Raw genomic sequence first — 62,374 nt, forward strand, 5'->3', positions numbered from 1 at the left:
ATTAACACAAAAAGCCTCCCACTCGAATGATCTACAATAAACATCTCACTCAGCATGAACACGGTAAGTCGACAACTTTAAACACACAGAAAACCAAAATGAAGGGACCACAGACTTTCACGGTGAAAGTTACTAAAATCAGACTAGCACCATAGTTTATTAAATTAAATTAACATTTTTTACCTTATTAGCTCTAAAAATATATATTTACTAACTTGGAATGGTGCTTTTGTCCTTCAAATACATGAATGAAATGTATTAAATTACACATATACAAACAACACTTCTTCTATTACAATAACAGACTCTGGAGTGTCAAAGTTGTAGCTAACATGCTATAAATACTACAACAAAATGTTTACTGTCAGATATATGTTTTTGTTTGAACGTTACTTGTTCCACCTAAACTTCACTTACAATATCATGATATTTTGAGTGTCCTCCCTAAAAACACAAGCTGCCCTGACCTTCAGTGGTTGCCTGCTCTGTGTTGGACTGGCCATGTTCTGCTTCTCCCAGGACGTTTACCACAGGTGGCACATAGGGCTCATCGATGTCTGGGTCATTCTCGTGCTCCATTAACCTAAAGAAAGTAGATTATTAAGAGTGAGAATAGCCAAATACCATTAGTTAGGTTAGTTTAGATTGACTGAACCCTTTTTTTTTTTTTTTTTTACTGTGCTTCTAACTGGATAAATTAAACATCACACTGTGTGTTCACAGAGGTTTGTGGGCAGCCACTAAACCCCTACTTTTGCACCATATGTGTACACAGACGAGGCACCAGACTGATGTTCATCAACCCAAACCTAAAACTTTCAAAACTGTAGACACAATTTTTTTTAGAAAAATAAAACATCACACTTTCTACTAAGGACACTATCTTCATTGCTGCTCCAGAGAAGTTGTTGCTGCATCTACAGGTGAGGATTGTCTGATTGAAGACACCTCTGTTTCTCTCCTGATTCATGCTCAGTAATCCAGGTAAATAAATCTAACAAGGATGAGTCAGGTCCTCTGGACAAGTTCTTTTTTTTGTTAAAACATTTTGTCTTTTACCCAAAAAGACTTCTTCAGTCTGAAGACCTGACTTTGAAATCTGGTTAGTTTTGGCTCAGCTCGCTTGGAACCTCAGCACAGACGAAATTAAATACTTTTTAATAAGAAATGATTTCAACAAAAAGCCTTGTCCTGCATTCTAATTAAAGGGGAAACTTAATGATTAATAATGTGAACTGTGTCAGACTCACCAGTCCATAGCCTGCTCTATTCCCTGGTTTCCTGTATTGGCTACAGCTTTCTCCCTGAAAAAGACAAACGAGGCATAAGACAGTTTTGCTTCCACATTTTTAAGGCCTGTCTCAAAAGTTATAACCTTCATAAATATAGTACATTTCTAGGTTTTGTGTCACTCACGCTCTGTTTTTGTCAAAGCCCATCTCCAGCAGGCTCTCTAGAGCTGTTAGCTCTGCCATTTTGACCTGAAACAACACAATTTTACAAATTCATCAACTTGAATTCGGGCACATTGTTTTAACGTTTACTGCTAATGAAATGAGCGAAACACTCGGTGACGATTGCTTCCATTTTTACTCACTTTGATATTTAAATCAAAACATTACCGTATTTTTAAGGCATACAACTGCATTAAACATTAGCCTCCTCGAAAACCGTTTTTATGCCAGCTCGTCAGGTTTGTGTCAACATTTAGCAATAACGCTAAAAGCTAACATTAGCATTATTGCTGCTAACGAAGCTAGCTTCACTGGATAGAACTAATAAAACGATCTAGTGAATTAAACCCCACCTGATTTATTACTTTTTATAGCTTACAGGTTAAGTGACAAGTAAGTTTTGTCAGTGCTTTAAAGATTCATTATTTATTAATGTTAATACTCTGGAAGACAGACGCTGTTTGGATACTCACACATCAGTTTACGCCACTTCAACTGTACGGAAAGCCAAGTGGACCAAAAATATCGTAAAATAGAATTTTTCTTATTTTTTAAAAATAGTTGTTTTTTTTTCAATTATATTTACAATACCGGTTTAACTCTTTCATAACTACCTGTCCGATTATCTATAACCTCATCTAAATTCAGTAAATTATACTTTAAGTGGAAGCTGGATTTGGTCAGTTAATTTTTTATCCCATTATTTTAAAACTACAAAGTTTATAAAGCCTAATAGAATAAAAAAAGTTTTATAATATTTTATTATACACACACACACACACGTACACACACACACACACACACATATATATATATATATGTGTACATACATTTCTAAGCCAGCTTGTAATATTTTAGACAGAATGTTGTTTTCATGCTCGTTATTAAAATGTTTAAACTTGGCTTTAATAATGTGAAAAACTAAAAGTAAATACAAAATATAATTTTCTCTAAATAAAAAAGTAGGCTTTCAGCGTAAATGAACAAAGAACCCAAAATATTTTTAAAGCATTTTAGTTTTGAATAATGATTTTGAAAAAAAAAGAAGAAGTGAGAAACAGAAGTAGCTGGTCTAATTCTAACATTATTTTATTATATTATATTATATTATATTATATTATATTATATTATATTATATTATATTATATTATATTATATTGTTTTATATTATATTGGCATTTACCATGAGTTGTTTCTCACAAATTCAGTCAAGAAAATGATCATCAGCCTGACTGTTAAAACAATATTGAAGGTGACTTAAACATCATCATTTTGTAGTAATATTTTATATACAAAACAATAGGTAAATATCTATTTTGTTTAAAGATTTTGATTTTTAAAGTGTGAAACATTGGCTTTAAAGTTATTTTATTTACTCTGTTATAAATATTCACATGTATGACTTCTGTCAGTTATTTTATTGACTGTAGAGGAATCAAAGTCTCCATTTTAGTTTTCTTCTCACACCATATTGTTTGTTTAGGTCTTTCCCTCTCTGTAGGCTGGCAGCTTCTTCCTGAATAAAAAAGCAGAGGCTGAACCAGATGATTAGTGTAAATGCTAGAAAAGCTGTGCCACTTACACTGAATGACCATAAATGTTAAGATATGCTGCTTTTTTCTAAAAATTCTAGAATTGCGCCGCTCAAGGTGGCTGCATGTTGGAGCAGCTCTGTTACTTTCATTCTGAGTTATTGCTTTTGGAAACTTTAATTATTCTTTTTCTGGATGTAAATCATGTTTTTTTGGATGATTGTTTCCTTTGGATGCTGTGCAGCTGGAAGGATTTTTGCTGAAACTTTTTTAGTTTTGGACATTTGTTATGATGCGTAACCATGGCAACAAGGCAGTTTTCTACAACCAGCAGCAGCTGATTAACATCTCAAAAGCTCAAATAATATCTCAACTACAGCCCCAAATCTCAAACGAGTTGAAAGGATGTTCTGTGGACGCATTCTCATCTACCTGCCAGCTGTGCTCGAGTGTCTGACCACTGAGATCCTGGAACTAGCAGGAAACACGGCTCATGACAGCAGAAGGACAGGATCGTCCCTCAGCGCCTACAGTTGGCTGTCCGCAGCTACAAGGAGCTCGGCGGACTGCTGGGAGGAGTGACCATCGCTCTGGGAGGAGTTCTGCTTGGCATTCAGGTGGTTCTACAGCCCGGGGGAACCGAGAGGCCAGCAGAGTCTGGGTGGACGGATCGGACGGCATCTGCAGCCAGTTTCTTAGGATCCACTGTGGGATGGACCTTTACAAGAGATCCTTCCTGTCTACAGCCATCAGCATCTATAACATCTCTTAATGAAATGAGGATAACGAGTTACAACAACAAATAATTTCCCTTTGGGATTAATAAAGTATTTTTGAATTTGAATTTGAATTTTGGGCATTTGTTATGATGCGTAACCATGACAACAAGGTGTTTTTTAACAACCAGGAGCAGCTGATTAACATCTCAAAAGCTGAAATACCTCAACTACAGCATCAAATCCCAAATGAGTTGAAAAGGAGACTCCATGGACAAATTCCTGTCAACCTGATGGCGGTGCTCGAGAGCCTGACCGCCGAGATTCTGGAGATGGGAAACTCGGCTCATGACATCAGGAGGACCGGGATCATCCCCCGGCACCTTCAGCTGTCTGTGGCGACGAGGAGCTCGGCAGACTGCTGGGAGGAGTGACCATTGTTCAGGGAGGAATTCTGCCCAGCATTCGGGCGGCCTTGCTGCCCAGGAGGACCGAGAGGTCCGCCTGATCTGACAGCAAGCTGGATCTGGGTGGACGGATCGGTATCTGTGGCCAGATTCTTCGTATTCGCTGCAGGAGATCCTTCTCTTCCCACAGCTATCAGCATCTAACAACTCTTGAATAGAACCAGGATGATGAGCTACAACAACACTTAATTTCCCTCTGGGATTAATAAAGTATTTTTGAATTGAATTGAATTTAAAACATCCTGATGCATGCTCAATAATCCAGGTAGAAAAATCTAAAAAAGTTAAATCTGGTCCTCTGGACATTCAAAAAAACAAAACAAAGCAAATCAACAAAAAAATGTAGAAATGTTTCGTCTCTCATCCATCTGTTTGTTTGAATGTCCAGAGGACCAGATTTAACTTTTTTGAATTTAAAACAATTACAGTAAGTTGTAGAAAATCAATGCTGCCTTACATGAATGACTGTAAAACCAGGAAGATGTGTGCAATTAAATGGATGTATATTTTGCATATTATAAAAAATACAATTTTTGTTTTCTGAATATATCAATTTCCCAAAACAGACTTAATTTAGATCCAGCCTGCAGTTCACCATTTGAGGACCTCTGAGGTGCAGCAGTTTGTTTCTCATTGGCTCGTTTGATTTGATCGTGTGTTCTTAGCGTTCAAACAGAATATAATTTGCTGACTTGATGCGCAGGTTGAGCCTGTTACATATTTACAGTAAGTGTAATGATTAATTTTTCTCTCCCCCACGCAGTCTTAAGCAGCCCTCCATCACGAGTCTGCCATTGCTCAGACGCAGATCTGTCCCTCTGCTCGAGTCTCTCTAATTTCAGAAGATTGTCCACAGTCTGATTTGTTTTATCTTACATTTACTATTTATTTGTTTTCTCTCAAATTTGTGTCTGTTTTTTTTTAACTTTTCTAACTTCTCACTCAGCACAATCATATTTTCAGAGTTTATCAGGTAAGTTTGACCTTTATTTATCCATTTCAAACTGAATAGCATAAAAATACCCCTTTAATTCATTATAAGTTAAGTTGTAGACTCTTCAACGATAGTTTCATGCTGCATTTATCTCACATTGCTTCAAAATGCTGTTTTTATTTAGTGTTGTTTAAATATTAACAACTTATTCACATTATGAGCAACTTAACTTGGTAGAAATGCAAATAATATTTATTGAGAAGCAAAATGTCAATTACAGGTCAAAATTCAAGCAGGTTTGCTTTTGAATTCAAAGAGAACTTAATGACTTATTGAAAAAAATATGTAGTTTGAATGAAAATTGAATTAATATACAAATGCTTAAAAAAACTGTTAGAAAAAAACATGATTCTGTTCTATTAAAGGTTGATAAGTATTAGTAATTAATTTACACCCCTATTTAGTTTGAATATGTATCTGTAGATTTTGATGATATTTTAACTTTAAATAAGAAGTTAAATGTTTTCTAAGACCTGCCAATTTATTTGTTGTTACTGCACAAATTGTCACTCTATTACCGGACTTTACGTTTTTATTAAAACACGTTTTCAGCGCTGATAAACACCAAGAGCCGTTCACACTGAAATTATCTTGGAGGAAAAAAAAAAAAAAACGAACATGGCCAGGTGGGCAAAGTCGAGGAATACAATAGGGATAAAGGTCTTTTTAGTTTACATTTTAATTGCTTTATGGCTCTGCTTTTTTCCTTCTTCTTTTACAGAGGACAAAGTTAAGGGTCAAAGTTCACCGAATGAGTCAAGGGAAGTTCTCGAAAACTAAGGAGAAGAGATGTGCTGAAGGAAATGTGTGCCTACGTGTGAAACATCAAGTTAAATAAGATTATTTGTTTGTTTTTTTTGCTCAGATCCAGCTCCTTGTACACTTTACAGAGTAAATGACCCTGATTTATATTGGTGTCAAAGAGTACACTGTAATCTTATAAGCAGTAAAAAAACAAGATTAGATGGCTGATGTTTTACGAAACCTTCCCAGTGGGGCTGGTATCACATGAAGGCCTGAAATATAAAATATGCAATAAAATGATGTAAATTCTTGTGTTGAGCAAGAAGTGAACAAAAGAGGGCAGCATTATATCACATGAACAGGCCTTGACCAAAGGGCACAAGGAGGATTGAACTTTTGTCACATTGGTGCCACATTTGATAAATTTCCACTCTAATAGTTTTAAATGTATGCATAACACAACAGGCTGTGTTTAAAGAAAAAAATACTTTATGGTTTAGTCTCATTAAATAGTAGATGTGAGCAAAAGGTGGTGGTGGTTTTCCTTTAAATGTGTCAGCTGTTCCTCCCCAGTGGGTCTCACCAGCTGTAACAGCAACTCCATGTGGAAAAACTCAGACTTCCAGTGGAGCTGCTGTTATTTGTGGAGGGACACCTCTCATCAACCAACAGCTGCATGGACTTCTGCTTTCATTTTCTTTTTGTTGTTTTTATAGTTGGAACTACAGTTATGTTCATTCAGAGGTTGTTTTCGATATAAAATAAAAGCCATTTTGTGAGTAAAGTTGTTGATCTGTTTTTTTTTTTTTTAATCGTGACTGAACAAGTAAGTCAAGAAATATGATTTGCGGGATGACTATCTTTTCCATACTGTATTATATTTTAATGTAACTTTACATGAAATAATATATAGAATAGAAATACATCCAGTAGGTAATAGTAAGTTGTTATTTGTGTTTAACTCACTTGTTTTTTTATATATATTACACCCCCAACCATGAAAAGTTCCTAAGCACTTATTATACAAGTGAAACCAAAACAGAAGTTACATTTAGATATTACTGTACCAGTATTCAATTTGATGACGCACTTTGAAACTAAAACCAAAAGCACACAGTTCTCAATATCATGGGTCATACAGGAATTCATATTTTCTCTTTTATAGTTGGAATTGAATTCACTCTTGTTTATTGGAATAATGGGTGAAATTATGTTGCCTATTCATCTGAATGCATATTGGCTGTATGTAAAAACAAACTAGTTTATAAGAAGTATAAAGAGACCTACAGGTCCCATTGAGATCACAGATCTCTTTTTCAAGGGAAGCCTACGGTCTGAAGGCAGCATGCATGTTCTTGGACTTAAATTAATTAAAATGAAGAAAAAAATTACAAAATATGTAAATTAAGCAACATGTGACACATGATTACCAATGGTCAAAATATCTGTATATATGATAAAAAATAAATAAATAACCACGAATCACAATTGGAAATACACCACAATCTTGTTGACATGGTTTGTGGCTGTTTAATTTATTCATTATTATTTTCTTAACCTAAACAAGGTTAAAATAAGGCGGAAGGCTATTTCATAATTCAGCAGAATTAATAAAAAAGTAGAAAACAAAAGTATGAATACATTATCATTTATGATGCTGTAAAAATAAAGTTGATTTGTACGTGTCTGTTTATTTATGTCTATCAAACTGGCTTAAATAGGAAAAGAATAATAATAAATAAATAAAAAAAAGAATAAAACAATGAGATTAGCTGAGGCCATAACTTCGACTTTTAATTTGAAGGCATTTCCGGTTCCGCGTGTCATCCGTTATGGTGGCTAATGTTCCGGGTTGCTAAGCGAGTAGCTAGTTAAAAAGGTTCTAATGGTTTCCACCTCCACTCGTGTCGCGTTAAACGGTAAATATCCACTATATCCGTGTACAGTTCGGTGTTTATGGTGGAGATCCGCTGAGTGACTCACCCTAACTTAAAATTTTCCGAAGGGGGAGTCCTCCCTTTAATGACTACCGACTCGTAGTGCGTGGCCACTGGCTAGCTCAGCGAAGAGGGTGGGGATAAAAAAAACCCTTCCAGACCTCGCCCCAGTCGTAGCTTCACTCCAGCGGCAGGCAGCTAGTCTCTTAGCGGCGCGAGAGACCCACACCTCTCTACATTCGACAATAAGGGGAGACTGGCACAGCAGTGTCAACTGAGGGTTGAAATTTAGCAACGATGTTTAGGAAAACCTTGAAAAAGGACCCCGAGCTGTTCCAGAACGTGTCGGATGGGCTGCGGCGGCTTTACCGAACCAAGCTGTTCCCGCTGGAGGACACGTATCGATTCCACGACTTCCACTCCCCCGCACTCGAAGATGCCGACTTCGACAACAAGCCCATGGTACTCCTGGTGGGCCAGTACTCCACCGGTAAGACCACCTTCATCCGGCACCTCATTGAGCAGGACTTCCCCGGTATGCGTATTGGCCCTGAGCCGACCACAGACTCTTTCATCGCTGTGATGCACGGCGAGCAGGAGGGCGTGATACCCGGCAATGCCCTGGTCGTAGACCCGAAAAAGCCGTTCCGCAAACTCAACGCCTTTGGAAACGCGTTTCTCAACAGGTAACGCCACTAACAAGTCTTCAAACTTCAACTTAAAGCAAAGCGAGTAAAATAATAATTGTACCAAATGAGCTGCCACAACCCTTAAAGTTGTTAATTGTTCCGTGTCACGTGATTGCCACGCTTCGCTTGAACACAGTTTGTGCAGATGTGTGAAGAATGAACTTTCAGACACCATATGGGATTTAAATGCTGCAAGTACTAACATGAACCACACCTTTGAAAAAAAAAAAAAAAAAGCAAGTTCACTGTGTGCTGTTGTGTAATCTTTGGGGAAAAATGCCAAGTGTGTGAGAATTGTCCCTCTAATCATGTTTTGCGAAAGTGCATGCTTACTGTCAGTGGACAGGTGGACCCTGAGTACAGCAAAGCAAAAGAGGTGCTTTCCAGTATCTTATCCATATAACACAAAGCTGATGTTCTTTCACTTTAGACTTACTCTTGCCATTAAGAGTACTATTGCAACTGCCTTCATTCAGAGGGGTTCCCAAATGGCAGACCCCAGTCCAAATATGGACTCAAAAAAAATGTCTTGTGAACCAGACCCTGTGGTTAAATTTCAGCAGAATGAAAGTATCTACTTTGTACGCGTCAGTTTTAAAGACCAGCTGCTATAGACGCTTTTCTGTCGTCATGTTACAGTATAGTAGCTTAAACATAAAAATAGTTTTAAGCTACATTGCTTGGGAACTTGACCTTGTGTCAGTGCCGTAAGCGTCATGTTCTTCTAAGTATTTCCACATCAGCATAAATTCATCGGCCAACTCCTTTTTAACCTGTGAGCGTGTACTATGAAGTTTATCACAAAGGGTTAAAGATTTCTTTGTATACTGCGTGATACATTTGCATCAGTAGATTGATTTACAGGTCTCTCTCGTAAATGAATCCTCGTGACTCGGTGAGACTAACCTGTATAAATAAAGGTTGAATAATGAATGAGTTAGCAGGTGTTTCACCATCATTGTTAAAATAGTTCAACTCACCGGTGTTTGTTTGGTGAGCTCTGTGGTCCAGAGGATAGAGTATTTAGAAACTTCCTTAGCATTTTCCAAAGTGTCATTAAAATGGATTTTCTGTCTGATGTGTAAACTTAGTTATTCCAAATATTCAAATGAGTCACCAGAGTTCTCCCACATGGGGTTTTTACTTGCAGTAATGCAACACAGTAAATGCAACATGAAACTTACTAAATAATCTGTGGCGTAAAAGCAGAAATAACGAACACAGTTGTAGTTAATGGCGTGCTTTATAATAAACAAGAACCAAGGACACTTGAAAGGCTCCTAGTTTTCCACTGATTTTACAAACTGAGCTCCTCCCCTGTCCGAGTCAAGAGTGCAAGGCGCTGTGAGCCAGAGCCTGAATGAGTGAAAGCTAAAACACTTGAATCCTGCTGCACTGTGTGGATTCGTAGTGGAGCTTGTGAGTCTTGATCCAGTAACTTCCTGTAGAGGAAGTTGGGATGTCCCCTCTTCAGTGGGAGATAACATGGTGTCACCCTGCAGAGGAACTGATGGACACATTTTTGACCAATTTAATGACAGATTGGACCGTTGTGATCCTGATCTGCTGTCGGTGTCAACTCGTGTATTATTGGTCTTTTGCTGTACAGTTATAGGAAAAATACTCGGGTTGAGACTTGTTCAGTTTGATTTACCAGTACTTGTATTTTTTGGCATTCCTTCCTTGTTGAGTGTTGCCTTCATCTTCCACGACTTCAAACTCCTTCCAAGTAACATAATTCAGAGTATTAAATATGAAGTCATGCTTTTCCATAGTTCTTTAAAAGAGTAGGGGGTGTTTGACTTCACAGGAGGCCATAATTCCCCTCTCAGAGTTTATTAAATACTTCAGAGGAAACCAGATAAGGCTGTGTATAAACAAACAGGCTATTGTTCATTGTTGCATAATTTGTCAAACTGTTGGGAGAAGTCCTTTGCGTCATGGAGCTTGTGACTGTGTATAAATTCAGTTGAAATCTTTGTCTCAGGAGGTTTGAGTAGTCGGACATTGACTTAAAGACCATATTACTAATCTTCAAGTTATTGTACACACACATCATCGCAGAACTGGTGTCTCACATCTTTAATCTGTTCAAACCCCAAATACCATTCCAAATGCCTTTTTAAAACAGCTTTTGTTCTACCTCCTCACCAAATGGAACAACTATCGACCAGTCTCTAAACTCTTTATTCTTGCTAATGTTTTAGAAAAATTGATAAGCTCCCAAATCAATAAGTGTTTGGATTATTATCATCTTGCCTCCCCATCAATCTGGTTTCAGGAAACTACACAGCACAATGACTGCTTTTCTGAAGGTTTTAACAATGTTGAAGCTTTGGATGCTAAGGACCATTGAGCTGCACTTTATTTAGACCTGACTAAAGCTTTTGACACTGTGGACCATGACATCTTGTGTCATAAGCTCTCTGAAATTGGTTTCTCAAATCACACTATTGGCTGGTTCTCTAATTGTCTCTCAGATTGGAGGCAATGTGTTCAACATAATGGTATTTCTTAATGTTATCTAACTTAACAATGGTGTACCACAAGGTTCAATATTAGGACCCACCCTCTTCACAATCTACATAAGTAATGTAGATCAGATTATTCCTAATGCATCCTTATCTTTCTATGCAGACGGCACAGTAGTTGTATTTTACACCGCTTTATAATGTAACTTTTTAAATTAATTTGTTTTATTTACTTTTTCATTTTATATGCTTTTTATATGATTGTCTATTGTTGTCTATACCTCATCTGTGCTCTTTGTTTAAAACAGGTCTCTCTTGTAAATGAGTCCTCGTGGCTCAATGAGACTAACCTGTATACATAATGGTTGAATGAATGAATGTATGGTCTGACCACTGATTGTTCATAAAATGGGTCCTAGCCAATAACTGGTTTAAAATAACTAACAAACTTTGTCAAACAAAATACTAAAAAATATTTAAATTGGGTATTTGACAACTTTTCTCTAATTTGCCAGAAGTTTCTGTACAAGTCTGTCGTTGATTCAGTGTCAAGTTGGAGTAGACAGAAGATAAAGAGTCGATGAATGCACCTCGTCTGTGAGACTCATAACTATAGTTATTTAACTTGAAGATTAGCTCTTAACTACCAGGCTCAGATGAGTTTCCCTTTGTGTAACCAGTTATTTATAAGGATGGTAAACACAAATTAGTTGTGGGATCTTCACACGTTGAGCTCACTTGTAGTTTTGGCAATCTTAAAAACTTAAACCTGTTGCACATGACTTTTATTTGCCTTGTTTGTGTAAAGTAGATTTTGTTGCTTAAGCAATAATTTCTGTGCCAGGTGTTTCTACTAAAGCAGTTTAATACCTCTTCACACGTCCTGCCAAATGTAGATTTTAGTTCTTCTTGCTTTCTTTGAATTTGCATGCCACTGCAGTCTGAGGGCCCCAGTATATTTCTGCACTCTCTGTAAGCCATTAGTCAGTAAAACTGGAGTCAGCAAAGCTCAAGTTCCGCTCTGACCCACCCCGGCTCTCACTGTCCTGTTCTGTTGTGTCCTGTTGTTCCCGGACGCTGACGCTGCACTTTACTGAGGTAGAGCCAATACTCGTTTAGCCTTACAGAACAATTACGGTACATACATAAACGCACCATCACTCGTGGAGACGTTGGTAATTTCGTCACCTACACGGGCTAATATTTGATGTAGAAAACATGTGGGAAAAGTGACACAGCTTTAACCTTCCTCTTCACATGCTCAGTAGGGACAGCCCTGTTTCCTCTTCACTACGGGAAGCAGAGGTTACGATGTGGAGGATGACTGCTGGTCAAGAGTTGGAGCAGAAGAGGAAGACCCTTTGCTCGGAGGTGGAGAGAATTTATAGAGCAAATTTGATGGGAAATGTCCTCGCTCTGAACTGTCCTTGCAGAGGAAACAAGTCTCCCATCTTCAAGAGCCACTCGCACAGTAAACTGTCTCGGATGAGTTCTTGGACTTCCACTCCCACAATAATCTCTGTTTGAGAATTTCAACCGGAGGTGATCCGAATAGGTTTTCTTACAAAGCTCCATGTGGAGAAATGTTGTGACAGAGGGATGATTGGAAAATCTGAACCAAAGTTCCAACTGAACGTCATAAAATACCAGATATGAGGGGGAAGGCGGACAAAAAGTTGTCTTTGTTGGTCACTGTTATTGTAATACAACACCAGGCACAGGAAGTCTATCCAGAAGGGAATATTCTTTCTTTACTGACTTGGTTCAAGTAGTTTTTTTTTTCCCATTTTTCCCTTTGCATGTGGTATAAGACCTCTGTTAGGGTCTGCGGTGTGTGTGTGTGGTTGCAGCAGGAATGTGAAAGCACGGTTTTCCCGATCTTATGACCTGGTGCCTCTGAGCTCATGCTGGGAGTACCGTTTCTGTTTGGCTGAAGGGGCAGCAGAGCGAGAAATAAAACTCCGAGCTGTGGAATGTCTTTACAATCTCCCTTTGTGAGTTGGACATTCTGGGTTTACGTAAAACAAGTCATCCCGTCACACTTTGTAGTGTTTCTTATTCTGTGTGTGTGTGTGTCTGTCGGAGTGTGTGACCCTTCTTCTTTTGACCTTAAGTTTCACTTCAACAGCCTGAGACGCTGAATGACTCGGGTCTTTAATTTCTTAAAGCTTATAGTTTGTTGTCCCAACATATTTTTGTATAATCATTCAAACGTCAGTGGGGTCTTCTGTAAACAAGTTCTCTGTGCTGTTCGGAGAGTCGGCATCGTCATATCGTCTTGCTTTGTCGTGGGAAAAACATCTAAACAATATTTAAAGTGTCAAATGGGCCCAAACAATTAATTAGTTGAGCTTGATTGATGCATCATGCGTCGGATAAACTCACAACCTCAACTTTAAACTACAGGAGAGATTTAATACCTGTGCACACTTGTGCCCTGATCGCTCGAAGCATAATTTCTTCATGAAAACAGAAGAAGGAATAAGTGAAGTTCATGGATTAGCTTATACATGTTGATCAATGGTGTCTTTCTGAGTTCATGTTGGGTTTAGCAAGCAGATTCACACAATGCCGTTTATTAAGTTAGCTGTAAAAGAAATGGTTGCTGCTTTAACGGTGTAGATTTTGGTCTTACTGAAGCACAATCCTGTGGCAAAGAAATGAACGTGTTGACACAAATCAAGTTGCACGCCAAGCCCCACAGCAATCCCACAGGTACACCATAAATTAGATTTAATTTAAAACTATGTCATGCCTCGAATGACTGTCGAACCAGTTCATTTTTACGATGAGTTCATTTTTTATGCAGAGATGCCCCTTTAGTTCTGTTGTTTTCAATTGAATGATTGACCTTTTCTCTACAAAAGTTACAGAAGGTTCATTACCACAATTAAATGTGACAACATGAAGCCCTTAGGGGTTTGTTCCCATTATCTCTATTAACCAAACGTTAAGACAATTGTGACCATGAACTAACTGAAAGTAGCCATTAGTTTTTTTTAAATTACAGTACATTGTTGTAAAGTGTACTTTTTAGTCAAAAAGCATTTGTTTGAACTCAACAGGTGTTGAAAATGGGATTATTTCTCCCTCTCCCACGCTAGTGTTCTTGTTCTTGTGCGTGTGTGTGAGAGTAGCTGCTTGTCACCTCCAGCAAAGTGTGTGAGAACCGTTAGTGCCTGAAATGCTCCAGAGTGATGTTAAATGTCAGGCTTTGGTATAAACAATCTCACTCAACTGGTCTTCTGTTCTCTCCCTTTCTCTCCTCTACCCTTATCCCACATCTTCTTTTGTGTGTGTCGTGCCCTCACTTGTTTTCTTCTTCTCTCTTTCTGTGCCTCTTTGTTTCTTTGTGTGTCCTCCTCAGGTTCATGTGCGCACAGTTGGCTAACCCTGTCCTGGAGAGCATCAGTATCATTGATACTCCTGGAATCCTGTCAGGAGAGAAACAGAGGATAAGCAGAGGTCAGCCTCACGCACGCACGCACACACACACACACACACACACACACACACGCCACTGACGCTTTACCAACCTTTTGTTCACATGCTCATCAGCAACACTTGCTAGCTCTACACCATACCACACCCTCTGAGAACACTTTTAAGTGTTTTAATCAGTCTCTTGCAGAGATGCAAAATAAACCCACAGGAAGTCACAAGTTTAAATATGCTGTCAAAAGAAAATGCACTTTAAATGACGTACATATTCTTCTTTTTCAAGTCTTTCACTGGTATTCGTCTTTGGCAGGTTCTTTAGAGACGGTCTGCTCACAGTACAGTCAAACCTGTATTTAACTCCTTTCACACCCTCAGGGCAAAGCGTAACTAAACAGCTGAATGTAAATGTGAAGGAGACCTTCACAGGTTGACAGCAGCGAGATTCGAACGTTGTTTCCTGCATTTCTACATGTGGTTTTCGACGGCTCCACGTGTTCAGTGCAACCTTTTTATTTTCACTCGGAGAAATGACACCATTTTTTTTTCGATTTTAGTTTATCCACAAGACCTAATTCCCAGTTATTCATCTGTTTTGTCTTCAGCTTTATCACTCGAGTTATTTTCTTATGCTCTTTCTTTATTTTTTTCCCACGTGCTCCTACAATATGACCTTCAGGGTCATTGTAGCATTGCTACATACACATTTTGTTTTAACTTTTGATGATCGTACAGAACATAGGAAGAGGATAGAGCAGCAGCAGAATGCAGCTTCTGCTTTTTCTACCTGATCTGAGCTTTTTTAAGAGGAAACACACGTACAAGCAGTGGGTTTTTGTGTTCTCTGGCGAAAGGAAGTGGAGTAAATGGCAAACGGAGCAGAGTTTCCCAAAACTGACCCTAGACCTCCCCGCACACACACTTTCCAGGGCCTGTATTCCAGTGAGAGCTGCTTCATCAATCTGCTTTAGATTAATGACTCTTATTTCCCATAAGACACAGCGAGAGCCAAGAGGGAAACGATACGAACCGATTAGGAAGTTTTAAGAGATTTTCTTGCAGACATCACAGCTTTTCGTTAACCACGTTGACTTTTTTTCCTGCATAAGTCGCAGTAAAACTTAATTTAACAAAAGTATGTTTATTACTATTGTAGTGCAGATGGTTGGCAATATAACGTTTCCAAATCAGTTTTAAGTAAAGATGCACCTCATACCTCAGATTTTTTCCCTCTATACGTTCCTCTACATTCCTACATTCTTCCATTCTTCAGCGACTCGCACACGTCATCCTGCACTTTGTTTCTGTATAAACACGGACACAATACTGTACTCCACAGACTTACTGTACAGACTGTGTCTTATATAAACAGCACCGATTAGATTGTGCGGCTCAAGTATGACGGGCACATGCACGTCCGTGCTTAAAGTGATAACAGATATTAGCTTTGAACCAAGCTACAGGAAACTACAACATTACATTATAATTTTCCTCAGAGCTAATCAGCTGAGAAGGACTGTACTCCAACATTTTATGTAAGACATAAAAAGTTCATGAAAAACTCAGACTGTTAAAATATGAAGTCCATTTAAGGGGGTTATTGTGTAAGCCTATAGCTGTGTTCATTTTTGATTAGAACAGCATTTACTGCTCAGTGCTTGTTCCTGACTGAACTGTTAAGAGACAAAAGATGTATTGAAACTGTTTTTTTGCAGAACTGTTGGATAACGTTCCCATTTAAAATGCGGATGAGTTGGTGGTGAACAATGCCTAAAATAATTTAGCTAAATGATAAAAATAATTCCTTGAATTCAATTCAGTTGATTTATATAGCGCCAAGTTACAACAGAAGTCGTCTCAGGGCGCTGAACAGAAACATTCATATATAAAAATAATAGTTTAACATTATTAATCTGAGGAGCAGACTGCTTTGAGTTTAACTCCATCACAGACCGCCTTCTTGAGCAAGCACGGAGGTGACAGTGGAAAGGAAAAACGAGGAAGAAACCTTTAGCAGAACCAGGCTCAGGACAAGTGGACATCTGCTTCGACGGGCTGAGTTTGGTAGGAACAGATACACAATGGCAGGTCCAGAATCACGTTAAGATAGAAATAATAATCAAATGAAAACTATTCAATTTGAGTAATTCATTTTATGAAATAAGGTCAGTTTGTCCTCCAGTAGTCTAAGCTTAAGGCAGCATAACAAGCCAACCCTAATTATAGGATTTATCAAAAAGGAAAGTCTTAATCCCAGTCTTAAAACTGGACAATGTGTCAGCCTCATGGACAGAAACTGGAAGTTGGTTCCACAAGAGAGGAGCCTGAGAACTGAAAGATCTTCCTCACATTCTGCTTTTGGAAACTCTAGGAACCGTGAGTAAGCCTGCAGTCTGAGAGTGAAGTGCTCTGTTAGGAAAATATGGAACAATAAGATCTCAACTATAAGATGGAGCTAGGTTGTTGAGGGCTTTGTAGAAGCCAACTTTAAATTTTCAGCCATCTTGCTTAAAATGTTTTAGGAAACAGTTCATGTTGGCTAGATTTAAACTGAGCTCAAGGTTGTTGTTTTTTTATGTTATTAAAGCTTTAAATGTGCTAGTAGGTAAATTTAGTTGCGTTTCAACACCTTCTGTCGTCATGCTGCTCAGATCTGAAGTCCTGACGGTAAACTAAACTTTCTCCTGGTTTTAGCTTTTTAAGCCAACGTCCAAAACAAAAAGCAGTTTTCCTACACCAACAACCTGGTAAAGATTTGGATGTCTGGTCTTAAATCCATTTTTTTCTTTCTACTACTTGATTTTCATCTGTCTATATTTGTCCTGACTTCACAGCTGAACGTCTGCATGTCCGTGCAGTCCATATGGTTCACACACAGAGCAGTTGTTGATGCTATAAGTAAGTCTGGGCTCCAGCAGCTGTCTCTGAGGTCCTGTTGTGGGTTTAGAAACAAGCTTTCGAGTGAGTGAATTAATGTCTTCAGTCGGCTCCGACTGGGCTTTTCCCCTCATTTGTAATGGACACCCACAGGTACAGACTTGTCTAGCCCTCTTATGTCCACCTCTATTTTTACTTTTCTTTTACTCCTCTGATTCTCTTCATCTGTCCTTTTGTCCCCGAGTCTCTCAAGCGGCAGTATTTCTCCGCCGTTTTGCTGTTTAGAAATATTCTGGGACAAAAGCCAGCCGTGTTGGAATGTATCTGCAGCAGTGATTGTGCAGCAGCTGAGATGAGTTTTTAATACCAGCTGCATTCTTGTCTGATCAGATGATCCACAGGAACTAATCAAAGCCACAACTCTCAGCGCTCTCTGAGAAAACTGAGAGAACTCAGGAACAACCTGTTCTGCGTTTAGAGTTGGCCATTAATGTTAAAGGAAGTGGATCGTGCAGTTTTCTGTGCTTGGCTGGTGATAGTGTTTATATTTCACTATTGACAAGGTTGTTTTTCAATTTCTCTTCCTACAATTGATGTAATTTCTCTGCAGCTGAAATGTGCCGTGTCCATTGGGCTTTAGTTTTAAACCGTGTCTCTTTGTAGACTCCTCCTGTTGTCAGAGCACCTGGTTAAACAATAACCAGAGGTGGAAAAGGGCTCTCTTTTCTAAACATTACTGGATCAACACGCTTGAATTATAAAAATAAAACTCTCTAAACGCAACATTTATTCGGAGTACCGACCTCTTTGCCAGTTTATTGATCTTTCACAGCACTTTTCTGCTGTGAACAGTGAGGCACGTTCACGAGAATTATTCTTTATTATGGATGTTATCATTCAGAAACAGCTTTATGCAAATTATTTTGGCATCTTTTCCAGAAACTAACCCCAGACAGTTGTTCCTAACTTGAATAAAAGACTTGAGGTTTTCTCGACTATAAATAATGCTAAAAACAATGAAATAATTCTCTCACAGAGGGTTAAGGAGCCTCTTTCAACCCTTTCTTTTCCTCCGTCCAGGTTATGATTTTGCTGCTGTACTCGAGTGGTTCGCCGAGCGCGTGGACCGCATCATCCTCCTGTTCGACGCTCACAAACTGGACATCTCAGACGAGTTCTCCGAGGTGATCCGTGCTCTCAAGAACCACGAGGACAAAATGCGCGTGGTGCTGAACAAAGCGGATCAGATCAGCACTCAGCAGCTGATGAGGGTCTACGGAGCGCTGATGTGGTCTTTGGGAAAAATCATCAACACACCTGAGGTACAAAACTTTTTAATTTTCCTGTGTGCCTTTAGACAGTATATTTGTTAAATATTAGCATCTTTGGTGGCAGCGATTAGCTTTTTGCTAAACTTTGCACCATCTGTTTAAGTTTCAAAGAAAAATCTGATCATCTTTGGGCAGATCAGAACAAAGTTAATTTAATTTATTTTTTACCAAGGACAAGGGAAATCAGATTGTGTTCTCAGGCTCACTGTAACAAAACGCAAAGTAAATTCTTTAATGTTGAATGTAGTGAAAGTGGAAAAAGTTATATTACCATCCTTTTCAAATCCCATGTCCTCATGTGGCAGTCTTATGATTGTTCAGTTAATGTTTGATCCAGGTTCTCATTCATCAGCTGAAACCTTTGGATCATCATCGTTCATGGACTTTGACACAGAATTACTTTGTGGATGTTTTAAACAGGAAGCGACACACAAAATTCTGAATCTGTATTTTAGCTTCGTAGTCTAGAAATGTATTGTCTCATCCTATTTGCCTCTTTGACACGTGAAATTTATTTAATTTTGTCTTTTTGTACAAAAGTCAGACTGCAGTGTCATGTTTCTGCCCCATGAAAGCATTTCCTCTTGTGGGTGCAGGCAGATAATTATGACCTGATGGAAACGGCGATCATTGAAGATTAATCTGTGTGAACTTTATTCCAGGTGGTGCGTGTGTACATCGGCTCATTCTGGGCCCAGCCCCTGCTGGTCCCTGACAACAGGAAGTTGTTTGAGGCGGAGGAACAGGACTTGTTCCTGGACATTCAGTCTTTGCCACGCAACGCTGCTCTGCGCAAACTCAATGACCTCATCAAGCGAGCACGTCTCGCCAAGGTTAGTCTTCACATGACCTCAAGCCTCAGCCATGCAGCTGAGATTCATATCGGCGTTGGTTAGTTTAAAAAAAAAAAATCTCAGGCATTTACATGTTACGTTGTGAGACGGTGAAGGTTTATGTGAAATTTGAAACTAATATTTCTGAAAGCCATTAATCAATTTTCATTAAAGTCACAACTGTCAGTTTGACTCATGATTTATTATCCAGAGAATTATGGATTTCAGTGCAAAGTTTATTTCAAAGTCGGGTCAAAGGTTGAGAGATTTTTATAGTTGAATCAATGTTTGTAAGGTAAGCTGACGGAAAGCAAGACTTGTCTTTGTTTCACTCAACCAGAACCCATGTTCTGTAAACAAGAGTTCACAACAAGTACAACAAGCAGAACTAAATCCAAAGTGTTTGAAGATGACGGTGCTTTACGAGAAATACTGAAGAACAGTTTATTTTTACCACTTAAAATACTTTGAAGACTCTGGACAGTAATTTACTTTGAGCTGCTTTTTTAAATTTATTTATTTTGGCTTACTTATAAAAAAAAACCAACAACACGGTGCCTTATTTTAAGTGTACTCAATAGTCTGAAACCACTGAAATGTTTCTTCGTGTGGCCTTCAGGTTCATGCCTACATTATCAGCTCTCTGAAAAAGGAGATGCCCAGTGTGTTTGGAAAGGACTCCAAGAAGAAGGAGCTGATAGCCAGTCTGGGAGAAATCTACCACAAAATAGAGAAGGAGCACCAGATCTCCCCTGGAGATTTTCCCAACCTTGCAAAGATGCAGGTAAGATACAAATCAAAAACCGCTGAAGTCGAGCATGTTAAAGCCACTTCTACATCCGATACAAACCCGTGTGGCGGTGCAGACAGGAAACTGCAGATGAAATGGTTATTTTTGTGTGCTACACCCGGTGTAGGAACAAACCTTTACTAGTACAATGACCTTCCAACCTCTAGTCTTCACATCTTCGCCCTCGTTTCCTGCTCTTGCCCTCCAGGATGGGCCAGAACGGGGATGAGATTTATTTTTCCTGGTTTGTCAGGAAATCCTGCTTCTTGTATTCTGCTCCTGTTGGTAGCCATTGACGACTGATCTATTTCTATCACTGATTCCTGTTTCTCCCCCCCCAGGAGCTGCTGAACAACCAGGACTTCACCAGGTTTGCATCGCTGAAACCCAAACTACTAGAGTCCGTGGAGGACATGCTCGCCAACGACATCGCCCGCCTCATGGCGATGGTGCGTCAGGAAGAAGCCGCCATGCCAAGCCAGTCTGTGAAGGGCGGAGCCTTCGAGGGAACCATGAGCGGACCCTTTGGCCACGGCTACGGCGAGGGGGCTAGCGAAGGCATCGACGAGCTGGAGTGGGTGGTGGGTCGCGACAAGCCTACGTACGATGAGATCTTCTACACTCTCTCCCCCATCAATGGCAAAGTGTCCGGAGCTGCAGCCAAAAAGGAGATGCTGAAGTCCAAACTGCCCAACACGGTCCTGGGAAAGATCTGGAAGCTGGCAGACGTGGATAAAGATGGCTTCCTTGATGACGAGGAGTTCGCCCTGGCCAACCACTTGATCAAGGTGAAGCTGGAGGGCCACGAGCTGCCGGGTTCGCTGCCCGATCACCTGGTGCCCCCATCAAAACGTGGGACAGTTCAGCAAGACTGAAGGTCCAGAGAGGAGGGGGGGCAGCCTGGAGATCTGTCAACACTCATGTTAGGGACTCTCAGTGCCAAAAGTTTAACCACGAGCACGAACTGCATCGTCCGCCTTCAAACTGTGAGTCCCCAGGCTTCTTGACACACCCGGACCAGGCATTGCTGTGATCTGACCAGAGAGAGACTGGAGGGTTTCTGGGGGGGGCATTCATTGGGGGGGGGGGGGGGGATTATTCATGTGAAAAAAGGAGGGCAGGGAGTTCACAAAATGATGGAAAAAAAAAAAAACCAAGGTGGAATAAAGTGATGGGGATGAACATGGATTTATGCATTCTGAATAAAGTCTTCTACAGTCCACATGTTGATCCAAAGAAATAGTTTTTTTGTCTTTTGGAGAGAAAGAGGAAATGAAATAAAACAGCTGTTAAAATTGTTTTATCTATATTTTTGTATCCTGACTGTTAATTTACTCTTTTTGAACCCTTCTTGTTTTGTCAGATAAAAAAAGTGTGTGTGACTCGTACTTACACGGACTTGTAATGAATCTTCCACTGACGCACAACAAAGATTGTTAAACGTGTCATCAGAAAAGCCTTATTGAAAACTTTCCTCTTTAAAAGCAAAAAAAACGTATAAAAAATTTCTAAAATAAATATTAGCCGAGTAAATGTGAACAGTCTTGTGCTTTTATTTTGTAGCCTCTTACCTGTGTGGGTCACGTCAAGGTCGTCCTGAAGTCCTGTGAATTTCCTGTCCAACACTTGTGCCCTCTGTAGGTCAGACAGACTCAAAATGGAGGCTGCAGGAGAACATAAAAGGTCAATTTGTCCATACAATTTGATTCTGGGTGAATATTTTCATATTTAAAATAGCAGTGAAGCAGATATTTGAGCATATGTGGAGAACATTTACAAAACATCAAAGTAGCACATAAAGAGGAAGCTCATATTCAAAAATATTTTATTTTAAACCCACACTCCTAAACCAGATTTAACCCTATTTTTGTTTGCATGATTCAGACACGATGCAAATGGAAGAAACCAAAACCCTCACAGATTAACGTATTTATCAGGTGTTTTTCCTGTGTTTGTAATTGTAACAACCTAAATACATCGGTGACGAGGTTAAATATTTCCACACGGCTTCAGTTTCGTCTCGTAAACATCGGCTGGCAGCGTGGAAATATTGTGACCTTGAATCACAGCTGAGGGTGTTTATTCACCTGAAACATTTTATTCTATTACACTCACTGTCATGCTTTTGTCTCACCAGCTCCCATCAGCCTGCAGACACAACAGGTTTTATTAGTCCTGGGGCGCCCTCTAGTGTCTGTATTTGTTATTACAGGTTATTTCTACTGGTAGCTTTTTTGGGCACTCTTGCTTTCTATTTGTTTTTGTAAACTGTAGTGTTGCCTTGAATGATAAGATGCTATAGCCTTTGAGTCTGATCTTTCCTGTGGAGAAGGTTACTTAATAAAAACACACAAAATGGGGACAATTTTTGATTTCTCATGCTGTCCAAAAGAAAGTCGTAAAAGCATTCATTCTTTCGTAATTAGAGTTGCAACAACTATTATTCAGTTGATTGAAATTCATCAAATAAACTTCCATGAGTGCATTAGGTTGCAGATGCTTGTTCCTTGTGGTCCAACATGTATTTAAACCCTCCAGTCTGCTGAAATGGCCGCACTGGTGTGAAATAACAAGCAGTGCAACATTTTCTGTACATCACATGTTCGTATTGTCAGGTGTGTTTGCTTATTCTTGTCTCTGTCGCAGCGTCATCGATGCTCCTCAGCACCTCCAGCTGTTTCAGGAGAGCAGCTCGTCTGTTTTTCTGCCTCGGGCGTTTTGTTTTTTTTTAGTCTCCTACGTGTGTGAAACCTCCAAAGAGTCCCTCCACCCGTCTGACACACTGAACCCAGCGCAGAGTTGACTGTGTCAGCCTTATGTAACATAATCATGAGGCCTGAGCGTCACTTCTCGGAGGCGGGTGAGGAATGAAGCACCTGTGTGTGTGAGAACAAATCACTCGGTGCCTAACATAGAACCTCGTTAGTAATTCCCAAAAACCCCGGAGAGGTTAATTAAGTAAGGTTGTCTATTCTGAGTTTAGAAGTGTTAAATAGTTTAGCTGCAGTGGAGGACACACTCTTCTTCACTCTGCCGCTCTTCGTGTTTGTGTTAGTAATTATATTTTTATCATTAGCACATGTGTTTTTTTATCTTTCTGCCCACAGAAACTACACCTGGAGCAGCCGTTTTGTGTGTTTGTGTCTCTTTCCTGCCCTCTCTAACCCCAGACAGGTGGGGCTTCTGAGCCTTGCTCTGCTGGAGGTTTCTTCCTGTTAAAAGGGAGTTGTTCCTTTCCACTGTCACCAGTGTGCTTGCTCAGGATGGGAGTTTGCAGCTAAGTGAAGCTTTAACACAATCTACTGGCTTCCTTAGATAACTTTTACTAACTGGCTTTTTATAATGTGGATGCTTTGTCCAGAGCCCTGAGATGACATTGATGTGAGTTAGCCTTATATAAATAAACTGAACTGAAAACTCTTTGCGAGCTTCTTTTTGTGCACTCAAAGGTTAAACAACCTTGATTTGGACTAAACCAGGCTGGGATATTCTCAAAGACACCACGAGAAGAGAAAGTACTTATCCCATCATTTATTAACAAAAAAACACATGGTTGAAATTAAAATATTGCTTGAAGACAAGTTAATGTTGATATCCTGATGCATGCTCAATAATCCAGGTAGAAAAATTTAAAAAAGTTAAGTCTGGTCCTCTGGACATTCAAAAAACAAAACGAAGCAAAATAACAAAAAAAAAAAGTAGAAACGTTTCATCTTTCATCGAAAAGACTTTTTCAGTTTGGGACTGAAGAAGTCTTTCGAATGAACGACGAAACATTTCTACTTTTTTCAATCAGGTCTTTCTTGTAAATGAGTCCTCGGGGCTCACTGGGATTTACCTGTCTAAATAAAGGTTGAATGAACCTGTTCAGCTGGATTCAGTCTTAAAACGAGTTTGTTACTATAAAAAAAGATAAATTTGACCTTTTTAACAATTATTTTCTGTTTTTCTCATTCAACGTGTTTTCAACAAATCTAAGATACAAGTTAATACAAATTAATTTCCTGCTTTTTATGTTTCTGTGTGATTTTACAACACGTTGTACTATCTTAGTCATTTCAAAAGCTCATACAGGAGATGAGTGCTGTGACTTTTTGTAACTTTTATACATTTTCCAAAGATTTAATTTACAACTATTTCACTCATAGAAACATGATGAAATATATTCAATTCCTTAAAAACCATTCTGAAATATGGTTCAACATAATGCTCTAGTTTTGTCTTCTTAAGCTACTTTTTAGTTTTTAGCTCTTCTGCTACTTTTTCCTTTTAGCAAGCATTTTCAATATTTAGTTTTCAGTCAGCGTTTTGATACATCAAGGGGTTAGCTCTCATTTTGCCACTTTTAGCCAACATTTATACTTTAAGCTAGCATTTTTGCTTCTTTAAGATTTTATTTGACCAAGTTTTTAGCAAGGCTTTTGCTTTTTTTTAAGCTGTAACAGCTCAAGTTTAGCTTCTTCAAATTTTAGCAATCATTCAACAACGCTGATGCTGCATTTTTGCAGAAAATGCTTTTTCTTTGTTCCTTTTGACATCCCCCCACCCACCCAAAAGGTTTTAACTGTGTTGTACAAACACACCTGTTGCATGACGTGTTGAAGTTTAAGCTTTATTTAAGGTAAGCTAACTTTAAGGAAATCTTTAATTCATGTAAAATGATTAGCACACCTGTATAATTGAACACAACCTGACACCGCTCATGGAGTGAAATAAGAATTTATTTCATTGTTTGTACACAGAGACACATCAGAGCAGCAGAAACAGATGTCTAACTGGACCTCGGTGTTCGATGATGAGTCTGTGGGACGAGTTCACATTCTTGGGTGGACGAAGATGAGGATGAAGAGTTAAGAGCTGAGCAATGAACTGAAAAAGGTACCTGATGTTTACCTGGTTTGTCGGTGCCACCTGATCCTTTAATAACTCTAAAAGTTACAGCCATAGAGAAACACACCTGCAAGTAGACAAAACATCACAAAAAACACAATCTTTGTACGTTTATGAAGTCTGTGAGGATTTCAACTCTGTTTCAAATGAACAATTGTCTATACTGCGAACAGGTGATTGAGTGAAGGTTACTGATGAAATAAAAGCCAACTGGTCCAAACAAACGTCTCCATCAGGGTCCTTTCTGACCTCTTTAGTCTGGTATTGTGAGCCGAAGAGTCCAGTAAGAAGAGAAGTTTGCTGAGGTAGACAGATGTACCTGGGTAAAAATGTCTCATTTGGCTCAGATGGATCTTTCCCCTCCTCCAGCCTGACTGTGTGATGTTAGCCGGGCTTCAGTTCATTTCTATCCATCTCAGCCTCAGCAACACGGCCTGGCTGCCAGCTCACAGGCTCCGAACACCTCCTGCGAGGCGTAGGTGATGTACAAGAAGCCATCAGCATCTCTGAAGCGAGAATAGATCTCTCCCATGCTGTAGGACATGCAGGACATGCTTCTCTCTGCCACCAGGAGGAACAGAGTCTGGGACGGGTCCAGTGCGATTTTATTCCTGCGGGGAAGCAGAGCAGAGAGGCAGATTGAAGGTGGGAGAAAGAGAGCAGAGAGAAAATGAGAGGATGGTGATGAATATGACACCTGGAGGGAGGATTTACCTGAGCAGGCAGAGGAACTGACCCAAAGTGAGCTCAAAGGGAACCAGAAACTTTGTTTTGTCCAGCAGAGGAAGAGTCCTCTCACGGATGTAACGCTCTACAATCACCTGAACACAACAACACACCTGTCATCAACCAATTGTTAAAAGATAAACCTACAAAATTAAATAAAACGTGCTCAAAACTCACAGGTAACTTATTGGGAAATTTAGACCGAATACTGCACACTTCATCTTTTCTTGTTGCTAAACAGAAATAGGAAAAAAAATCACATTTTTACGCACTTTAATCTGCAGCGTAAACACTACTAAATAAAAAAGTTAGATTTACATCAATCAGTTGTTAAAAAATGGCTGCTTAAAAGTAAAAAAATAATAAATAAATCAAACTGAAAAGGTTTGAGTCTCTTTAAAGCACCAGAGTTAATACATTTAGTTAAAGATACCCGCCCTGGCCTCAGAGGGAATATGTGCAAGTATGGAAAGCACCGTGGGACAATTTTTATTCAGTCAAGACATTGTTTATTTTAAGTAAAGTAGTGTGTTCAGTTGCTTTAACATCTAATATTATTGCTTTAGTACAACAAAATATATTTGCATAAAACTTGTCTGAAAGTAATTTAACACCAAAAGAGATTTTTTTGGTTTTTAGAGTATAATCAGATGGTCTTACCAAGACACTTCCTCTGCTTGAAGGGTGTCATCTCCATGGATTTCTCAAAAGGAGCCATGGTTGCTTTTTCACCTCAGGTTAGTTAATTGTGACGGAGGCGGAGAAGGCTGACGGGCGCCGGTGAGGCGGATCGGGCCCCGAGCTGACGCAAGTCCCCCTCAGATGGAAGTAAGCGAACCCCAGCGACGCTGAGACCTTTGGTTGTTTTATAGAACCGGAGATGGGAGGAGTCGCCTCTGACAAACAGAAGACTTGTCCTCACCCTGGTGGGCAGAGAGACCCCCAGAGGGCTTTCTGATTCGCACGGCTCTGCCATGGAGTATTTTGACGCCTACCTGTGACATCTGTGCTGCTGACACAACACACACAGGTAATTAGTAGAATTAGGACACCCCGGCAAGACGAGATGCTCCTGAGGACCCACAGAACAGGCCAAAGATCCCAAAACCCTTGTGTCAACAGCTTGACTTCAATCACTAATGACCTTTGACCTCTGTCTAAAGGCCACATGTCAGCTAATGCCTTTTGCCTTGAAGCGAGAGCAATCATCTATTTAGAAAAACGTTCCTTGCAGCACTGAAACTGCTGAATCAGCGTTCACATTATTGTTTTCCTTTTTTTCTGTACATATTGTGCAACCTACTTCTGCACTTTGCGCTAATTTAGTCCATTAATTTATCCACATGCTCAGCTCATTCACAAAATGTAACATATTCTTTAAGTTTAGCTTATTTACAATTACGTTCCCCTTACTTACATATTGAGATCTCTTCAGCTCACTGAAAACATTCTTTTGCTACTTTAGCTGGACTTTTGTTTCTTTGAATTTCTAGATGGCTTATTTTAGTTTTAGCTAGCCTCTTGCTGCTCTAACTGTTGGCCTTTTCATACTTTTAGTTTGTTTTTTTTACTTTTACGAAGCCTTTTCTGCTGCGTTGAGCTTTGTGATTAAAAGTTTAGTCAAATTTATATTTAAAGTCTTCGTTAAGAACCAATGCTCTAAAGTGCTTGTTAAAAAAGAAGCAGGTTAAGCTTCCACGCAGAGATCACTCATGTTTCACATCAAACGTGTAGTTTGCAACACAAGTCACTTAATATAAACTTATAAAAGCCAGTAATCAATAGTTTTCGTTGACACTAATTAGAGAAATATAAGTGATTTCACAGACTGTAGTTTGTGGATATTTGAACAGGAAGTTCTGCAGGTATGGGCCTAGACTAGAGAAAAATGACCAGATGTTCAGTTGAAGGTAAAGGTCGCCCTCTGCTGGGTCAAAAATGGCACCATGAAGCTCCACAGATGCACCAACAGTCATGACTCATTTAGCTCCTTCATTCAGCTGATAACACCAGAAGTATCTTGTTTTATTCAAAACTAAAGGTGATTTTCATCTGGTTAGGTATAGTAAAGTATCTCTTGAACCACTGGGCATATTTTAATGCAACTTTTAATAGATGTACACCTACAACTACCTGTTTGAGTCACCCCAATCCAATATGGCTACCACTGCTAATCAGTATCAGCAAACACATAAATGGCTATAACCATTTACAGATATTGTGGTGTTGTAGCTGAGAGTCAGATTGCTTAAAATGTTGGTGTGCTCTGCTCGGCGACATTTACTGTTACGATTCTGGTACAGAAAATACAGTTTTCTTGCGTGTCTAAACCTGTTGCATGAAAAAAGACAAAACAGAGCAGATAAAAACGCTTGAGAGGGTCTGCAGAATATTCAGTGCCTGAATCCGTAAGGATCTATGAGTTTCTTTACAATCGCAGTAACAAAAAAGTTGGGATATAATGGACTAAATGGTAAACGGACCGTACTTATATTGCGTCTTTCTATAAAGCTCTTTACACAATCTATGCCCTCATTTACCCATTCATACAGCACTCTACTAGATCTATACAAAGAATAGTTAGTGCTTTATCACATTCATACATCGATGGGACACATCAGAGGCAATGATGGGTTCAGAGTCTTGCCCAGGGACACTTCAGCATGTGACTGCTGGTGGAATCGAACCCCCAACTCTCCCATTGAAGGACAGCTGCTCTGATGTTAAATGCAAATACAATCATGATTTGCAAATCTCATACATCTATAATTTGCTTAAAATGAAACATCTTAAACACGTCAATTGTTTAAACATTTCTCTAAATGACTTTTAGCCAATAAAAAACGGTAAGTTTGAATTTGATAGTAGCAACGCATTGAGAATAAGAAGCAGCTGGAGGAGAGTTTGGTAATGAATTAGATTAGAGTTATTCAACTGGCAGCCTGGGGGCCACATCCGGCCCACGAGTGAGTGCAGTTCGGCCCACCCCGAGTTTAACTTAACTATACAGAATAGAGAGAAACATTAACAAAAATCTTAAATGACTAATGTTCCTGCTTTATAGATAATCTATGATGGGGTTATACAACTCAGCTGCCAATGAGTCCACTTAAAATAAACTAGATTCTAAATCATAATTTAAATGTTATAATTGCTGGATATCCGGCTCGTGAGTTGTTGTCTTTCACAAGAGCTGAACGAAGCTGAAGCTTTGACATCAGCAGACCGCGGGGCACTGATGAAGACGTCAGTCAGGAGCGTCTCCATCACAAGAAGCAAACTGTCCACTTTTAAAACCTTACAACCACAGCATGTTTTTGTTATTTACTTTTTAGTAAAAATGTAAAATACTGTATATTCATTAAAATGTCAACACGTAAATCTGCACCGTGGTACAATGCGTTGTTGGTCGAGAACAGAATTTGGCAGACGCTAGCTCAAACGGACTCGATTTACAGACTCAGACCGGCGCAGGGAACGTGACCTCGACTCAACCATGGCATTGTAGGAAACAGTGGCCGTGGGTGATGAGTATTTTGAGACTGTATTTCACTTTTTTGCCCATTGCCATGTTGTGTTTGCTTTGGATAGAAGTTTTGAGCGGCTGCGCTTAATGCGCTTTTGATAAAACAACATAAGCGAGCAGGACGTAAAAATGGTCTAAAAGTCGTAGAACAATTTCAGAATCATTTTCCTCAGCGAAGAATTAGGACGACTTTGAACATCCCATCAACTACAGTTGGTGATATCATTAAACAGAAATGTATGCATTAAACAACAACAAAACAAAAATTAATTCATCCATTCAACCTTTACTTAGACAGGTTTATCCCATTGACCCTTGGGGACTCATTTACAAGAGAGACCTGATTTTAACAAAGAGTGATGACAACAGTGAATAACAACGACAACAATAGACAGTCATAAAAAAGGCATACAATTTTATTTATTTATTTTTAACAAATTACAATAAAATGGCAACCAAAAGGAAAAAGTTGTGAAAAAAAAAAAAAACAGCTAGATTATAAGGCGGTGCAGAAAACTAAAAACAGGAACATGTCTGCATTTTTTTTTTTTTCAGAAACTTAACAGATGTTCAGATGTTTGAAGCCACTTAGAGAGGTCACGGTCGAGAGCTTCAGATCTTTTTGCAAGATATTCCAGGAAACAGGAGTGGAGCAGGAGAAGGCCCTTTTGCCTAGTTCAGTCTGCACTGATGGGACATTGTATGTAATAATGTCCTGAGAGCGCACGCTGTAGCTGCACTCACGCAGAGACATGTAGGAGGAGATGTATGAAGGCAGCAGACCAAGAAGTGATTTAAAGATGAAAATGTACCAACATCTCCTTATAAGAATAAAACAGCATTTTCACGCTTCATAAACCGGTAAACACTGGCACTACCAGTATGCTTGTATTTGTCTTCCAGCTGGACGTTTGGGGAGTTTTTTTTTTTTTTTACTTCTAACCTACAAAGCCCTCAACAACCTATCTTATATTACAGACCTTATTGTTCCATATTTTCCTAAAAGAGCACTTCGCTCTCAGCCTGCAGGCTTACTTGCGGTTCCTAGAGTTTCCAAGAGCAGAATGGGAGGCAACACTTTCAGTTCTCAGGCTCCTCTCTTGTGGAACCAACTTCCAGTTTCTGTCCATAAGGTTGACACGTCCAGTTTAAAGACTGGGCTTAAGACTTTCCTTTTTGATAAATCCTATAGTTAGGGTTGGCTTGTTATGCTGCCATAGACTTAGACTACTGGAGGACAATTTGACCTCATTTCCTAAAATAAATCGTTTTCATTTGATATTATTTATATCTCAACATGTATTGAGTTCCTCCTTCCAGTTCCTCTCAAACCCAGCCGGCCGAAGCAGACGGTTGCTTGTCCTGAACCTGGTTCTGCTGGAGGTTTCTTCCTCGTGAGGGAGTTTTTCCTTTCCACTGTCGCCTTTAAGCTTGCAATGAGTCTGCGATGAAGCTAAACTCAAAGCAGTCTGCTCTTTAGATAATTAATGTTATTAATTTACTTTTCATATATATGAATGTTTCTGTTCAGTGCCCTGACTTGTGTTGTGACTTGTCACTATATAAATAAATTGAATCGAATTTTTCCACACGTCCATTCGAATATTTCGTCCGTCCAATCAGTGTGCATGTCCGGCGCAGAGGCCCCGCCCCTGGACCCAGAGGCTCCGCCCCACGCCTCCTGCTCGCACATGTATCCTCCTCATTGTCTCATTAGGGACGCAGGACACGGAGTCCAACAGCCAGGACTGAGTGATGGGTCCATCAGGGACAGAAAAAGACGAGCATGTCGGAAAATCACGCCAGGGTTGATGTGAGGAGCGGGTTGTTGAGGTTTCCGCAGTCCACCGGTGGGTTTCTTCATCCTGCATGGCTCCGACCCGCGCACTAATTCAATCTAACATGCGCACATCTCTCCGTCGGACGTAGCCCGGTTCACCTCCCTCACCCGCAGCACGGTAACCGAACCGCGGTCCACAGAGGAGATGGCCGCCCGTCGCGGCTGCGTGAACTCGCTGTGGTCGGGAACAGAGCGCGTCCGCATCGGGGAGCGCCTCAAAGCCACGCTGGCCGGGGTGCTGGAGCTGGAGGTGCTCCGGCGGAGGCATCTGGAGATGGTGGGAGCCGCGCTGGTGGACCGAGCCGACCCGGAGGAGAAGGAGGAGGAGGAGGAGGGTAGCGGGAGCCGCTCTGCGCCATCCCGCAGGCAACAGGTCAGTCAGCGCGGCTCGACATGACGGGATTATTAAACATGAATGGTTCTGATCCGCCAACAAGCCGGGTCCCTCTGTGCAGATGGCGGGGTTTAAACTGGGCCATCCGAGCCTGCGGTCCGGGGTTCAGCAGCAATCACATGGAGCAAATGTCATTTAGGTCAGAGGACCAGAACCAACTCCATGGTTGAAGGTTATCCAGGTGCAGGTGACCCACCAGAACTCTGCTGCACTAAAGACACTTCAGCACTTTGTGTGCTTTCAGGTGGTTCCAGTGGTGAGAAGGTCCAACAGCGACCTTTTGGTTGTAAACACACAAGATCACCAGTTTCAAAAAAACTTGGTCCTGACTGGACAAAGACTGAGGATGATTTGGGGGATAGTGGGCAGACATGTAAGAGAGCAGAATGTGGCCTGGTCCAGTCCTGAGACCCGGACACTAAAGGCTGTAGCTGTTTGTAACATAAATCTGAACTCCCAGTCTTCAGGATTTAAAACCAATGGTTACATTTCTGTTAGTACTACTTCCTAAATTCTTAAATCAAGTGTCAAACTGAAGGTCCGCGGGCCAGATACGGCCCTTGTTACTATTTTTCCGGTCCCTGCAAGATAATATTCTGAAAGTCTCACAACAGATCCTTCAGTGTGGCAACAAAACTGAACCTTGTTGGCATTTTATTAGTCAACTTAGAAGATGAAGAAATTTAACTTTGATTTTTTTCTTCAGTATTTTGATTTTTTTGTGGAAAAGGGAAAGAACAAACAAGTGACACCAACCAAACTCCTGCTGATCTTAAAAAAGATTTTTATTCAAGGATTTTGTTTTTAAAATCTGATTGAATGCAAAGTGATATCATTTATTGGATCAATGCTAATGATGAGTCTTTGATCATCAGTTATAGTTGTATTAAATATGATTAGAAGAAGAAGACCATAGGAATAACTTGGCATGTTACATAATTTTAAATAAATTACATATTGACCAAATTTTACTCTCAGATTGAACCAAGTTTATTTTATAGTAAATATTGGACTGCTGTTTAGACGAAAGGAATTTAAATTTAAAAATTTTTCTAAAACACTGTAAGCTTATGGAATGTTGCGGTTAGCTTTAGGAAACATTTAATTTTTCCTCTCTAGGGCTCCAATTTCAATAGTTTTTAATACACATCAGTATTTTTGGGAAACTGTTTCATCAGTAAAACACGACTTTTAGAACAACTCGTTCTATTTTTAAGCTAAAATGAATGAATAAAAAATGAAAGCATTGCAGGTCGGTCGTTGACGCTTATGTGACCAGCTGTTTTCTTTTTACCAACATAATCCATAAAACATAAAATAAAACTTTTCCAGTCGAGCTGCAGCACTAATATCCTGTCAAGCTGTTCATGCAGCACATCAGTTTATTGTGGATTATCTCAGGATTATCTCCAGATCAGCAATACAAGTCTGCATTGTGTTCAATATTATTCTTCTTTTATTGTTTTTATTTTAGATATGAAGCCACTGCCGGCTGCATTATGTAACATTTCATTGTTATTCTGAGCATTTTAATACTTCGTCACTTGAACAAACTGTGAGGTGCATTAGTCAGCGGGCTGCAGCACACTGATACCCACATTTAAATCCGGCTCATATCACCTTTTGTAAAACTGCATATTTATCTGCCAAAATAAAATCAAATCATAACAGTGAATGTTCTTTAGCACAAACCAGAGAACACTTGAATTGTTTTTTTTTAAAATATTCCTGCAAGGACAGAAATCATCGCAGTCCAATCTGCACAGAAGCTCGTCTCCTTATGCGCTGCCGTCCTCGCCACCCACCAGCCCACATCTCCTCTGTAGCCCCCGCCCCCCTCCCGCGGAGTTGAGAGATGCTGCGGGGAGGCCGAGCAGCAATGTTCATTCTCACCTCTGAAGGGGGGTGCTGCCGGTTGGAGCAGAGCGGGCTCGCTGCCCTTTGCCCCCCACCGGCCCCCACCAACACACATTTGCATGAACAGAAGCTGGAAAAATAGCAGTTGCTGTTGCAACTTATTTAATAACTGGTGGAGCTGCAGAACGAGGGCAGAAATGAATATTTCAGCGCCTTTGTCATTAAAATCAAATGAAATTGGTCAGCATCATACCTGTACAGTTTTCAGCTATTCGATTTGCTGCAGCTTCAGCACACCTTGCAGTTTTTAAAACATTATTTATTTTCTGATTATGACTTATTTGTTCAAATCTGCTGCAGTTTTGGAGGCAGAAAATTGCATTGATCTTTTGAGTACAGTACATCGATTTTGTACCGACTAGAAAAGAAGTAGTCAGCGACTCTTCGCCTTCAAAATGGATGTCAAGGCCACGCCGGTGGAATCCTCACTGCTGCCGTTCTGCGTGCAAAAATAAAAAGCGTCCCCTGGGAAAGTAACGGAGGAAAGGCGTGGGAGAAGCAGGAAGTGTACGCCGCAGAGCATTTTTTTTTAAATTCACACTGAAAAAAGTACTGTAAAAGGTAATATTTAGAGTTTACTTGGTTGTATTTTTGATGAGGGTGGCACAGTGGTTGATAGAGCTACTGCCTCTCAGCGAGAAGGTCGCCTGATCGAATCCCTGCCAGGGACCATTCTGGGTGGAGTTTGCATGCTCTCTCCGTGCATGCGTGGGTTTTCTCTGGGTACTCCAGTTTCCTCCCGTAGACCAAAAACGTGCATGTTAGGCTGATTGGTAACTTTAAATTGTCTCTAGGTCAGGGCTATTCAACTGGTGGCTCACGAGCCATTTCCGGCCCGTGGGTGGCTTCAATCTAGCTCACCAGTGACTTCATTAAAAATATATATATATTTTTTTCTTTTTTGGGGGTGAGGGTTCTGGGTGTTTGGGTTCTGCTAATTGCATTTATGGTTCAATACAATAAAATAAACACATTTAAAAGGTAACAGATCATTGTAAAACTTGGTTTATTTACAGTGACTTTAATCGCTGGATGTCCGGCCGCTTAGCTGCTGGCTTTCTGAAACTGTGCCCCCATGAGCAGTTCTGTTGAATAGCCCTGCCCTAGGTGAAAGCATGAATGTTAGCTTGTCTCGTTTGTCTCTATGCATCTGTGTGATGGACTTGTGACCTGTCCAGGATGTCCCCTGTCTCTCATACAGTGACTGCTGGACTACTGGGACCCTCACAACCCAGAAAGGAAGGTGTGTGTTACTGTGGGCAACCTGCACCCATGTTCTTGTTCTTAAATCAGCTGCACCACAGCGTTCTGCTCAGGAGTCTACAGTGCAGTCCAAGATGGAGACGATTTTGTGTCTTGTGGTCCCTGAGTGATACAATATCCAAATATTGAACACAGCTAGTCTGCTGAGGGGGGGCGGTGGACCTTAGCAGTTGGTAAAGATGATGAAATCTACATCGCAGGCAAAAGTGGATATAAAGCAAGCTAAGGGGAGTATGGTGTGGGTGGAGGTGCACAACTTAGGATACAGTTTTGCAAAAGCTATGACTTTTAAAAACTGACTGCACAAAATGTGGCTGCACGGCTTGCTGGTCGCAAACTCAGAATTCAGTGAGACTAAAGCTGAAAATTTGCCTGATGTCTCACAACTATGAATCGTGAAAGAGTCTCCCAACAGTTGAAGCCCCGACAGAAACTGGCTTTAGGTCCTTTAGTTCTTGATTCAGACGAGGTTAAACTCTATTGTTCCAAACTCGGGCTATTTAAAGCAGGGGTTCCCAGCCCTGGTCCTTGAGGAATGCCATCCTGCATGTTTTAGTTGTTCCTCTGCTCTGACACACCTGATTTTAATAAATGGGTGATTTACAGGCTTCTGTAAAACACGAGGAAGTAATTAAATCACTGAATCAGGTGTGTTGGAGCAGGGAAACAACTAAAACATGCAGGATGGTGTTCCTCAGGGACCAGAGTTGGGAACCACTGATTTAAAGAGCAATCTACAACAGCATGTAAGTTATTAGTGGTAATTGTTATACCCTTTGTGTGGAACCCCATTTTAAAAGATGTGAAGTGTCTTAAACGAATCAGTGATGAAGATAATTGTCAGATAAAGTCATAATAATGTATCCTCTGTGTTGTGTGTGCGCTCCTTTTTAACTGTGTGTCTTGTAATGGAGAGCATCCCCTTACATGGAGGGGCCATTACCCTAAATGGTGAAGTGAGACAGCTTTTGTCCCCCTTTTCCTTTTTTTTGGGAAGGGGGGGCTCAGGTTCTCTGTCTGAGCTCACAGAAAAAGTCTGTAACGTTGATACTCGCATCTTCTCCAGTGAAACAGCCGTCTGAGTGTTTAGGAAAAGCCGGAGCCCATCACTCTGGTCGTCCGCTGGAAATGAAGATGCACAGCGTGGGCTGTCTTTAAATTCTAATCCAGCATTAATAATGCATGAAACAATAAATAGCGTGCTGTGAGGAAGCAGCCAGTTCTCCTCGCAGAACCATCGCCGCCTGCCTCCGAGCTCATTATTCTGCCGCTTCCATTTGTCTCGCTGATGACATCATGCACCTTTTAAGAGGTGTGTTGCTCGTGCAGCTGCGATCGCTGTAGCATCATTATCCAATCGACCTGTACATTCGCTCCACATTGCTCCAAAGGGGGCTACCCACCCCCCATATGGAGGAATATCATATTACAGAGCTGAGCAGACTTCCACTCTCATTTCTGTCTGCCTCATGCTCTCTTCGTGGTGTCATTATATTCTGTAATGTGCAATGCTTTATCATGACAAATGGCAGATGTGTGCAGATGTTTAGGTGTACAGGTTTGGAAAACTTGAGCCAAAATGTTCATTTATGTGTTTTTAATGGCAAAAAGTCACATTTACATTGAAATGTGTGTGTTCAGGTTGAAAATGAGTTAAATATTTTGCCTGTTCTGTGTGGGAGGAGAAGCGAGGAGTTGAGCTAGTAGCTATGGTGAGTGGGGGGAGCAGGCTCTAAGGATATTACAGAAGTGGGTGGGGGGGATTATTTGTGGAGGAGGTAGGGGTCCTTCAAGATGCCCTTCTCTCTCACCCGGCAACCGCTTATTCTCTCCCTCCACTTGCTTTCACTCTCAGTGACTCACTCTTTTTGTTGGTCCCTCACACTCGTTTCGGTCACCCACTCAGCCACGACTCACAGGGAAAAGAAAAAAAAACAACAACACTGCTGATAACGCTGACGGGAAGGGAGTGAGGGCTGGTGGGGGGAGGTGGTGGGGGGGTGGGTTAACCAAAGATAGGTCAAAGTCTAAAATTCTTTCACCCACTTTTCCCTTCCTCCTCCCCCTCCTCTCCTTCCCTTCTGTCACTCCGGCTGCTCTTTGTTACATCATCTGTCCTCTCCTATTCTCTTCAGGGACACCCCCCCGCCATCACCCCCAGCAGTGACTCACTACCTGTATTGTTTCTTCAGTAACAAGAGGATTGATCAGAGCCGCTCAGTGTTTCTGTTGTCTGGGCTTGATCAGACTCATCCCAGGAGGGGAGGGGACGCGGGGGGGGGGGGGGGGGGCCCGGAGTCTCCCGGGGGGGGGGGGGGGGGGGGGGGGGGGGGGGTCCTGACTGGTATCCTAGAGGGAATGGGTGGGGGGACTATGAGAAATGGAGGAAGGGAGGAGAAACTGTAGTGAAACGAGGCAGTTTGTTTGTGCACGGGTCATCATTCCTGTTTGTTCTGGTGAGACTGGAGTGATGTCATCGGAGCATGTGCCTGGTGAACGATGGCGGTCAGATGTGTCGTTCACAACATGCAGCGGCTTGAACTGAGTTTTTAAAGCCGCGGTAATTTCATTTTAACCCATAATTATTCTGCCTTTTTTCCCCCTTTGGGCACTTTGCAGTAAAGCACAGGCCGGCTGTAGTCCTGTTGCATCAGGATCAGCTCATTATGGAGAGCTGTTGTGTTATAGTAGCTAAAAGAAACTTGTAGTTAAGAATGAATCTTTAACGTTTCTTTCTGTAAAGACGCTTCGGCTTTGCTTTAAATGTTCATATTTCAGGCCTCCACATAGAAAACAAAAAGCCAAAGTTTGGTCAGTTGACAAAAAAAAGAAAAGTTTTAGTGGACATCCAACAATGTTGAGTCAGGTCATCTGGACGCTTCGCCCTCCATCCGGAACGCTTCATCAGTCTGAGGAAACACCAAACAAAACTGATTTTCTCCCTGCTTACTCCAAAGTGGAACCCCCCCCCCCCCCCCCCCCCAAGTTATGTTGGTGCTAAGATGGCCTCTGGGATACGCCCTCTTCTCCGGTGCCCGCCCTCTCCCTCGTCGACAGTCTTGTCAAACTGGTTCAAAACGCCAAAGTCCATGTTCAATAATCCAGGTATAAAATCCAACAATGTTGAGTCAGGCCATCTGAACGTTTTTTTTTTTTTTTTTGTGCCGAGACCTTTCGCCCTCTATCCAGAAGACTTCGTCAGTCTCAGGAAAAGAATGAAATGAAGACTTCTGGATGGAAGGCAAAACATCTCGGCACACACACACAAAAACGTTCTGACCCAACATTGTTGGATTGTATACCTAGATTATTGAGCATGGACTTTGGTTTTAGCTGACATGTTTGTCACTAAACAGGTTTGTTAGCAAAATATCTCAACTGACTGAACGGAATTTGCTGAACCCCTCAGCAAAAAGTCACTGGATGAACATCTACTGAATGATGTCCTTTCCGAGTCGACCTGATCTGCGATGGCTACTACAACTGAGTGAGCTTAGCAAACACAAAAATGGTTTTAACTCAATCAGTTTTACAGACGTCGAGCTAAAACCGGGAGTGGAAGTAGCCGAAAGTCATCAACTTATAATCTTAGCGATCGCACTGGATCTTTGTAAAAAAAAATGTTCTCATGCAAGATTTGAGAAGTGCATCCCCGTTCACTTCAGTCATAAAATGTATTTTAACAGGCAATGTGTTTTTCCTCCAACTCTCCACTCATTTCTGGAAATTGTGTATTCGTTGACATCTACATTTTTTTCCACCCCCGTTGCTCAGCTCTGATCTCATACGGTTGTGTTTTCAGGCTCCCTCTCCCACGAACACATCGGGCTCTCCCTGTCAGAGCAGCCCCGAGGACTGCGGCAGGAACTCGGGGGATGTGACAGTCCAGTCCTCTTCAAGCAGGGGGAGTAACTCGCGCTGGTCCACTCTCTCCTGGGACGCTCCTTCCGAGCTGCTCTCCCCTCCGACTCCAGACCCCGGTGGTACCGTACCCCCGGACGGCGACTCCAGACCCAGTTCGGGTAAATACGCACCTAAACACTCGCTGTCAGCAGCTGAAATGGCTGATATGTGTGATAAGAGCACTGACTTGTACAACACTTGGTCACCTTTAGAGATTTCTCATTAAACATTAACCACAATCTTTTTTACGTTTATTTACCTGAACTTTGAGTGACTTGGCCCTGACTGATAATTGCTGATGAAATCTTGCAATTTTTTTTTTTTTGTATCCATTTATCAAATGTTCTCTATTTAGGCCTTCATACACAAATGCATTTTCAACATAATTTTCTTATTAAATTAAACCAAAAGCTGAAGTCAAACTTTAATTTTACTGATGGAGCAAACGTTCAGTGTTTGGATTGAAGGTGATGAAGCACCGTGACAACCTTCTTGTGGAATTTTAATGAAGTTTGAGTTTCTGTAGGTGATGTCTTGTTTCTGTTTAACTTACTTTTACAGTCCTTTTTAACTTCTCATTTATTCATAGACAGCCATCATAAATTCCTCTTTTAGGAGCTCAAGTCTGGCTCTGTTTAAAGTCATTAATTTGTTACATACAGCCACAGATCGACTGATCTTTCTCTCTTCAAGGTTTCTATTCGGTGAGTGGGAGCTCTCTGTCAGACTCGTGTTACTCCGTGTCCAGCGATGCCACTCATGGAGGACCCCTGCCACCTGCCCGACCCCCCAAGCTGTGGGAACAGGGTCCTGTGTCTGCTGACAACACTGACATCCTGTGGTCAGAGGAGGCTGTGCAGCTGCCTGAACCTAACAGTCAAGATGAGGCTGAACCAGCAGAAGAACCAGAACCAGGTTCAGGTGAGATGACTGGTACACGTGTTCCAGTTTCATTCATGTCTTTGGGAAATCTTTGTTTTTTTTTGTCCCAGCTGAAGTATGTATAAACAATAAAAATATGTTAGGTTACAGTATTCTTCAATTTGTGAGCACAAGTGATAAATAAAGAAGATTTAGTTGAGATTCAGGTGAGTAGAGATTAACATTTAAGTAAAAATGGGTAACCTTACCCCCCCCCCCCCAGAGGACTATAATGACTTGGTTGAATCAAAAATGAGCCACAGATTAATTTAGACCAGGGGTTCCCAAACTTTTCCATGCCGTGACCCCCCAAACAGCATTAGCTTCTGGTTGAGGCCCCCCCCCTCACAAACCCACAAACAATGCTACAAAATGTCAAGAAACATCAACTTTTAGAATGTTTCAACTTTTATTCACTATATTCAATTAATTATTACAGCTGCTGAGCATAAAAATGTTATTAACTAACATGTTTTAAACACTGTTTTATATTCTCACTGGAAAAAACAACTTTTCAACAAACTGTTGACCAGAAGAACAAAACAAAAGAAATCTAACCTCTCTCTCAAGTGTGTTGGTCTGGAAATGACACATACAGATTGCCCTAGTGTGCATTTTTATTATTATTATTACTATTTTTTATTTATTTTTTTATCTTCTTTTCTCCAGCTTTCTGGGGGCAGCTCCCACTTTGAAAAATGCTGCTTTAGACCGTGAGCACAATGTGATTATCTTTACTATCATAACAACTCAGAGAAAGGTTGCATTGGTTTGCTTCTATAGCTTTTGTTCTTTTTTGGCAATAAATTTGTAACAAAGTAATACTTGGCTGAAAACCTATTTCTGTGTTGCCTTCTGGGAACACAGCAGTAAACATCTTGTCCATCTCTATTACATACTGTCTAAAACCTGACACTTGAGGCAAAATATTTAGATGTCAGCTCATAAAATATGTATTTAAAAAAAAAAAAATTTTCTCTTGAATCTGAGTCTAATTTCAAAACATTAAGATCTAGACATTCCAAGATGTTCAGAGTTTTTTTTCCCCAACATTAAAAAGATACTCATTTTTATAGATTTAAATTAAAGTTTTGTTTTGACTGAAAACTTCAAGGGTCGTATAGATTAGAGACTCTCAAACTGTATTTTGCTCATGTGTGATAAACAGCCTCACTCTCTTAGATGAGAGGCCCTGAGGAAAAGAAGTAGTCCAGTTACACATAGAACTTGGATGAGCTGCATGACCTAAAATCTAGATAAACTCAAAAATAACTTTATATGTGATTTTGTCTCTTGTTTTATCCCAGGGGACCTGGATGCCACTGGTTTGAGCTTTCTGTCAGATCTCTGCACAGTCCTAGGTGACTCCTTGATTTCTTCCGTCATGCCACTCCTTAGCACCGTTTCTCCCGCCTCCCACCATTCAAAGCTCCAACTGGACCCCGGCTACTGCACAGACCTGGTATCCCGTCGTACCAAAGAGGTGTATTCGTACCCGAGCCCACTCCATGCTGTTGCTCTCCAGAGCCCCCTTTTCACCTCCCAGAACCAAGAGCTGTCAACCTCTACAACGCCTGAGGAAATGGATCACGACGAGCCGATAGATACCAACTTTAATACGGCTGTTACTCTCCAAGCTAAACAGCCTCCCACTCTGGCCTCCGTCACCCATTTGGAGCAGTACATTTCTAAGCTGGCTCAACGGCACCACAGTCGTATGAACTCGTCCACCTCTGATCTCACTTCAGCTGCCACTCCTGGTCCAGTCCCGCACAAAGGTCTTTGTACCCCTGGCAAAAGCCATGGCTCCACCCAATCGCTGTCTGCCTTTGAAAGCCATAGTTCACCCTCCACCCTGCCGGGGGGCAGCATCACACCCTCCAAGTCACTGTTGGGGAACTCGTCCAGGGTCAGCCTCAACGCCATGGGGAAAAAAGGAACCAGGAATTCAATCAACCTGGGTAACCTTCCTTCAGCGACTGGTGAGGACCTGAGCATAAACCTGCATCTCAACCTCAACTTGAACCTGACCCCTGGATTGAATTCTAGCCGTGGGTTGGCGGACAACCCCAAAAACGGCAGCTGTGGAGCTCCAAGGGGCAACTTTTCTAATACTTCAACTGCCTCTGCCTCTTCACTTTCTTCTGTTGCTCCCGCTCCCGGACTGAGGTCTCGTTCTCGGATTTCAACTTGTCCAAGCAGCCTCAGCCACCGCAGTTCCCTGGAGGTCCCGTCTGGTTCGGGAGCCAGTTCTGCTTTTAGATCGTCCGCCTTCTGTCGCTCGTTAGACTGGAGCAGCGGTGGCGCGCCGCCCGAGACTGGACAATCGACATTTACTTTAACTACCGGATCAGCTCCTGGGTCTCAGCGCAGCAGCTTGATCCAAGAATCTAGCTCTGGTTCCAAACTAAGTGAAGACTCCCCCATGGTGGAGGAGATATCCCGCCTTTCTGGTCTATCCAGGGCAGTGGTGGTTGGGCTGATGGAGCAGGGGGTGGAGCTGGATATTGACTGTTTTCAAACAGATCCTGCAGGTGAGATGAGAGGCCACAGTAAAAGTCACCTAACAGCCCAAAAGGATCCATCCCATGACTATACCAGACTGACAGAGGTGAGTCCTCAGAGACCAATACAGCTCTCTCTAAGTGTCACCCATTCTCCCCAGTCTCAGTCCAGCCTCACCCCTCCTCTTTCACACTCCAGCAGCCCCATCCACCCGTACCAGTCCATCCATATTCCGTCTTCACACTACGCCTCATACGGCCACTACCAGCATATTCCTTCTCCATCAGAGCTCCCTTCCTCTACAGCTTCCTCCCCGGCTTTACACCCCACCCCAAGGGCTCACTCCCCACCACGCCCTCTCCAGCCATCCCCGCTGGGCGCAACCCCCCTCTCCGTTTTTCGACGAGATTCACCCTTCCAGTGCTCTTTGCCCCACACAAACACGAGAACCTCACCTTTGGAGCATGGAGGCATCCAACCGAGAAGCGGATCGCTTCGGCACAGTGGGGGAGGAAGTGAAGGGGGCAAGAGTTGGAAGAAGGTGGAAGGAGAGGGTCTTTACAGAGGAAAACACGCCTCCCATAGGTTGGTCAGGGCTGCTACTGTTAGCAGCTATGCCAAGAGGGAGAACTACAGCTCTGTTTGGGCTGAGGAAGAGGAGAATGAACGAGTTGCAGCCCAAACCCCCAAAAAGTCTTCCAGCAAGCTTTGGAAGGGCTTTGAAGGACACATATGGAACAAGGACTCTGTAAGTGAAAAGGAGGAGTTGGACAGAGCTGAATATGGGTACGGCTGGAGTAGAGGCAACATTGGAACTTGGAGGAGGGAGGCCCGAAGGGTGAAGGCAACATACAGCAGTGTTGACAAAAAGCCAAAAGTAGATTGCTCCCCCATTTTCTCAAGAATGAGAGAAAAGGATGAGGAGGAGAGACACAGCTCAAACTTCCGTCTTTCTAGGAGGGCACTGTTCAGGAGCGAGTCCCAGGGCTTGCTGGTGCCTCATAATCACAGAGAAGAGCCAACAAAGAGGGCGCACTGGGTTTCTTCCTTAGACGTGGCGCAGGGTGGAAGGGGGGTCAGCAAAGACGAAGGGCTCAGGCTGCTAAGAGCAAAGGAGGAAGACAAACGTCTGTCTTCCACCGCCAGCCTTTTTAACCTCTCTCGTTCTCAGAGCCTAGAGGGCAGCTGCCAGTCGCTCTCCCCTCTGTCCTCCCCGTCGTTTTCTCCTTCCCCACCTCCACAGGGGCCACTCCAGCGCTCGCGCTCTCTGAGAGATTTGGGAAAGAAGGTGTTTGGCTCGATGAGGTCTCTGAGTCTCAAACAGAGGCCATCCAAGAAGTGACACTTGTACAGTCATTGAGCATCAAAAGAGATGCATTGCCGATGTGTTGCATTCAAAACACACCAATTGTGCTTAATATTTTATTTGTTGTAAAAGGAAGTGCCATTACGGTTTAATTTTGAATCTTAAACATGCATCGAGTTAATAGTACGGCCCTAACCTGTCAGCTTCGTGTTGATTTATCACCGACAAGTTTCTTGGGCCTGTACAAAACAATGGATTTTCTTAAGAAATAATAAAGCATAGCAAGTTTTTATATTGTCTAAAAACAACACAAAATGCTTATCTAATTTCTCCAGACACATTTTCCAGCTTAACGGGAGAGCTTTGACGTTTAGTGTTGGTTTATTTAGCCAGCAAAAATGCTGGAAGGTGCTGGTTTAAAGGGGGTAGAATAAAAAAAAAAAAGACCAGTTCGTCTGTGAATAATTAAATACCTTTAAGAGCTGTAAAGAAAATAATGCAACAGAGGAAAGAGAATATTTTAACAGTTTCTTTAGAAGATATTTTTTCTTGATTTTTTTTGAGAGTGAACGCCATCTCCAAGGATCTGTCAGCTTAACATCACTTTTATGACAGAAAGCTTCATCTTATCCTACTGAATATTAACTCATTTTTGGCTATAAAAGGCTTAATTCTCTATTTGTCTAACAGTACGAATGTGAACACACCTCCCCCTCCCCCGCATGCTGCTCTGTGACTTGTCCAGTTAATATATCTAATTGTGAGAATGTAATATTCGACTTTTGGCAATACTGCCTCTGAAGTACAATCATATTGGCCAGATAATGACCAAAACCAAGCAGATACTCTTTAACTTGATATTTTGCTCAGGATTTTGAAATAACTGTTGACTTATTAAGACTTCCGAGTTGTATGAGAATAATTTGTGGCTTTTTTGTGGCTTATGAAAAATAAAGGAAGCAAATAAATAAACTTTGTCTGTGCCTGAAATACCTGCATTTTATTTTGTATTAATCACAGAGAGTTAGTAAAAACAAAAACATGGGATGCTGTGAATAATTTCAAAAAGATTTACTTGAAAACTCAAATAGCAATGTTAGTGAACAGAATTATTCAGTTATAGAGCCATTTGAATAGTGCACGAAGAGTCTTCAGCTTTTGCGAGCACAGATCACTGGACTTCATTTCCATGTTGCTAGGAAACTAACTCGTCTGTGTTCGCCTTTCTATTTTCAGCAGCAACATATTTACTGTCCTACTGACTGCTTTCCAGGAGTCTGTATGATGTACAAACATTTACTTTCCCATGTCCGCTTCAAACTCAAAGTGACAGTAACGTCAGCAATTCAAGATGTGAATGCTTCCTTGACGCTGTACAGTCTGCCTGAAGTTGAGGTTTTATTAGTTTAAACTCCATCACCTGCTGTGCTTGGTTGGTGAACTGCCTCTTCTGTGTCGTCCTTTGAGCCGGAGGTAAACATGCCTCGATACATGGCTTTCTCCTTTTGAAGCTCCTGATTTAGCTTCTCCTCTGCCCTCTGCAAGTGCTTCTTTATGCTGGCGTCTGTGACAGAAGACACAAGTTTAGTTTTGGATGCCACACTTAACGCTGCTAAAAGTTAACTTTTTCCAAACAAAAAAGGGAATCTGATGAAATGGGCTGCAAATGTTGCAAAGATTTACACAAATTAATTATTGACAGAAAATATGCAAGGTGCAAAAAAAATGGCAATGAAAAGTCACACTTGGGCCATGAAACGCTAAGATACTGTACATATAATTTTAACTCGCAGTTGAACATTCTGTCTTAAAAATAGTTAAATATATAGAGATAAATATAAATCGCCAGCCCCAAAAGACAAAAGCAAACAATGTTTTTGCCTGTGTGTGTATCTGTGTTACCCAAATATATCATGAACTACTGGACAAATTCTAGTAAGTTTTTCTGAAAGTGATCAATGCATTATCTACAAATAATTAATTTTTAGAGTCAATTCCAGATGGCTCCCATAGCTAACTGACATTAGTCAACACAAAATTACTATAATTCAGTCCATTTGAATTTTTTTGAGAAAAAAAAAACCCAACTGATTATCGCACCAAATTATGTGACAGCCAATGATTCATTCACAACACATACTTTTGAGTGGGACATCTCACAGTATATGCATGAAATATGTTTAATGGGGTTCCACAGGGCTCTATTTTAGGTCCCCTGCTTTTCTCCCTTTACCTGCTTCCTTTGGGATCAATCCTCAGAAAGCATGGGATCTTTTTTCATTGCTATGCTTATGATAGTCAGATCTATATGCCACTAAAAAAGAAAGATGCCCCCTCAGTTGGGCCACTTCTTTTGTGTCTTGAAGAGATCAAAGCCTGGATGTCCTTAAACTTTTTACATTTTAATGAAACGAAAACAGAAGTGATGGTGTTTGGTCCTAGTGGCTCCTGTGAACCTTGCCCTGTTGATCTGAGCCCTCTGACACCACATGTAAAGATAATTGTTTGTAATCTAGGTTTTAAAATGGACAGTGATTTGTCACCTCAGACAGCTGGCTAAGGTAAAGCCTAACCTCACACAACTGCAGCTGGAAACTAATCCATGCCTTCGTCACCTCTCGGTTGGATTACTGAAACACTCTTTACCTTGGAGACAGCCAGTCCTCCCTCAGACGTCTTTATTCTAACCCCACTAAAGCTTATGTCCTGGCTCTGTTCTTACCATTAGGTTGTGCTTTGCAGGCCTGGATAAGGTACTGTTTTGCAGTGTGTGGATCTCCAATTTCCAGAGTAGCTATTCCAGCTCTGTACAACGCTTTGACGTTGCCTGGTTGCCACCGCAGCACTCGCAGACTGTACTCAAGCACACGAGCGTAATCAACCTCCTGTTTCTGCAGCAAACAGGCTAAAACACACACACACAGATGTATAAAACAAACTGCAAACTAAGCAAAATATGATTAAAGTTATAGCTAATTATCACTTTTTATTTGTGAGATAAACTAACACAAAATCAAAATGATCTACCAGCTAGATTGTTGTAGCAGTCCACTTGTGTTTTTCTCAGTAAGGTGTCTTGTTCAGGTGTGAGAGGAGGTTTCTCTGGTGCGAATCCTTTCACTGATGTCATCATGTCAGCATCGAGGCTTCGCAGCACCAACAGAGCGCGATGATAACGACCGATGGCCGAGCGAGTGTTTTTCTCCCTGTAGAAAGTGTTGCCTTCTGTTTTAATTTGAACCGCTTCTTCTAGCAAAGCCCAAACCGGCTTTGCAGGAGTTCCTCTGTGTCCCGCAGAACTCGGTTTTGCTTCCATGGCTTCCTGCCTCTCCAGACCATCCTCTGCTCCAACAACCTCCATTTCTGCTGTGGCGCTCATTAGCTGTAAGGAAGAGAAATTACTTAATATATTAATTTAGAATTCAATAAAAATGTGTAATGATCTCAGAATAGACTAGTTTGAGATGTCAAAACCAGCTTGTATTAGTATCTAAACTTATTAAAAGGTACCAAAAATTTAAACCTCTCATTATTGTCATTTAGCATAAGTTGTTTTTTATATTATCACATAATGAGCTGTTAAAGCAAAAAACAAAGCTGAAGAAATGTGGAGTAAAAGCAGTATATTATTGACAAGTCCTGGTAGGTATTGTGTATGTTTGTACTAATTTTATTTGTGAACTTAAATACAAAGTGTCAGGCATATTAAAAGTAAATTTCGCTATTATACTGGAGCACTACGACGAAGTCTGTTGTTGGACAGAAATGTCACTACATCGTTGCTATGTAACGACAGGCTAAATCACTGAAGCTCCATGATGACATAAGCATAAAACTTCGCTTTCATTTCAGTAAAACAGACCACTACGTCCAACTGATTTATAGACCATTTTTATATTGCTGCATTTACAACATTATTTGATGGTGAGAGCTTTTATTCAGACTTTAAAAGCTTACCTGCAGAACATGCTAACTGTGGTGTTAGCACTGTTTAGCGAGGCCTCTGCGTTCACCAGTTGTTTTTAACTGCTTACACAATAGCACGTGATGGATAACTTCTACTGTATAGTCTCACCTGAAGCTGAGAAAAAAAGAGGATCAACGAATACAGCTATGATACCCAAATGATAGCCATATTTAGCACAGAAGCTAACTTCCTTGCTTTCTTCTTCGTGTGCTGTTAGAGTTAAGGTTGACCCACTGCCGCCCTCTATTGTCCACCGGAAGTAAATAGTTAGCTTTTCTAGCAAAATTTCTCGCAATAAAGATTTTTAAAAATTTCATTTATTAAGACTTTAAAATTCTCCATATGAAAAGCTTTAACATCATCTGAAATTCTACAACATTAAATTCGGCGATTTGTTCACGAGAGTTCCGGTTTGAAAACTTGATTTTTATTGGTCTGGAGTGATGTCATCGGGAATTCCAGACCATGACGTCAAACATTATATGAAAGGATTTACCGGTACTTTTTCAGTCAGCAGAGAAAAATGGTCTATTTTAAAAGACATCATTAGATTAAATTAGGACTATTATATGCTTTTTGTGTTACTAAGATTGTTAGATGTTTTTTTTATGGGACTTTTTTTTACACATGTCAAAATTTAAACTCTTCCCCCCTCAAAAAAAAAAAAAATAATAATAATAATCACATTTTCTTTATATTTGCACTGAAGTCTGTGCTCATTTTGGCAGCCCTGGTCTAAAATATCTTTAATGAAGTTCTTCCCAGTCAAAATGAACATTTCAGTTATCAGACCCATTATTAGAGCTATTAGACCTATTATTAGAACTATCCACAGTCAATGTTTAATTACTGTTTTGAGTTGCTTCCTTTCTTGACCAAGACATTTTTATTAAAAAATAATGCAAGTATCTTAATGAAGATTCAAAACATATCTCAAAAATTATTCTTACTAATTGATATGCTCTATCAATCCCTCAATGGGGAAATTAATTATCTGCATTTTCTATTTTACATGTGAGCACATATGGAGCAGGAAGCAGCTACTGTTAGGGTTAAGGGGCTTGCTCAAGGGCCCAGAGTGGAGCAAACGAGGGCACTTCATCTTTACATTTTTTTGTTATCAGTCCAGGGAATTTGAACTAGCAACCTTTCAATCACCCACTCATCTCTAACCTCTGCACCACCACTCCCCCACTGAAAATTAACTTCCCAATTAAATGTGGTGAACAGACAAACCTACATTCTTCCTGTCTGAAGAGAACACGTTAGAAATGTGTGAAATTGAAATTTTACAAGGAAACACTGCCATTTCAGATACAGTATACAATTTAAAAATATATTGTTGCATTCTTAGCAAATAACAGAACTTATTCTAGATAAAATATAATTCTGATCACCCCATCCAAATTAAAAAATATGGGCATTTTAGTATGTATTTTATAATTACTTTTAAAAAATATCAAACATAGATAGTAATTATATGACAACTAATGCAAATAAGTGTTTAAAATATATTTTTATGTTTTAATAAGAACTTGGTGAGATGCCTTGTATGAGTGAATGTAAACAATGTAAACAAATTATATGTTTTAACTATATAGATTTTGATTTTCAAACTTGTGAAATTTCACAGCAGACCTTGAGTTGCTTTAAAAAAAATCATTTTAAAACGAAACTCTTGTGCATCTATTGTACAGGACTTTAAGAAAGTCGTTGTGTTTAAAAATGTCTAAAGCATTTATATTTTTCTATATATTGCATAAACTTGTCAGTCGGATCACTTCTCCTTAGTTTATTACCATGTAAATGGCGCAAAAACTAATAGGAAAAGGGCGGAAACAGTCTAGAAATGTATAAAAATGTTAAACAAATACTGTGTAGACATCGTGCTTTTGTTGTTGAAGAGGATACGTGGAAGACATTTTTGTAAAGTTTGTTAAATTACACGATTTTCGTTAAAATGAAGAAAAAAAAAAAAAAAGGCAAATCGATGGGAGGCACAACCGTCACGTACGTATGTGCGCATGCGCAGTAGCGCCTCCACACAACCGCAGTAAGCAAATATGGCAGCGGCTGTCGACAGTGTTGTGAAAGTGTAAGTTTACCTTTATTTTCTCTTTGAAAGAGTCAAACGACTCGTCGCACAGAGGCGCACTCTCATTTGGCTGGGTGTAGTTTTACCGCTCGGCTCCTACAATCTCACTGACCTCGTTCTTGTTCTTTTGATACAATAATTGTCCCAGGAGAATTACGTTATCTTTGTGCTACGGCTACCTTCGCGTTAGCTTTGTTGGCACTTTGAAACGAGCCGCTGCTAAAGCCACTTTCTTTGTCCAACTCCCGACACTCCTGGGTGTGTTTACAGTGGTGTTTACACCTATTAATACTAAACACATTTAGTCAGCTGCTTGTTGGAGAGGGTTTAATCTTCAGTCAAATCTGTCATGTTGGCGGGCGCTTTGCTAACAATCAACCTTTTGTTCCGACACTCCTCCATCGTTACTGTTAATGCTGCCACGACACTGTGCCACGTTATGCTTGTGATGTTAGTGGATAGGAAGCCAAATCGTGATATAACAATAAATGAGACGAAATGTTTCGGGTTAGACTGCGTTTATAAGAAACAAAAATACAGTTTTCCTCATATCCTCGTGAGGCTGCCATAATGTGAACTGTTGTACAGTAGTTATAAACATCTACATCATCATGGAGCTAGAAGTGAAAAACATGTTAATACATAGGAATCCCTTCACAATCCTATGATTCTACATGTTTGAGTTGTTAAAAGAATTTAAAAATGAACAAGATCTTCCTAAAAAAAAAAAAAAACAAGTTTGTAGCTTGGGTGGAAATTAAAGAATGAAGTTTTTGTGTGTTAATGCCATTTCTTGAAGTTAAAAAAGGGAACACTGCATTTGGTGAATGACACAAGTTTAAAAAAAAATACAACTTTAGTTAACACTTAAGAGCATGGCTGCAGTATCTGCTTGGGGTGCACGGATACTTACATGAGAAACCGATTTTTTTTAGTTTTAACAACAATTGTCTAAACTTCATTTATATTTCAGAGCACTGCCTCTTGGCCAGTTAAAACAAGTTTGTATTGTTTCTAGGATATTGTTCAAGGGTATGTTTTTCATTGAAATAATATTGGAAAATTGAAGGTGCATTGTGAGCTTATAACACCTGACAGCGTCGCTTATAAAACAAAATCGGAATCAGCAGGTCTGACTTTTTAGAAATCGGTGATCAGTCAGAAAACTGCAATCAGTGCGCCCCTAGTATCTGCAGTTTTTACCTTGCAGTGTATTTTACCTTGCTTAAGAGATGATTCGTCCTGTTGATCTGTCTCACTCAAAGTGTGTCCTCCGATCTCCTCTTTTTCAGGCTTGGAGAGCAGTATTACAGAGATGCCCTGGAGCAGTGTCACAACTACAACGCTCGCCTCTGTGCTGAGCGAAGCATCCTCATGCCGTTCCTGGACTCTCAGACTGGTGTCGCCCAGTCCAACTGCTACATCTGGATGGAGAAGAGGCACCGAAGTGCAGGTACCTGACTAGTATTTAAAGATGATTCATTGATCAAAATTTGAGTTCTAAGAAATTAAGGGTCTTCCATTGATTAAAAAATAAAAAATAAAATTCTCCTTTTTGTCGTATCAGGCGTAGCTCCAGGACAACTGTACACTTACCCAGCCCGTCGTTGGAGGAAGAAACGGCGCTCCCATCCTCCCGAGGACCCTCGCTTGGCTTTCCCAACTCTAAAAGCAGGTACCACCTTTGCTGAAAACAACTTGCCGCCACAGACACATTCGACCGTTCATGGAAACTATCATTTTTATCATATTTAAAGATTTTATTAACAGTTATCGGTAGATGATGCTATTCTTAAAGGTGATATTTTTTCTGAATGGATTGGTACATTCAGCTGACTTGGATCTGGGTCTGAAGCGTGAGGCTTTGGGAGCGGCGGATGGAAGCAGCTTGGAGGCGCTGCTGAAAGGGGAGTCTCTTGAAAGGAGGAGCGGGGCGCCGGACCTTCGCGGCCCAGAGGAAGATCCAGCAACTGTGGAGCCTCCTGCTACTTCAACAGTTACTCACACGTCCTCGGGGCGCATCCGTAAGGTTAGACTTAAAACCAAAACAATAAATCTCGTGTTTTCACACAGATCTCAAACGTCACAGATGATGCATTCACAGTTTGTTAGTAAAATTATTAATCCCATCAAGATGCAGCACCAGGGTATTGATTTTTGTTACGTCATTCAGTTAGACAGTGTTTAGGACAAACATCTTCCCGATTTCTTCATTGGAAAAACTTTAAATGGTTTTTCTCCATAATTTGAAAGAAAACGTATTCCTGTTATTGGCGTTTCAAAATGATTCCTGACAAATTACAGTGCATCCTCTGGCAGATTTCTTTAATGATTTTTATTCCAGCATATCAGACTGACAAGAAAACAGAGAATAAACTAAGAAACAATTTTACGGTTACATTTACTGATTCAATTATTTAAAGCTTTTCAAAGTGAACTTTGTTGTTTCAAAATTCCAAACAATTATGACAGAGTATCAGACGCTCCCATTACATACAAGACAAGCAAGAGTTTAGACCTTTTGAATAGTGAGCTAATCCAGATTCTCACTGCAGAGAGTTCTTGACCACGACGACTACTTGGATGATCTGGATGATGAAGACTTTGAAGATGAGACGCCCAAGAGAAGAGGCAAGACCAAGTCAAAGGTGAGCTTCTTAAGCTGCTGCTGGACAATCAGCTCCTTACAAGATGCTGGGAGACCAAGTTAAAGGGATGTTAGTTGAAGTTTATGTCTTTATGTTTCTGTGGTAGTGTCTGTGCTGTAGATGAACAGATGCTCGGATATATTCATCATTTAACACGGATTCCTCATTTTTCTGGACTGAATAAAACGTGCATTGAATTTAAGGAAATGCAAACGTGAGACGTCATCTATGTTTGACCCATCAAAATGAATGCGGTCATTTATTTACAGAATCAAAATTTAACATCAAACATTTACATTAATTTGGCAAATTATGAAAATAACAACATAAGCAATCAATCAGGAAAAATCATACGGCCATGATTTTTTCCGTTGCTTCACCACAGACACTTATGAAAACTGTACAACTATGATCTTTTACCCACATGAATGTGGGTGAGCATTTTACACAGACATTTCTAAAATATCTGGAAGAATTTCTACTTGATAGAAAAGTTTAAAGATGGAAAGAAGTTTAGAGGGAGTAAAAGATGGGGTTTGAGGGGAAGTAAGTGTTCACCAGAACGGCACTCTCCATCAGAAACCCAGCTCGCCTCGGTACGCTTGGTAGGAAACTTGACCCATTACCTTTCTGATGATAATCAGCAGATATGGTGTTCCGTTAACGCTACCTGTCCAGCGTCTCCTTAGTATGGCTGTAGCTCGTCAGAAGTAGTGGCGAGGCTCTGTTCGACACATATTCACCTCAGTGGAAAATGTTATAATCCCATGGAACTCGGAAGAGCTTGTTGTCATGTCAGGATCATCCCGTCTCCATCAGAACATGAACAGAACTGGTTGGACTGTGTATCCAGCAGAACTCCAACAGCACTCCATCAGAACTCCATCAGCACTCCATCAGAGCTGTCCATCAGCACTCCATCAGAGCTGTCCCAGAACGGTTCCAGCACCATACCAGACTTAGCAGAACTTAGCAGAACTGACTAGACCAGGAAGTACTGACATTTTAAAGACTCTTTCCCGGTTCACTTTTGGGATTTGTTCATTGGTCAGAAACGACCAGACGGGGTGTGTTTTTGTGACGCAAGAGGTTAGAGACAGCGAGGATTGTTATGAAACAGATCAGAAATGTTCTCACAGACAGAGAGAGTTTTGTTTTGGCGCGTTTCAGAAACAGGTGCTAAAACTTCTCTATTTACGTCTGAGAGGATTCTACAAAACATGACAGTTCGTTCAACAACTTGTTTTTCGTTTGACTCCAACCTTGGAAACGCACACTTGCTCACTCAAAGGCAGAAATCAGAAAATGCATAATTATTCTGTAACAGCTTTGACATGAGAATAAAAATCATTACTCAGTTAATAAAATTGATTAGTTCACTGCAACATCTAAAATGGTTTGAACTAAGACATTTTGATTATCAACATTTGTAAAATAGTAATGATAATAAAAAGAGAGTGTTCTTTTCACTTGAATCTTCAAGAAAGAAAGTCTCAGGATGGGTGAACCTGTATTTCTGAGTTCAAATGAATGAAATGACAGTTCCTGTCCCACAAGGTTCTAAAGGTCAAGAGTTTTGACCTTAGACTTAGTTTTTGACATGGGCCTAGTCCACTACAGTGCCAAACTTTAAATTGATTCAACTAATCTGTAGGGCCGAAGTGATAAGAATGGCAAGAAGAAATCTGAGGCTGCAGCGGCGGCGCTGGAGGAGAGGGACAAACCTTACGCCTGCGACAGTAAGTAGAAACCCCATCTGTGTCATGCATGTCAGCAATAGAGGCTTCTGCTTTTTTCCCCTTTCATAAACAACTTGAGCTTTTAGCCTTGCACGAGGTAACTTGAAAGACCTCACTGGGAACTGAAGTTTGCAGCAATGAAATAAAAAAAATAAAGTTGGTCTTCTGGGTGCATTGGGTGCTTTATTATATTTTCCTTGTTTTTTTTCTTTCTTGCATTGATGCTTTGTGTGTGCTGTGTAACAACTTCTTGGCCCCGGCTCGCTGTGCAAATGCTGTCTGGGTTTGTTGCTTGCGTGTCCGCTTAAAATTAACCCTTTGACAAAAAAATAAAAATCTAATGTGGGGTGATGAATGCCACACTTCCAGCTTGGTTCCACATTGGGCCTTCTGTATTTTTTTTTTTTTTTTGAAAGCGTACCCATCACAATAACACTTTTGTATGACGGTGTGTGTGTGTGTGTGTGTATCAGTCTGTGGGAAGCGCTACAAGAACCGTCCCGGCCTGAGCTACCACTATACACACTCTCACCTGGCAGAGGAGGAGGGCGAGGACCACGAGGAGATCGAGGCACCACCCACTCCTCGCCAGCCTGAGGAGCAGAAGAGTGAGTCAGTCTGAAAATGCTGAGAGAGGCGGGAGGAAAGTTTGGTTGCATGCCGTGCAGCACGCGTTTGTTGAAGGGAAGTCTCTTTTTCTCATTCTATTTATTTTTTATTTTTACCCAGCTCTTTTCATTTTTTGATTTTTATGATTTTAAATCCAAATGTTGGATTTCACAGTTGGGACATCTGACAGTTTTTCAACACATAGTTAATCTTTTCTTTTTCCCTCTCGAACAACATAGTCCATCCCATAGGTGTTTTCCCCATTTGCACGCGACACAATGTTTGCAAATCCATACGTACACGTGTTTTTGTTTTTGTCACACATTCATTTATGATCAAAATTCAGTGCGTCATTAGTTCGCTTGGATGAATAAAATACGCTAAAACTAAAAAGGTAAAAAAAAAAAGGGTAAAACTTTTAAGCATCCTTTAAACCTTGACCTACACAGGAGGATTAGAGCCACAGATTTTTTAAAAGAGATTGAAGTCAAAATTCTGACTTTTTCTCAGAATTCTGAGAATAGTCAGAATTATGAAAAAAACAAAAAATCTCTTCCGTATTGACCTGCTTGTAGCATCAGTGACAGTTCTAATGTGCTTGAAACATTTTCTTTGCTCATTCTCCTGCTCAGCAAATAAGAAGGGTCCCAACGGGTTGGCACTGCCCAACGACTACTGCGACTTCTGCCTGGGAGATTCCACTTTAAATCAAAAGACCGGTCAATCAGAAGAGCTGGTGTCTTGCTCAGACTGTGGACGATCAGGTATGACGCAGTTTCTTTTATTTTTTTTAATTAATTCTTAACTTTGGACCGAATTTGACCGAAATTGTTAGTCGTTGGAGACTATTTGAAGGTTTTAGCTGAAACAGATGTCGCCAGCATAAATGTATAGTCAGAGAAGATGGCTCAAAGAGCTGACGTTAGCTCCATTAGTTTTTACATGTACTTGTAACTATCTGAAGTAAAAAAAAAAATTAGATGAACACACTTTTTTGTAGAATATTGGCCTAGTTTTGACATGCTTGCACTCACTTTACAAGCCTTTATTTAGTCAGATAATAAAAAACAAGAACATTTAAAGTGTTCAGTTTTAGACAAATGTCTGAGCAGAGATCCCTCAAAAAGCTCCTCATTTGGTTTGTTTTGGCTGCAAAGCTGTGATTGGTCAGTTAGCAGGTGGGGTTAGAGCAAATGTTCTCTTTGTTGCAATGGTCGATGCTGATATGTCCCTGGCTCCCTCCCGTAGGCCACCCGACGTGCCTGCAGTTCACGCCGGTGATGATGGCTGCAGTGAAGACTTACCGCTGGCAGTGCATCGAGTGCAAATGCTGCAACGTTTGTGGCACGTCGGAGAATGATGTGAGCCTCGTTCTCGTGTTTCAAGCAAATGTGCCTATCAGATGTAGAAAAATGTATAGTTTCATATTTATTTACTAGAAAAAACATTTGCAATGTTAATCATTTGGTAACATTTGGTCATTTAATCTGCAGTACAAACTTGTTTCTTAGCCTAATGCCAGACTTCTGCTGCTTTCTCTGACCTTTTCATCGTGTCTTTGAATTATTTTTAGCACAGTAATGACTAAACTACTTAACAGCCAACAATCCCAGCAGACATGCTATGACTAACTGCACTGTTGAACAATTTTTGTCCAGACTTTCAGGAAAGAGTGAGTTTTTTTGTTCACTAACTGCATAGGTTTTTACTTATAAACTTATAATTAAAACGTTTCTGACACAGAGGCAGTTTATTGATATTTGAGGTGAAGTTCCCAACAAAATAGGCATAAAAGTATTCTGTTCACAAAACCCAGTTTGGAAATGGGCAAAGGGGTTGTCTTATAATTATTATAATTAGGCTTGTCTTTTATCTGTGCTGAATCAGTAAATGTCAGAAAGTTGGTTGTAAGTGATGGGAAAGGTCAACAGTTAAACTCTGGAGATCATTTGACAAGCTCTGAATTTCAGGGTTGTTTAAAGGTCACATATCGGTCCACTCAAAAACTTTACACAGAGCATCTTTTACTCACTAAACTGACGGAGTAAAAGCCCCTCGGAGTTTATATTTTAAGTTACATACACAGTTGTGATGGAATCAGGAGGTGGCAACACTTTAAAGAATCTCAAAGTTCATTTTATTTAAATACCCTATTTCCACTACTGTTCTTCAGTTTTGTTGTGTTCCTACAGGACCAGCTGCTGTTCTGTGATGACTGTGACCGAGGATACCACATGTACTGTCTAACTCCACCCATGACTGAACCACCAGAGGGTAAGATGCTGTGGAAGCCACTGGATTAGAAAGATTTATTGTTAGAAAGGTCACCTCCATGGCAGCGGCCACCTAATTAATCTGATGTGTTGTTTCTTCCTCTCGTTATTTGTGAAGACACAGTCAAGGCTGTCCACTCTCGCCAGCATTGTGTTTCGGAACATCATGTCTGAGGCTTTGATAGGAACAGATTTCTCTGTAAAACTGGAAGTGAAATCACCAATCATCACGTTCCCGATGACGTAGTCCTTATAAACATTTCTACCAATGAACAAGCCATTTAAGCGAAGAACCTAGACTTTGTGAGTTGTTATGACATGGTAACAAGTCTCACAAAAACCAACACTGTGGCTTCTGGTAAACGGGAGCCTGTTATGAATATCAGAGAGACAGAACTTAAACCAGTTAGGGAATTCCTTTACTTCTGGTCTTCTCATCAGAGGGTGACTCATGGTAAGGAGCTGCCAGTGCCCTAGCAAGACCCTAGGAAACTTGTCTGGAAGGACAGATCAGTGTCTCTGACTGCTAGAGTTAGACTCCCGTGTCCACTTGTTTTGTCAGTCCATCTTCATGCTTTTTAAAAAAAAATTATTTATTTGCATGATGAAAATTATCGACCTCATTTTCATTTATCGACTTTATCATTTCTTCGCATCTCTCTCTTTCTACTCACGCGGCTCGACTCCGGTGCTCTTCACTGACCCCTCCCTTTGTCTTTAAAATCCATTTTAACCGTCCATAATCGCATTTTTGGTTCGTTAAAAGCAGCTAAGCTGAGAAGCTAAGCTATGAGCTAAGCTAACAGGCCGACCTTGGGAAAAAACTTCCGTCTGTCGAAGCTCCAAAATTCACTGTAGAAACCCGTGTCTTTGTGTAAAAAGTTGTTTTTCTCTGCAAAAAGAAGCTGAGAACTTCTTTACTGATTTTTTAAATTAAAAGCTTTGTGTGAAAAATGCTACGCTAAAGAGCTCAAACCACACCGAGTGTCCGCCATTTTTGAGAACCGAAGGAAGGAAGGAGAGGCATCCCACGCCACGTCCCTCCCATTTTTCTTAGAGACACGCTGCTCGCTCCCTCACTATTCATCCTTCAGTTCATAGTCTTATACTGCCATCCAGTGGTCAAAAAAGGTACTACATGCAAAACTAATTAACATTTCTTCTTAAATTTGACAATAATTACTAATTATTGTCAAATTTCAAACAATATTATCGTTTATCACAATAATTTCTGAGACACTTAATCGCCCAGCAAAATTTGTTATCGTGACAGGCCTGTTCTGAACACTGAGATGGAGAAGGTGTATACACATTTGAAATAGCCTGCTTCAGGTCCACTGGTCCTCCCACACTACAAATGCTGAGATTCGCCATAGAGTCCATGTCGTCATCAGAAACCATGACTCCTTCCTAATGCAGATCAAGAAGAAGAAATTAAAAATGCTTTACCGATTTAGTGAGGCCAAGGGAACTCTCGCAAATGTGATCCTTCAAGGAAAAGCTGAAGGAACTCACCAATAGGAGCGTCCGCCTCATCAGTGGGTAGATGACATCTGCAGCTGGACAGAGCTCCCTTTACATGTCCCCACGTCTTGTTGAAAATCTGCCACGGTGGAGGTTCTGCCCCCAGGGCACCAGGCTAACGACTGATGATGATGATTTGTGTCTAGAGTTCACTGAAATCTTCATGAATGATGAACACTTTATAATCTTCACTCTGTTGAGTGGTTTCTTAAACATGCAGTCATCGTAGTGAAGGATCAGGAGCCACATTATTTTTTGTCTGCGCAGCGTTTATACATCAAAACGGGCGTCTCAATCAGGAGTTCTGTGTTATGACTTTTAGAAGCGATATGTTGTACAATGAGGGCAAAATTTGTGCACGCACCCCCCCAAAAAAAAAAAACCCAACAAAAACCCAGTCTCAAACAAAACCAGGAGCAGGGTTTTGGTGAACCAGATAAGACTCCAGTTCTCTTTGGAGCTCATTTAAAATGATTTGGCTGAACTTACATATTGACAGCGTTTGCATTTTAAGTTTGTATAAGTTTTATGATTTTTTTTTTTCAACTTACAGTAGATGATGTGACGCTTTTAAAATGTAAAGATTACAACGCTTTTGCAAACGATCTTTTTAATTTCACGTTTTTAATACATATACAATTTATCCATGAAACCGTTGACATTTTTGTCTTCTTTCACACAGCGTGTCTCACTGCTGTAGGACTAATGGTTTTCTTTCAGATCCACCCAGAATACAGAGTGCACACCCAAACTTCTACAGGTTTTATTTTAATTCAGAATGTTCTCCTCAAAACAGGAAGTGAAGGGTCTTAACTTTTATTTTTAATCTCCTACATAAAACACTAGAAATATAAAAATTAATGTTTAACCATCAGTCTTCAAGACTAAAAATCTCATTTATAGTTTTCACACAGTCTATTTGTTTGAGTCCTTTCTCCAGTGTCTGGCAGCCTCTAACTTGGCCATCAGGGAGTGACAGACAGGTGTTACCATGGTGACCATAATGAGCCACTGGCAACATTTCTTTGATCTTTGTTCTCTTTGCAGTTCCTGTACAGTTTTTATATCAATAAATAGGCGTTTGTTGTTTATAAAGTGGCTCCTCTGATGTTTCTGTGTTTGCAGGGAGTTGGAGCTGCCACCTGTGTCTGGCTCTGCTGAAGGACAAAGCCTCCATATACCAGCAGAACCAGAGCTCTGCCCCTGAGTGACAGCAGAACGTGAACCCCACCTCTCAGCGCCTGGACTCCCCCCAACCCCAGTTCAAAATATCAGCCCTCCTCTCAGTCCGTGCCGCTGGGCTTCTGTCCCGACGTGACTGAGTCAGATCCCAGATCAGTTTTACAAGCCGTTCCCCTCTACATCCCTAGTCAGGGGGACTCGAAACGAAAAACCAGACCTCAGATCAGTCAACACGGGGATCAAACCATCACTAATAACCTGCCTACAAACGCCCAGGAACTTGTCATCAAACATGTACTGCACCGTGTGTACATACATTAGATGCACACGTCCCATCGTACTGCTAGAGACCTAGAGCGCGCAGTAACCATAGCAACTGCCGTCTCCATGGGAGCTCCTGGGAGCAAAAAAAAAAAGAAGATTAGCATCACGGCTAATTACCTGCAGCTCCACACTCAAAGACACAGCGTTGACTGTTGACAGTCTCCCAAACGATCTATTTTTACTCACCGAACGTGACGACGTCGCCACACATCTGGTCAGAGGATGTTGCTGTGTCTGATTGTTGCTTTTATGGTGGTTTTAGTGTGTGTACTGTTGTCCCATCTGTAGGAGCATTTACTGTGTTTTGTAGGTTTCCACAACGAACAGTCACAAATCCCAGCGACTCGTCTCTATAAAGCAGCAGGACCAAGATGGTGAAATAAGTTAGTGGACAACGTAACGGCTTCTTATCGTTCAGTATATTTAAATACAGCTCCGTCGTTTCAAGCACTACATGAGAGAGAGAGACTGCGGAGTTCATGAAAGCCTTCATACTTACAGTCACATCATTTTTCTCTCCGATGAGTTTTTGCATCGTTTTTAAAAATGCTTTGGCAGCTTTATATTTCCTTTCACACGTACTGAGCAGCTGCCGACGAGCCAGCGACGCTCTTACATTTCATCACACGGAAGCTGGTTTGCATGCAGAACACAATTTCATATCACAAGTGTTTCTTCGAGTTTTCGTTTTATTTTCTACATTTTATATTGCCTGATCTCCTGTTAGTATTTGGGAGTTGTTACTAGTCAAATTTTGTAAAATCTGGTATTGCAAACACTTCAGTATATAGCTCCTCATGCATTCTATGTACTGTATGGACTTTTCTATTTTTTTTGTTGTTGTTATGACCGACATGTTCGAAATGATTTGATTTTTACCCCCCTGAAATGTCAGGCTTTCATCATAAGTATTTGTAAAATGACGTACTTTGTTGTATTATTTTTATTTTTTACATTTCTTTTGTATCGAAGCTGATTTAGCCCAACTGAAATAATAAAAAAAGGAAATCTGTGAAATGTTCTTGTTGATGAGTCCATTGGAACAACAGCAATATGTAAAGCAGAGGCGGGCAACATCAAGAGATTTAAAGCAGTTGAAGAGCCAATTAGAGAGAAGAGAAAAATGTCCTTTTGTGCAGATAATCTGGATAATCTTTTTTTTAATGCCTTTTTCTTGTAGCACAGCGTGCTTGATAAAATATGTCTGCCCAATACTGTTTCAGAATATAAAAAGTACCAATACTTTCTATAAACTGGCTCTTCTGACAACTTATTTGTTAGCTTAAATATGCAACAGCAAAAAAAATGGGAGATCGGGAACCTGACGTACAGTCCAGTTGTGGAAACACGATCAATAATAAAGTTAATCAAAAGTTTTTGATGTATCCAACGTTTTTAATTTCTTAAGTTTCATTTATAGAAAACAGGTTTTAACGTATTCCAACGTTTTAAATGAAGGATAATGGGGGCCAGACGGAGACTGTCCAAGGGCCACGTTTGGCCCTTGAACCACATGTTGCTCACATCTGGTCTTTACAAACTTTGTAATCATGTTTACATGCAGTTTGTGATCAACTGTTTCAGCTAAAACCCAAGAGTTTCTGGGTTTGGTGGTTCCTGCAGGAATCTTACAAGCATTCAAACCGAGTCCTAATTCTTTATTTCAATAATAAAAAAATTAGCTCTCCTTGAGAGAACAAACATTCCTTGTTGTTACAGCTTTGAACAAACATCTGTTGGTGTTCAGATTATGTTAGAGATGACTTCACTACGACCACAACAAATTTGAGCTCATCTACATTTTTTGTCTTTGCTAAAGTTTATCATCCGTTCTGACAATCTTCAATTGGACCGATTCCAAAATTACTCACTGATCTGTCATTCGTTCATGAAATGTTTTGCTAACAGACAAACACCTGTAGGCAATTACACAATTGCCCAATTTTAATGGTGGCAGAGTGATTAGATGAAAAAGTGACTACGTTATACAAAGAAAGGACTTGATGCTGAAAGAAGTACAAAAACCTCACAAATGTGCAGCTTAGTTTCTGATATAAAAGCACTTCTTTATTTAAACAGTGTGTGGAAATACTAACATGCATACTCATACAGTTACTACAGATTTGGGAGGCAGTATTAAGTATTTTGGATACTCAAAGCAGCAGAAAATGCAGCCTGTGCTGCAACGGGGATCCTGTTTTTTACCCGTTTGTGTAAAATTTCAGTCATCCAGGACGCTGCCAATCCTAAAAGGTCAAAAACAAAGCAACTGGACTTTTTTCTGTAGTTGAAGGACTTGTTTTTTAAACTCTTGAGATCGATTTTTTACCTGAAAGTTAAATGACAACCTAAAACTGTAAGCATTAACGTAAACAGCTTTAACAATAATAATAAGTAGGGATGCACAATATTATCGGCATGGTATCGGCCGATATTAGCGATAAAGTTAAATATTGGACATCGGCCATTCCATCAAAATAAATCACCGATAAAAAAGGTCTTTGTTTTAAGTTCATTTTTAATTTAAGAAACTGCCAAGTATATCTATT

The 62,374-nt window shown here is 40.5% G+C and overlaps 6 protein-coding genes across 6 annotated transcripts in view; 3 read left to right on the plus strand and 3 right to left on the minus strand.

Annotated features, from left to right (window-relative positions):
• Positions 1-1,973, minus strand: part of ubxn1 (UBX domain protein 1) — a 5,405-nt gene extending 3,432 nt beyond the window's left edge. Inside the window, exons 1-4 of the mRNA XM_037675808.1 lie at positions 1,928-1,973; positions 1,417-1,481; positions 1,251-1,304; positions 468-583 (exon numbers count right to left, since the gene is read on the minus strand). Coding sequence (XP_037531736.1) covers positions 468-583; positions 1,251-1,304; positions 1,417-1,475 — 229 coding nt within the window. The 5' untranslated portion in view covers positions 1,476-1,481; positions 1,928-1,973. The remainder of the gene's footprint in view (positions 1-467; positions 584-1,250; positions 1,305-1,416; positions 1,482-1,927) is intronic.
• A 5,919-nt stretch (positions 1,974-7,892) lies between these two features.
• Positions 7,893-21,377, plus strand: ehd1a (EH-domain containing 1a). The gene is made up of 6 exons (XM_037675251.1): positions 7,893-8,530; positions 14,372-14,469; positions 18,400-18,641; positions 19,313-19,483; positions 20,103-20,267; positions 20,615-21,377. Exons 1-6 carry the CDS (start codon positions 8,142-8,144, stop codon positions 21,146-21,148), a joined length of 1,599 nt encoding a protein of 532 aa, XP_037531179.1. The 5' UTR covers positions 7,893-8,141; the 3' UTR covers positions 21,149-21,377.
• Positions 21,378-25,052: 3,675 nt separating this feature from the next.
• On the minus strand, positions 25,053-26,726 carry map1lc3cl (microtubule-associated protein 1 light chain 3 gamma, like). Its single transcript, XM_037675253.1, has 4 exons — positions 26,550-26,726; positions 26,067-26,122; positions 25,878-25,984; positions 25,053-25,774 (listed from the first exon to the last, which is right to left on the minus strand). The coding sequence occupies exons 1-4, from the start codon at positions 26,605-26,607 to the stop codon at positions 25,585-25,587; spliced, it is 411 nt and encodes a 136-aa protein (XP_037531181.1). The 5' UTR covers positions 26,608-26,726; the 3' UTR covers positions 25,053-25,584.
• Positions 26,727-31,227: 4,501 nt separating this feature from the next.
• On the plus strand, positions 31,228-43,953 carry si:ch211-168f7.5. Its single transcript, XM_037675527.1, has 4 exons — positions 31,228-31,628; positions 38,632-38,851; positions 39,426-39,653; positions 40,961-43,953. The coding sequence occupies exons 1-4, from the start codon at positions 31,401-31,403 to the stop codon at positions 43,498-43,500; spliced, it is 3,216 nt and encodes a 1,071-aa protein (XP_037531455.1). The 5' UTR covers positions 31,228-31,400; the 3' UTR covers positions 43,501-43,953.
• Positions 43,954-43,970: 17 nt separating this feature from the next.
• ttc9c (tetratricopeptide repeat domain 9C) lies at positions 43,971-47,657 on the minus strand. The gene is made up of 4 exons (XM_037675254.1): positions 47,422-47,657; positions 46,492-46,846; positions 46,187-46,369; positions 43,971-45,028 (listed from the first exon to the last, which is right to left on the minus strand). Exons 2-4 carry the CDS (start codon positions 46,841-46,843, stop codon positions 44,871-44,873), a joined length of 693 nt encoding a protein of 230 aa, XP_037531182.1. The 5' UTR covers positions 46,844-46,846; positions 47,422-47,657; the 3' UTR covers positions 43,971-44,870.
• A 1,816-nt stretch (positions 47,658-49,473) lies between these two features.
• On the plus strand, positions 49,474-60,588 carry dpf2l (D4, zinc and double PHD fingers family 2, like). Its single transcript, XM_037675809.1, has 11 exons — positions 49,474-49,526; positions 50,819-50,979; positions 51,094-51,201; positions 51,359-51,555; positions 52,082-52,174; positions 53,829-53,913; positions 54,387-54,521; positions 55,155-55,286; positions 55,771-55,883; positions 56,715-56,796; positions 59,445-60,588. The coding sequence occupies exons 1-11, from the start codon at positions 49,495-49,497 to the stop codon at positions 59,528-59,530; spliced, it is 1,224 nt and encodes a 407-aa protein (XP_037531737.1). The 5' UTR covers positions 49,474-49,494; the 3' UTR covers positions 59,531-60,588.
• Positions 60,589-62,374: the final 1,786 nt, after the last annotated feature.

Source organism: Nematolebias whitei, chromosome 4, assembly GCF_014905685.2.
Source record: "Nematolebias whitei isolate Nwh7 chromosome 4, NemWhi1, whole genome shotgun sequence".
NCBI classification, from domain to species: domain Eukaryota; kingdom Metazoa; phylum Chordata; class Actinopteri; order Cyprinodontiformes; family Rivulidae; genus Nematolebias; species Nematolebias whitei.

Excerpts from the sequence above, each read along its gene's own strand:
- map1lc3cl (XM_037675253.1), bottom strand. The coding sequence starts at position 26,607 with ATGGCTCCTTTTGAGAAATCCATGGAGATGACACCCTTCAAGCAGAGG. Across the intron at positions 25,985-26,066 it reads AATTTCCCAATAAGTTACCT|GTGATTGTAGAGCGTTACAT; the intron begins GTGAGTTTTGAG and ends TGTTGTGTTCAG. Across the intron at positions 25,775-25,877 it reads CAGTTCCTCTGCCTGCTCAG|GAATAAAATCGCACTGGACC; the intron begins GTAAATCCTCCC and ends GCTTCCCCGCAG.
- ttc9c (XM_037675254.1), bottom strand. The coding sequence starts at position 46,843 with ATGAGCGCCACAGCAGAAATGGAGGTTGTTGGAGCAGAGGATGGTCTG. Across the intron at positions 46,370-46,491 it reads CTGCTACAACAATCTAGCTG|CCTGTTTGCTGCAGAAACAG; the intron begins GTAGATCATTTT and ends TGTGTGTTTTAG. Across the intron at positions 45,029-46,186 it reads CTGCAAAGCACAACCTAATG|ACGCCAGCATAAAGAAGCAC; the intron begins GTAAGAACAGAG and ends CTTCTGTCACAG.
- si:ch211-168f7.5 (XM_037675527.1), top strand. The coding sequence starts at position 31,401 with ATGGCCGCCCGTCGCGGCTGCGTGAACTCGCTGTGGTCGGGAACAGAG. Across the intron at positions 38,852-39,425 it reads CGACTCCAGACCCAGTTCGG|GTTTCTATTCGGTGAGTGGG; the intron begins GTAAATACGCAC and ends TCTCTCTTCAAG. Across the intron at positions 39,654-40,960 it reads AGAACCAGAACCAGGTTCAG|GGGACCTGGATGCCACTGGT; the intron begins GTGAGATGACTG and ends GTTTTATCCCAG.
- dpf2l (XM_037675809.1), top strand. The coding sequence starts at position 49,495 with ATGGCAGCGGCTGTCGACAGTGTTGTGAAAGT. Across the intron at positions 55,287-55,770 it reads CTCAGACTGTGGACGATCAG|GCCACCCGACGTGCCTGCAG; the intron begins GTATGACGCAGT and ends TCCCTCCCGTAG. Across the intron at positions 56,797-59,444 it reads CATGACTGAACCACCAGAGG|GGAGTTGGAGCTGCCACCTG; the intron begins GTAAGATGCTGT and ends CTGTGTTTGCAG.
- ehd1a (XM_037675251.1), top strand. The coding sequence starts at position 8,142 with ATGTTTAGGAAAACCTTGAAAAAGGACCCCGAGCTGTTCCAGAACGTG. Across the intron at positions 19,484-20,102 it reads AGCGAGCACGTCTCGCCAAG|GTTCATGCCTACATTATCAG; the intron begins GTTAGTCTTCAC and ends TGTGGCCTTCAG. Across the intron at positions 20,268-20,614 it reads CCAACCTTGCAAAGATGCAG|GAGCTGCTGAACAACCAGGA; the intron begins GTAAGATACAAA and ends CTCCCCCCCCAG.